The following is a 64,522-nucleotide window of genomic DNA, read 5'->3' as shown; positions in this document are numbered from 1 at the left end:
ACAAAAAGACACCAAGTTTTCCCATCTAACTAAATTTTATTTATTTATTTTCTCTTTCTCATCAAGTATACAAATTAATGCTAAGTTGAATATGAAAACTTCTTGAATTGAAACTTGTGGTTGTCTAAATGGCTTTGAGAGACAATTTTTGGTATGTTTACGTGGAGGCTGACCTAATCACATGAATACTCATGTTCTTTGTATTCCCACGATTAGTAACACCATTTCTTTCTTTCTTTTCCTTTTTTTTTTTTTGAAAACAAAAAAGAAATAAAGTGTAGAAAAGAGATAAGATTTTAGGAATTTTAGTTTATTATTTTTTATAAATATGATTGTACGAAGGAAGAATTAAAAAAAAAAAGACAAAATTAAAGTATTTTTGATTAATATTATTTTTGACAATGTGTTTTGTAAAAGTTACCGATATATTAAATCTTAATTATTTTGTTAAATGATAATTTAAATATTATATTTTTTAAAATAGTACAAAATAGACTCTAAACTTAATTTTTAGTAATTTATTTTTTTTTAATATATATATAAGTAACTTGAAGCCAGGAGATGAAAAAAATGTAATCAATATGGTAAAAATACCTAAGGTTAGGTTGTTATTAAATTTTAATTTGATAAAAATTAAGATGAAACTCTATTTTGTATCATTTTAAAAAATATAAAGTCTAAATTTTTGTTTAACAAAATATAAATTTGAATTAGTAATTTCTATAAAACACTTGGTACAAAATATTATTATTATATTTTTTTTACAAATAATTTAGTTCTTTCAATCATTTTTTCCGGCTGAAATGATTAATTATTTCAACATACAATTCTTAAATATTAATTTATACATGATAATAATATGGTTTTACTACAAATACTCAATATATTATTATTATTCGGAGAATTACTTCAATACGGAATTTTAAATAATTTTATCTATTTATATGTTTGTTTTGTTTTTATTTTTATATTCTCATTTTTTATTTCTACATTTAAACATATATATAAATATATATATATTTACCTCTTTTTAATTATTTTTTTTTTCTTATTTTAATATTCTCCTTCATCAAAAGCCATTTACATTATTTTATCTTTCCCATTTCTCTTCCACTGTCCTCGAAGCGAGAGCAAGAAGCAACACAAATTTATAGAACTCATCGGGAGGATGTTCCTTTGTCAAAATCAAGTTGACGGTGAGATCGGGGTAGGGAAAAATTGCTTGAGCAATGAAGAAGACGTACCAGCAATGGAGCTTTGAGTTCCCATGGTGGATCTCACATGCGCACCAAATTTGGAGATCAAAGCCAGAGACGATAGAGCTGATTTTTTTTAATTAGGGTTGCTGCGTGAATTGTGATATGATTTGCGAATTGAGTTGGGTTGTAATTTGGATTGCAAATGAAGTTGCAATCTGAATTACAATTTGAGTTAGATTGCGATTTAAATTGTTGTGTGAGTTGTGATTATACTGTAAAGCACTCTACATTCACATTATATTAGTACACTATAAATAAAATAAAAAATACTTGTATAAATGAAAAAATTAACCCTTTATTATTATTAGCTAACATTTACAAAACATGCATATATCTTGTAATCTTTTTTTTTAATTATTATTTTTGCACAATAATGTTAGGCACTCATATATTTCATACAAAATTACTAGTATAATTAAATTTAATTATTAATTAATAATTATAAGGAAAATATTATGTATACAAGATTTTTTAATTTTTATGTTTTTTTAGATTTTTTATTTTATTTTATAAAAGATATTTCTATTTTGAAATTATGCTGTTTTTATTTTTATAAATAAATAAAAAATTAATTATAAAATTATAAATGAAAAAATCTTGTAATTTTAAGTGAGGTCATTACACAAACTTTGAATCTTGAGCTAAAATTAATTACAATATAGTGTCTTCCATTAATTACTCAAAATATATTTAAGAAAAAAGAGTGCTATATGATTAAAATTACATTTTGATTGGTTTGTGATAATTAATGGAGGGCAATTACATTTTTATGTTTAAGTGACAATTTCTTTTTGCTGAATTTCGATTATTACAAAGGAAGTTTTATTTTATTTTATTTTTTTCAAAAAAAAAAAAGAAAAAGAAAAAGATTTTTGTGTATATAGTGTGTATGGTTGTTAATTTGTAACAAAAATGGGTGATTTTTGGTTACCTGTATTAGATTTAATTTGACAAATTAAAAAAAAAAAAAATGTATATATGATAATGTAAGAATTAAGATTTCTCCGTACCTAAATAGGGTGACCTACATTTATAATAACCACAAATATGCATATAGTACCAATTGTAGGTATAGTTCTTAATTAGACCCAAAATTTAATGCTAGTACACTTTTTAAAAATTAATTTTGTTTTGAAAATAAAAAATCATAAATAAGCCACTTATTATTTATTTTTTTGGAAAAAACAAGTATATCTTGCTTTTTGTTTGTTTTTTATGGCTATTAATTAATTAGTTTCATTTCCTTAACCATTTTTTTGCCTAATTAATTATGCACTAATTAATCAATTAACCATCTTATCTTTTGTGAGCTTTTGTAATTTGTACCCTATTTGAGGTGGTGGTGTTATTGGTCTTCCTTCTTGTATTAAGAAATATAGGACACAATTTTGTCCCGTGATGTACTTTCACGAAATGTATTCTGTGGTACATTAGATGGGTCTCAGAGTACGTAATAATGGGTCTCAGGGTACGTTGTCATTTTTTAACCCTAATTACCCCTAGATCAACCCCAACCCCCAGATCAAATAACTCTCTCATCTAACGGCTGTCGTACATCACGGAATACATTCCGTAAAAGTACATCACGGGACAAAATCATGTCCCTAAGAAATATGTATATAATACCAATTGTAGGTATAATTATATAGTCTTCATTCATATTATATATGGATGACTACTTAAAGGTTACATTTTTATTGTAACCATCATGATTGCATTTTTCTTTTACTTATAATAGCATGTTACTAATAAGTAAAACTTTCTTTTTAAAAATCAATTAATTATAATTAATTATTTTTTAAAAATAATTAATTGAATATTTAATAAGATCTCTTTTAGCAATTAATAATTATAAATAATTTTTTTTTATATAAATCCCTACTATAATTATTTTATGTAACGTCCCTGCTTCAAGCCTCTATTGGGCCCTTACACCCACGGAATGAATGGCTCTTATACACGAGTACGTCACTCTGGCTGCTTCCTGGATTGATGACTGACCCTACAGACCAACACGAGTGTTTCCAGCGTGCTTTGTCCTCACTCACACGCATCTTGGGAAAACTTCCCAGGAGGTCTTCCTGGTACATTAGATGGTGGTGTTTTGTGAACTTTTGTAATTTGTACCCTATTTGAGGTGGTGGTGTTATTGGTCTTCCTTCTTATATTAAGAAATATGGGACACAATTTTGTTCCATGATGTACTTTCACGAAATGTATTCCGTGGTACATTAGATGGGTCTCAGAGTACGTAATAATGGGTCTCAGGGTACGTTATCATTTTTTAACCCTAATTACCCCTAGATCAACCCCAACCCCCAGATCAAATAACTCTCCCATCTAACGGCTGTCGTACATCACGGAATACATTCCGTAAAAGTACATCACGGGACAAAATCATGTCCCTAAGAAATATGTATATAATACCAATTGTAGGTATAATTATATAGTCTTCATTCATATTATATATGGATGACTACTTAAAGGTTACATTTTTATTGTAACCATCATGATTGCATATTTCTTTTACTTATAATAGCATGTTACTAATAAGTAAAACTTTCTTTTTTAAAATCAATTAATTATAATTAATTATTTTTTAAAAATAATTAATTGAATATTTAATAAGATCTCTTTTAGCAATTAATAATTATAAATAATTTTTTTTATATAAATCCCTACTATAATTATTTTATGTAACGTCCCTGCTTCAAGCCTCCATTGGGCCCTTACACCCACGGAATGAATGGCTCTTATACACGAGTACGTCACTCTGGCTGCTTCCTGGATTGATGACTGACCCTACAGACCAACACGAGTGTTTCCAGCGTGCTTTGTCCTCACTCACACGCATCCTGGGAAAACTTCCCAAGAGGTCACCCATCCTAAAATTGCTCCAGGTCAAGCACGCTTAACTGTGGAGTTCTTTCGTGATGGGCTACCGAAAAACAAGATGCACCTTGTTGACATAGGTAGTACCAATCAATCCATTTAAGCTCTCTTCAACTGTGTAGTCCCATACCTACACAGTCTTAGAATCATCCTACTTGACCTTCCCCAGGCGGTGTGAGATTGTACAGCTTACCTGGTATTTCCCCTTACGGATCACGGGACTACTGACTGTCACATTTTAACAGTTAAGCCCTTTAATTATAATATTTACAATGCAACTTTATTTTTGTTTTACTAAAATTAGACTTCTTTTTACGCAAATTAAAAAACAGATCATTGTACATGATTACTGGGACGCATGATTATCATCATTACAAACTTATACTGTTTTGACGACCCATTCACATTAACCGCACATGGGACAAATCTTGCTCATCAAACTCCTACCACGGAGGCTAAGTAGTACCTAGAGACCGAAGATAGATGTACATTTTTTCTCCCTTAACTCTTCTTTTTCTTATAAATAATGGGAAAATAGACTTTAAGACTCACATACAAAAGTGAGCTCTCATACTGTAACTTAAATATTTTGTAATTAAGAGAACATTCACACTATAAATAAAAGTTACTCGTATACTACAGTTCATTAATACTAGAACGACGTAATTTTTTTTTTATCTATCTTTCCTAATTATCTATATTAATATTTATTTAATAGTTGTCAAAAATCTAGGTCAATAATTTTTATTTTTATTAATAATAAAAAAAATACTTGAGAAAATATGAATATATGCATTATTGAAATTATAATGAGATGAAAAGCCTGTAAAAAGAAAAAGTTAACTGAAGATCTACATATAATTTTTGCAATATGAAATGATTAAAACCAACCACAGAATTTTCAATCAAATATTAATTATATACACATTGATTAATTATATTGGATTATATATAATAGAGAAATGCTAAAGGGCACCAGTGGTGTCTAGCACCCTTCTATGTGTCAGTATCGCTATTAGTCCAATTAAGTATCGACTCCCATATAATTTAATATAGTAGTTTTTAGAGAGTATCGCTAACTAATCGTAATGTGACATGTCGAGAAGGTGCTAGGCACCACTGGTGCCTTATAGCAATGCTCTATATAATATTATACAAGCTCTAAAAGATTAATTATCTAAATCGATTAGTTCTTGATTTTTGTAATATTTATAAGTTAGTCATAATGGGCACAATGATAAATTAAATGAGTTAAAAAAAATCGTAAAGGGACAGAAACCAAGATCTATAAAATAAACAAAAGAAATAATAATAAACAGTTAGTCGTTAGGAATATTGCATTTATAAATAAATTAATTAATAAAAAATTCACTATACTTAACAGCTACAATATCGAATATTCAAATAAATTATTGCCAACCACAAAATCTAGCTAATTTGTGCATAGAATTATTAACTTTTTTTTACCTTATGAAATTTTAATTTCAACACACACTTTATTTACGAGTCAAATTAAAATTATTATTGATGACATAATATATATAAAATAAAATAAATTATAATTACGTTACAAGTAATTTATTAATTATTTTTATGTAATTACAGAGCTCGAGCTTGAGTTAAGATAAACTAGGCTTGCGTGACCGCACGCCTAGGACTCACCCAGCCTAGGGGTCAAAAAAATTTATTTTAAATATATAGGGTAAATAGCGGCATAAGTACCCAAAGTTTTATGTTTGTAAGCGGCATAAACCCAATGTTTATTTTTAGCGGCATACGTACCCAATGTCTGTAAAACTGTAATTTTCTTTCAGTTTCGTCACTATAGACTCTGTTTTGAATTTATTAAAAGAACATATATTTGAAAGTAATTGATACTACATATTTCTATCTAGACCCAATGATCAAGAATTTAGGCCTTATATGTGTCATGTTTAAGACAATAACAGAGTCTGTACTGACAAAATTGGAAAAAAATTACAGTTTTATAAACATTGGATACTTATGCTGCTAAAAATAAATATTAGGTTTATGCCGCTTACAAACATAAAACTTTAGGTACTTATGTCGCTATTTACCCAAATATATATATATATTAGTAATTTTTAAAAATACTACATATATTTTAAATACATGGTCTAATAATTTTTATTTTCTTAAGTTCACCTAATTAAAAAGCCAGTCTTGCATCTTAAGTAATTTTAACTCATTGCCAAAATATGATTCAAAGTAATTTAAATTAAATTAATATTGATTAGTAAATCTAAAGGTGCAAGACTCCATGTAAATAAATATATATAATATGCATATATATAATTAAGGCTAGCTTAATTAAGATTGATAGCATGGACCGGCCTTAGTTAGGCATAAGCAGGTTAAGTTCGCATCTAAGGTCTACTAATTTTAGGAGCCCAAATAAAAAAAATTCCTTTTAGAAAATATATATTTTTTTTTAATAATTTTTAAAAATATCATTTATCTTTATAGTAAGGATAATTTTTTTTTTTTTTTGCCTATAACCTCCTATTTAGACTCAGAACCAGTCCTAATTGATAATGAATCTAATTCTATTTCTATCAATAAACATCTTAAGTAGCTGGCCTGCCACCGGCCAAAGTTAATAATATTGCAAACAATTTTTGTTCTGTATTTATATATAAATTAAATGTACAACTCTTTTATAATTTTTTTTTATATAAATATATTTATCAAAGAAATTACAATAATATAAAATATATATAATATATAAAGTAGTAAGGGGAGTGCAAATATATTGTTGGAACATCTTAATTATTAGATGGGGTGGTGATAGGCCTTTAGTGTTATGCCTTACGCCACTATTAAGTGTGTTATACTATTTTAATAATATAATTTAATTTGATAATTATTATATATAAAATTACTATAATTGTTAGTAGTTTTGTGATTTGTAATTGTGCAATTTCACATTTTCTTAGAGAAGATCAAACATAAAGATTCTAAAACTGTGTATAAATAAGATTACACTGTTGAAAAGAGTTTAAATAAATTAGTAGGTATATATACGATCTATATGAATAAAGTATATCTTGTTTTTGGTGGTCCATCATTTGAGAATTCTAGTTAAACGTGCTTAGAGTAATCTTATGATAAATAGGAAGTGTACAAGTAAGAATATATATTTAGTAGTAAAAATTAACCTACTTAAAAGACTTCATATATAAAAATCATGAATTTGTAGGAAAAGACTTCATGTATAAAAGTTTGAAACGTATAAACCAATCATAAAATTCCCACTTCATGATATAATATATATTTAGTAGTAAAAATTAACCTACTTATTTATAATATGCTCATATAGAGATAATATATAGGGGTTTCTCTATATTTGTGAATATTTAACAGTTAGAAAAAATTCACATATTTTGACAAATAACTACTTGTATATATAATATGTATATAGAGTCAGCATGTGAGTGCGGATTTGAGTGGACGTTTTCTTATATATAATATGGTCTCGATGTCCTTAGTTTTAATAATAATTAATTTCTCTTATATATATTGAGATCGACTTCTTATATAAATGAAAGCTTTCTTCCACGCTGTTAGATTAGTTTTTTTTTTATATAAAATTTAATTATTATGTATATATAAGTACAACAGTTGACAAAATGTGAGATAATTGTAGCTGCATATATTTATGTTATTTTCATGTAAAAAGAAAACACTTTTGATCAACTAGTTATTATTTTGTAGAATAATTAATATATATAATGTTGTTTCTTGTTTGGGTTCACGAAATTAATAATCAACGACTTATTTGGACGTTGTATAAGAATTGTATTGTATTAAATAATAAATAACATTATATTTTGATAAAGTAATGTATTGTATTAATTATAACGACCAAAATTTTAATACAATGTATGTTGTATTATTTAGTACATAAATAGTTCGTATTAGCTTGTATTATAATATTTACAAAGGATTTCAGGTCAACACCAATCTCTGATCTGAACCCGAACTTGGGATCCAAACCCAGATCCAGACCCGGAACCTAAACCTGGACCGGAACCCAGACCCAGAGCCGGAGCCGGGACCCGGACCGGAACCTAGACCCAGAGCCGGAGCCGGGACCCGGACCGGAACCTAGACCCAGAGCCGGAGCCGGCACCCGGATCCGAACCCGGACCTAGGACCCAGATCCGAACCCAAAACCCAAACCCGGACCTGGACCTGGACCCGGACTCGGGACTCAGGATCCGGACCCGGACCCGAGACTTTGACCCGAACCCATACCCGAACTCGAACCCCGACTCAGGACCCGACCTCGACCTGAGACCCCAACCCAAACCCGAACCCAGACTTAGAGCCCAAGACCCCGACACGTAGTTGGTGTTGAGATTGAGTGTATTGAAAATATATTATAACTTTACACGATCAATTAATACAAGTTAATATCAATAATGTATTATATTAAATAATACTAATACAATATAATACAATAGAGCACAATCCAACACAATAAGATATAATACGGCGTACTAAATGAGCCCTAATTATAAGTATATTACATCGAACACCCTAACACATATATTATACGTAATGTTTAGAGCATATTTGTTTTGGTGTAATTAAGATTAGAATGGAATGGAGATTATAATTATCATATTGTTCGGTTAAGAATGGTAATGTTTGTAATCTTACATTGTAATGAGTATTATACTATTTGTATATATTATAATTTTTTTTTTTTTATTTTTAGTCATAAAAAATCTGTGACTAAAAGTAAAAAAAATTGTGACTAATTATAAATCATTATTCTTATATTGTAACTAAAATGTATTTGACTAAATGTATTAGTCACAAAAATTATAATTTGTTGTATCTAAATGTATTTTTAAACTAAATTAGTGATAACTTATATCTAAATATTATGTTTTTTATTGTGACTAAAAATTATATTTTATCACAAAAAAATGTATATTGTGACTATAAATTTATCACTAAATATTATATTTTAATCCAAATAAATTTTTTTTATATAATAATAGAAATAGTAATAGTAATTGTATTCTTATTACTATTACAATACCAAATGGAGCATTGCTAGGCACTAATGGTGCCTAGCACCTTTGCGACATGTCACGTTGCGATTAGCTAGCGATACTCCCTAAAAACTATTATATTAAAGGGTAAATACCATTTTGGACCCTCTGTTTTGTAAAAGTTACCAATTGGACCCTGTGTTTTGTTAAATGACAAAATGGACCCTGTATTTTCTAAAATAGTACAAATAGGACCTTGAATTGATTTTTTGTCAAAATAAAGTTTAATTATAATCCGATCTAAAAGTGCTATGACAAAACTGTTTATATTTTTTGTATCTGTTCGTATTAAGCATTGTCTTCAAGTTGGTTGTATTAAAAAAAAAATTGTCAAAAATTAAGCTTAGGGTCCTATTTTTACTATTTTAGAAAATACAAGGTTTATTTTGTCATTTAACAAAACACAGGGTCCAATCTGTAACTTTTGCAAAACACAAGGTCCAAAATGGCATTTATCCTATATTAAATTATATGGGACCCGATATTTAGTTAGACTAATAACGATCTTGACACATAAGAGGATGCTAAACACCACTGGTACTCCTCATTTCTCTACCAAATGTGACTTTAACTCATGAAAAGTAGTAATTAGGAGTCAGTTTACGCGTTGACCAAATTGGACAGATCTAGTAAACAAGATTCAATTGGAATTTTGAAAAAGAAGAAGGTCAACTTGTATGGGAACCATAAAAAAAAAAAAAACAAATAACTAACTTCATCACTTTATTATATGTACAGTACATTTATACACACGTTTATATATTTTAGTAAATAGCAGTCATAAAGGGCCACCTCTTACTTTTTATTAATAACTAGGGTTTAGAGAGAGGTAGCAATATGCATGATGCATGCATCACTGCATACGTCATCACAGTATAAATATATATTGTTTCATCATCTCATTGTGCTTCCATATATATTACAAGAATTAAAGATTAATAGGAATATTGTCATATAATTTATATATAGCAAAAGGAGAAATTGGCTAGGGTTAGATAGTGAGTTAGTTTAAAATGGTCATTTTCCAATCCTTTTGAACAATTCAAAGAAACTCAAAGGGAAACCTCATTCACCCATAGACGTCTTGAGCTATAACGTTATGCCTTTGTTATATAATGAGCAATAACATTAGCAAAGAGTTTAACAAAAAGGTTGGAAAGCATTTAACAACAATCGATTAACTAACAAACTAAATTGAGAAATACAAGAACTTTAAATTGCTTGAACATACACAAGGCTGTCATACTCTAACTACATTCACGTTGGATCAACTATATTGCTTTATCTAACTCAAAACTTCTTTGATCCTAATCTCAATTCTACAAGCGAAATTTCTGGCGTCCCTTCAAAACAAACAGCTAAAATCTCAGAAACAGAACCCATATGATTCCTAGCGAACCGACCCTAAAATTTAATGAGCCGCAGGAAAAAAAATATTTTTGGATTCTTATTTTGAAAAAATATGTTATTTTTCAAAATTAGCAAAAAATATATATTTTTAAAAGTGGAAAAAAAATTGGATCCCTGAGCTAGGTGTGCTCTAAGCACGAGTCTAGTCCACCTATGCCCAGGGCCATACCTTCTATAGCAACACACCCAAAACCAAATTTTCTATCACTCTCGCTCAAAGATGGCAGCATCAATATTACCTTAATTTTGTTCAAATCTATCTGTATCTATCGCAGACACCTCCACAAGGCTACACAGGCTTAATCAGGGCCAGTCCTAAACATAGACAGGTTAGGCCCGTACTTAGGGCTCACACTTTTTTGGGGCCAAAATAAAAAATAAAAAGTTCAATTAAGCTTTTATTTAAGTAAAATTAAGTATACTATAAACAATAAATATTTGTAGTTTAGTTGGTTGAGGTATTAATATATATTGTACAATGTCATGAATTTAAATGGCATGATACTCTTTTTCAGTCCTGTGTGTTTGAGTGAAATTTCATTGACTAAGAACATGCTTTGTTGATCTTTTTCCAACCATTTAGTTTGTGTTATAATCTCACTCTTGTACTTAATTTTGTTTATCAATATGAATTTGTAGGAGTATTCCAAAGGAAAATTTGTAATTTGTGTATTTTATATGAATTAGTTTTTGCGTGTCCATAAACTTTTGACTATATATGCATTTATATAAGTCGTAGTTGTAAAAGTTTTTTTCTAGGAACCATACTTCAACAATGAAAATATAGTTTGATATTGTGTATAATAATGAAAGTGGGCCTAATAAACACACACACTATATAATTTTAAGCATTATTATTAGATACCAATGGTGTTCAACATCTTCTATAAATGGCGCTACAAGATTGGTTAGCAATATTCTTAAAAATTATTTTCTTAAGATATGAGACTCAATATTTAATTACACTAAAAGCAGTATGACACTGAAAAGAATATTAGGTTAGAGTGATACATTTTAACAATTCTCTTATTAAAAGGTATTTGTGACTTGCACCTTTTTCGATGTCATATAATTATTGGTGTAATTAAATATAGGGTTTCATATAACGTAAGAAAATAATTTGAATATCATTAACTAATCGTAGAGCGTCACGTATAAATAGTAGTGGAGACCAATGTGTTTAATATTCCATGTTGACCGTCTTTTTGGAGTTATTACCAATTTTTCAACCAAGTTCAACCGTATATGAGCTACGCCATTTACTCAGATTTCCATCTCAATATATATACATATATTTTTTTAAAAAAATGGTTGAGAAGATTGCCAAGTGGCCATATATGGCTTCAGTCTTAATAAAGGAGAAAATATAAATAATATATTGAGTTTTATATATTTCAATTATATAAATAATATAAAAAAATTATTAATTATTATTGTGTCATATCTCTATTGTTTTGGGATATTAAAATGTTTAATAATAAAAAAAAGTAACATTTTTTTAGGACAATATTGCTAGAATACCAACAAGGATTGTTACATTAATATAAAATGATAACTTAACATGCTAACATATAAAAATAAGAAAAAGTCTTCTCATGATATGATGTATGTTTTGGTTGGTGATTTTATAATATAATCCTTTAAAAAAATTATACCGATGTACTTTTTATTTATTTTGGCATCTAAAAGAAAATTTAATCTAATTTTTTTTATATTTGTGTACGTTAAAGTTATTTAAAACATTATATAAAATTTTAAAAAATTCAAAATAATTTACAATATAGAAAGCAGTATTCAAACAGCTTATTTTACACGTGTATAAAATAAAATATAATCACACATGCAATACACGGTTTGAACTCTTTTTTCAGCGTGTTAAATTTTTTCGAATTTCTTAAAATTTGACAGAATGTCTTAAATAATTGTAATATATACATGATTATGAGAAAAAATTGTAATATATACATGATTATGAGAAAAAATTAATTAAAAAGTTATTTCATACTAAAATAAATAGGAATGCATCGTAGAATTTTCTTATATTATATTATTATATGAAAATTTGTGTTAAAAATCAAATTCACCTCAAAAGTGATCGCTTTTGTTAAAAAAAAATCAAAGAAAGCTAACATTGAAAAAACTCATAAAGTACTCATATGTACCATACTACCATTCTTCTTTTGATATATAGTATAGTCAAATTTGGTGAATTTCTTTTTATAATTATTACTATATATATTATAACTGAACTATATTTATTTTCCTTAATTATGCCAGGTCAAAAAACTATATTTGTTAAATGAAATCAATTAAATAATTTATGTTTACAGTTTTATACATTTATATGTCATATGTATTTTTTTCCAACGAATTAATACTATATTTGTTATAAATATTATTAATTATGTGGATGTCCAAATCTTTTATTTATTACCATTAATTGTAATTAACATTACTCTTTTCTTAGTTTCCCTTTTTTTTAGTTTCTTAATAATATCTCACTCTTGTATTTGTATAAATAGGGGTTCACCCCATTGGAATAAAGAACTTAGAAATTCTCATTCACTTTCTCTTTCTCTCTTCATCTTCTTCTTCTTTCTTCTCATCTACTTTATATTATTTTATATTATTTTATAACACGTTATCAGCACGAGTCTCTGTCCAAGCTTCAAGCATGAGTCTATGCTATGTCCCAATGTAAGTATTTTGTTAAAGTTCTTGAATTGTTTCAAAGTCATGATACACTAAATATATATTCATATATATACTTATCTGACTGAAACAATTTCAAGAATCCTTTGTTTTCTTTTTTCTTTTTATCTATATATCTATATATTATATATGTATGTATATGTTTTTATATATTTATTATTAATTTCATATATATATTATGTTCTTATCATTCATAATATTTACAATATATGTGCGCCTATGATATGATAGAGAAAATCTATACAAATTATACATATATCCAAAAGATTATGTATTATCGATAAAATATTGCATATATCATAAAGATTATGCATCATCGATAAAATATTGCATATATCCTGAAGATTATGCATCATCGATAAAATATTGCATATATCATGAAGATTATGCATCATCGATAAAATATTGCATATATCCTGAAGAGTATGCATCCTCGATAAAATATTGCATATATCCTGATGATTATGCGTCCTCAATAAAATCTTGCATATATCCTGAAGATTATGCAAACGTAATATTCATTATATAGTTGATGGATATATAATGAAAGAGATGAATACATATTTATATATATGTTCTTGTATTCTTTGAGGACAATGAAAAGTAATCTAATATCGATATAGATTTTGACAAACATTTCCTGAAGTAAATGTTTTATATTTGTCAAAAAAAAATGATTGTATTTATGTGAATACAACTAAAGAATCATTAAAAATGATTATTATTGATGCAATTTTATAGTGGGTTTTGAATATCCAAAAAGAATGTTAAGAAAATTGCATTGAAACATCAAAGTATAAGAATAACAATGAGCATGACTAATGTTATTTAAATACATGAGGCATGTATTTATTGTTCATCATTCCCTGCAGAGAATGATACGAATTGAAGTCAATTACTTTTAAAGATTCTTCGTATTAGTCATGTTATTATACATTGTTATTACTTGCAATGTTGGAAATTATTGAATCTGACATATATTAAAGATTAAATTTTGCATACATCTTGGAGACTATGCAAAAATTGCATTCATATATTCTTTGAAAGATCGTAAAAGAAATTGTTGAATAATTTCTTATATTTTTATGGATGAACAAGTAATAAATTTTTAAGAAATTTATAATAATGTTCTACTTGTTCAACGTCATTCCCCGAAGTGAATGTAATGATTTTAAATAATCAATGACATTATTTACTACTCAAATATTTCCAGAAAAAAGTGGAAACAACCAAAAGATGAGATACCACACACAATCAAAGTGCATGAAATTTATATATCATGTGTGGAATTGAATAATAGTGGTCGCGTACCTGTAGTACGGACATACTTATAATCAAGATAAAAGTATACTTGATTATTGAATAGAATGTGAATTGTACAAATTTATTGTACATTTAGAATATTTAAATATCATTCCCTAAAGAGAATGAATAGACATGAAATTCTAAATCAAAGAATATAGATTTCACATATATTGGTAATGCCAGAAGCAAATTAATATATACATATTTTATTATTTCTTGAAATCAATAGTTTCAAACTATTGTTGGTACATGATATGTAAATATATAGTTACCATATAATTCAGTTTGCATATTCCCAAAAGTGGATGTATAATTTACTAATATTTGTTAGTGATCCAATATAATCAAAGTGATAAAGAATCACAAAATGATTAGTTGAAAAGCTTCCTGAAGAAGCCTTACATACAATTGCTACTTTGAGTAGTAAAATGTCTTTGTATGTACCTAGATGTGTAACTTTTATATATCTAGTTATGAAAGTGATAATAAATAACTTATTACATGTACTTGTTGTACATTTAAATATATAATATATCAAGTCATGATAATTAGACTGATGAATAGTCTATTAATAAATTAGACGACTTGTTAAAAAGATATCAGGAAAAATAAATGATATGTTATGGTTATATATATTTGACCATTACAATAACATGATGAAGTTGTCATGTATCTTTTAAATTATACACATCATTGAATTGATGATAGTGATTCCTGAAGAGTGTATATGTTTTGGAGAATAATATAATTATATTATTCGTGTATATAAAAATGAAACTTGTAATGATTATGTTGTAATGAATTTACATTACATTTTGAAAGTTTCATTGAAATACAAATTATAGTGAACCTGAAGTTCATGAATTGAATTATTTTGACATGATCAATCATATGCAATAAATTGTCAAAGAATTTGACTAAATTTTGTTGAAGAACCAGAAGATTCTTCTCATTGTTATTTATAAGGCTCAAAAGAAGAATGTGCATATATTTCCACATAGAAAATATTTAAATTATATTTTCTTAACAATCTTGAGCCATTGTTAGATTTTTATTGCATAGTTTTTTTATCGATGTGATAAGATTATATAATCATGCATTTACAAAATGTGTAAATTTATGTATTTCTAATTATACACGTATGACTCATTCTTAGAAATGAATTAAGTTCATAAGGATTGAACTTGAAACTGAAGTTTATTGAACTTGAAGTTCAATGTCATATAGTATATATGAGTTTAAACAAATATTGATTCATTGTGATATACTGAAATCCCTACAGGTATATTAATATTATTAGATATCACAATTTTTAAAAATTCTCTCGATCAGGGGGAGAGAAGCAGTTGGGATCGATGATAATTTTTGAAAAATGATCCTTGCACAAAGTATATAAGAACAATATAGTTCAAAATGATATATACCAACTGCAAATCAATATTATTCAAAGTTGAGATAGAATGAGTTGAAAACGCCTGAAGCGTAAATGAACAATGTAGAAATTATTAATAAATGTTCATTTGATTTGCCCTGAAGTTGTTAAATCTAGAGGTACTCATGGAGATACCTTAATGTTATAAAGTATTAAAATGATAACCGTGATGAAAACGGTACTCGAAAAGACTCCCAAGAGAAGTTAGACATAACACATTTGATCATAATTGAATCCCTGAAGTGATTCTATATAGGTACCTATAAATGATAAACATATTTGAAAAATATGTAATTTAAAGAGATCTCTATAAGTTATGTCAATATGGGAGGAAATTATCATTTATTGAAATTTTTGTCGACAATAAATATTGAATGTTTGCATATGCAATAAATTAACATGAGATAGCAAGGATCATGGTATTAGATTTGTCGAGAATCATCGACATACATTTTGATTTTTGGCCAAAATATTATGACGCAATCCAGGCAAATTTACTCACATAAAGTGAAGTAAGACCTGTAGGGTGTGCAAATAAATATTTCTAATGAGAAATTTGCATATATGTATTTGTACATAATGAATTGTTGTACAAAGTTTGCATAGACATGAGATTGATTGAAGTAAGGCTTAAATATTGAGAAAATATAATCATGATTTGATTATAGCCTGGAATATATTTTATGAGGATTTATAAGCGTCACATAAATGTTGCAACAAAAGGTTATTTATTTGGAGCTCCTAATATAGTGAGAATTTGAAATAAGCCTTATCTAAAAATTCTAGAAGAATTTAATACATGTCTTAAGTGATATAAATTCAAAGTCGCGCGCACTATATGACAAAGATCTTTGTATGAAATAAAGACATGTAAGTAAATTATTATTTGAAAAATACCTATGGTTGTCTATGCAATATAAATACGTAAATTATACGTTGTGATAGACTCTTGAAGAGTTTTTGATTAATTGCAAAACAAACTTTTATTTCTTTTGTATATCGAGAAATATTAAATGTATAAAGTTTGTTCATTAGTATTGAAGTCCTGAAGTACTTCATATGTATCAAGAATTATAGATATATGATCTTTTGATATGAAAATTAAGATCATACAACAAGATGGAACAAATATATGGTATTGGAGTACCATCATTGTCACAAATGAAAATTTATAGTACCATTAATGTGTTATGTTCATATCTACTTGAAATTTTAAATTTTCGTATGAACAAAGTTGTGTACACACATGAATGATACAATTAGTTGGATAAAGACTAATGTTCCACGAACCCCTCATCTATAATTTAGAAGTCCATACATACTCTGGAAGAGTTATAGAAAATATATGATCAAAGATTGTATATTGTGATATTTTAAAAGTGATAACAATAATCTTATGAGATATATTATCACCAAAAGAATTATGGATCATATGTGCATGAGGGGGAGACATATTCATGTTGCACTCTTTTTCCCTTAGTTCAGGTTTTGTCCCAATGGGTTTTCCTGGCAAGGTTTTTAATGAGGCAACTTGCAAATAATTATGAATATGAAATACATATTGTACTCTTTTCCCTAGCTCAGATTTTGTCCCACTGGGTTTTTCTGGCAAGGTTTTTAACGAGGCAACTATAAATCATGTTAACATACTTGCATTTTATGAAGCAAGTAGAGAATGTGTGTGAGTGAGAACATTGACATAGCATATTTGGGAAACATATGGATTGCACTCAATAAAGAAGTATCAACCCAAGCAATTCTCTATGGATAATACTGCTTGCATCGTTCAACTAAAAGGAGGTAAATTGAAGGAGATAGAGTTAGAACACATTTCACCAAATTCTTCTTTATACGCTTCAAGAAAATGCATATTGGTGTTCAACATATTCAATCAAGTGTCAATCTTACAAACTTATTCACAAAGCTATTACCAACATCAACATTTGAGAAGACGGCAGACAAGATCGAAATTCGTCGATTAGAAGATCTCCACAAATGCCTAAATGAGAGGGAGTTAGTTTACACTATACTCTTTTTCCTTTGACCAAATTTTTCAGCAAGATTTTTAATAAGGCAGTTATATTATGGACATCCAAGGGGGAGTGTTATAAATATTATTAATTATGTGGATGTCCAAATCTTTTATTTATTACCATTAATTGTAATTAACATTACTCTTTTCTTAGTTTTCCTTTTTCTTAGTTTCTTAATATCTCACTCTTGTATTTGTATAAATAGGGGTTCACCCCATTGGAATAAAGAACTTAGAAATTCTCATTCACTTTCTCTTTCTCTCTTCATCTTCTTCTTCTTTCTTCTCATCTACTTTATATTATTTTATATTATTTTATAACAATATTTACGTTTTTATTGCAATTGTTATGCAAATTTCGTTAATAATTTAGTTAAGTAAAATATCATATGTCAGTATATTAACAGTTTAATTTATTTTTAATTTTAAAAAATCTTAAATAAATATCAAGAAAAATAACAATGGAAATATGTTTTTATTTATTTATGTTTTATAATTAAATAATTATTATTTAGTTTATTTTTCAGTTTTAAAATTATTTAATAAAAAATTTATTAAAAGTGGATAATTAATTAATAAATACTTGTTAGTTTAATCAAATTTAATAAGATTTAATAAATCTGTAATTAAATACTGCAACGAAAATGTAATAAATAGTATTAAATCCATCCAAAAAAAAAACATATATTACTCATTAAAAAAAATAAGTAATATATAAATGTATAAAATATTAAAAAAAATAAAATATTCATGACGCTTCCTAAATCAAATTAATATAAAGACAAATATTGCCAATTTCTACAACTCATCCACTACAAGACTTACAAAATGTATATAATTTAGATTCACAAATCACAATAAGTACTAATTAGCTAGGGTGTTTAGTATTAAATATATTTCAATATATACCACAATTTGTGAGTATATATATTTATATATATATGTATAGTTTTATAGATGATAAATAATTGATCGATTCAATGATATATTAAGTTCTTATTTATATAATAATAATACAACTAGTTAAGGTATATATTTTTATCTTAGTATATGATTAAACAATTATATTGGCATGTATTTTAGCCAAATTAAGGAATAAAGAGTGAGTGGGTGGGTGGCCATTCGTGTTAAGGGTTGTATATAAATATATATATATATATTTATATTAAAATTTTAATTAAATATATAAAAAATTATGTTTATATATATGAACTTGACCCACCCCCATTTCAATTTACATAGGCTTTTTTTTGGTATTTTAAAAAAATTATTTATCCTATCTACACAAATCGTACATTATTTTGAATTACTTTTAATTAGGGCCTCACAATATTTGGGAAATAATTTTTTGTTACTATTTACCCAAAGCCAATTTTACCTCTTGTTTGATTAATGTTAAGGGATGAAATTACACTCTATACTCTTTTGATGTTGTCCTCTTTTATTTTTACCATCTTTTTTAAAGTCTATCATTTTTACCTTTTTAAACATTATACCAATTTTGTCCCTGTAACTTTAAGATACTCTTCATGTGACTCTATTATGTCAGGGTATTTTGGGTACAATATATATAAAAGGAGGTATGTTTCAATTAAAGATAAAATTAGAGGTAAATTTGATTAATTAATTAATAAAAGTGATATTTTTCAACTTATCATCTATATTAAGCTTCAGTTTTTCCAACAAAAGGTGATTTGAATTGCAGAAAAAAAATATTTTTGAACTCTTATTTAAAAAAAATATAGTATTTTTCAAAACTAATAAAAAAGGTGTAATTTTAAAAGGGTAAAAAAAATTATGATCCTTGGATTAGGTGAGCCCTAGACATAGACCTAGCTTTAGATCTATCGTTTGTATGTGATTTTAAAAAGGAACTTTTACACCACATACTGAAATTTCTAACTTTTTTACTTTTTTACTATGAGGCAAAAAAAAAATTCAAAAATACTATGTTAAGTTTTTACAGTTGTTTTAATTATCCTATTTTATTTTATAAATGAACAATATTTTTGTAAAAAATTCCGTGTGACAATAAAATTGTAAACTTTTACGTAAAATCTATTATTTTTGTACTTCTCTGCTTGGGCATTTCTCCTAAGAGAACTCTAAACGACCAAAGTGGGCTTCAAATAGCTAGATGAGCTTGAGGCAATATAGGCTCACAAATGGAAGTTCTGGACCTAAGTCTGGAAGACTTCTCATCCGACAAGGCTATCTTCCTACATCAGAGATTGGTGACAAGACATGTCAACAAACTACTACATTCTTCGTAAGGTAAGGCCATTGGGCATTATAAAACAATTTGATTGTTGGTTTATAAACTAAAATGCTGCCAAAATCGTTAAGTGACTCGTGAACTAAAATCTCATTAATAACTTGAATCACGAAAAATCATGAGTGTTCATCATTTTTCATGCTTTATTATCTCTTATTTCCTTATACACATTTGAGTTGATGAAAAATTTGTTAACATTTTGATGCTTTCATTAAAAAACAACTTTTTACCTCTAATTATGATAGTCATATACACAACAGTAGCCAACCCTTTGGCTTGGAGAATTAGATGATCACAACCACCTTGTTGTTACAGATTCACTTATTTACCCTTAAGTTGAATAACACCACTCATAGGGTTTGACAAATATACCCTTACATCAGATACAACAAATATCAAGACTAAAGAACATAAAGACAAGCATAAAGACAAGCATAACCGAAGCAGCTTATAAAAACAGTTACAAATATCACTAGGGCTCTGCCCTAGATCAGATCACAGAACAGTATATAAAAGGAGGTGCTTTTCTCAGATACAACAAGTAATAAAATACAGAGCAAAATAAAGAGTCACAGCCAGAGAGATACAACAACAGAGAACAACATCAGAAATAACAACAGAGAAAAAAGTGAGCCTTTTGGCTGTGAGTTGTAATCTCCATGTGAGCTCCTCCTAGAGTGTTCATGTAAAAGAAAAGAGATTTTGTTAGTATCAAAAGTGAGAAAAACAGAGAGAAATACAAACTGTTGTAAATCAAAAGTGTAACCTTTGTTTGATGATTAGTGGAATCAAGCTGAGGGCTTGACGGAGAAGTAGCCGGTTGGTTTGGGCGAACTCCGAGATCAAATTTGGTGTCTCCATCTTTATCATTTCTGTTTGTATTTCTAACCCTAATCTCTATATATTGTTCATATTTGTATTTGTGTGTATGTTGAGTGTTCTTGCTATTTTCGGGTTTGATGTGTTCTTGGCCGAAAGTCAAAGGGATTTTTGGGGTTCGGTTTTGAGTGGTTGGAGTTGAGTTAGTGTTTTTCTTGGTTTGATTATTTCGGGTAGAAAAGGGGCTGAAGAAAGAATTATTTTGGAACCCTAGAAAAACCTAACTGTTGCCGAAAATAAAAGCTAATAGCTTTGTATTTTTCTGGGTGTAGTTTCGGGTAAGTAGAGAAAAGCAAAGAGAAACTTAGAACCATTATCTAGAACCTGTAGCAAGAAAAGAAAAACATATTAGAAGATCCCATAGAAGATTGCTTGCTGTAAGAAGAAAAAGAAAAGATAGAAAAAACCTTACCATTTCATAGCTGCCATTAGAGTGAGAAGAAGAAGAAGAGAGCTTGAAGAAACCCATTAACTAAGTGCGGCTGTAGAGGAAGAAAAGAGAAGATAAATCTTAGAAACCCTAACCCTAGAATATTATTTGTGTTGCTGCCATTTTTGTGTTAAGGAGAGAAAATAGTTTGAAAGAATTTGAATATGTTAGAGGGAAAAAATGGAGGCTGCCGTGTGTTTCATTTAGGGTTAGAAAATACATTACCTTATATATATTAGGTTAAGGCTTGCTAGGTTTGCTTTGCATTTAGTTGGGCTGGTTCTCTCCTTGTTGGGCCGAATATATTGAAGAAAAGAATGAGTCTTGTTTGACTCATTTCTTCACCTTTGACCGAGTGATTGGAGAGAGAGAGTAAGAGTCATTGAATCTTGTTTGAATTGATCTTTTCTTTGGGCTGGTTTTTTGCTTGTGTGGGCCGAGACTTTTGGTGAGAATAAAGAGTTGGTGTAACTCTTTTAATGTTGACTTGATTGGTTGTTGGGCTCTTCACTTTGGGCCTGGAACAAATATTGGTAAATTGTATTAGTTATAAAATTGACACTATTATTTTGTGGATACATAAAATAATAAATTTTAGAAAAATACAAATTTGCATATAACATTAATTTTGCTTCTTAAAGTGTGTTGGTTAGAACAAATAATTTCCAACAGTGGTATCAGAGCCAAGTTATTTCCGCAAAGAGATTCAAAATAATACAATCAAGAAGCAAATTTGAAAGACATTGAAAATCAAGAACACAATGATGGACATGAAGAGGAGGAATTAGATATTGGAGATTTGGAGGACATTCTAAACCTTTATCTAATTTGATTTTTTAACAAATACAATATGAGTAATTTTAAAGTTGATGTTGATAAGTTTGATGGATCAGGTGACTATAGAATATGGAGGAGGAAAATAAGATCTCTACTGGCACAACAAGTCATTGAGGGTCCTTGAAGAACCCATTGAATGGCCTGAAGGAACAACAAAGATACGAGCAAGAAGAGTATCTTGAAACGACTCATCGGGATTATCATATTCAACCTAAGTGATGCAATCATTAGGTTGGTTGATAAGGAAGAAACTCCAGCAAAGATATGGAGGAAGTTGGAAGTGCAATTCCAACAAAAGTCACTAACAAACAAGATCTTTCTAAAAGAAAAGATCTTTGGCTACAAGATGAATAGATCTAAAAGTCTTGAAGACAACTTAGATGAATTTCTGAAGATGCATATAGAGTTGGCTAACTCGGGAGAAGGAGAAGCATTGAGTGATGAAAACCAAGCAATCATCATTCTCAACTCATTACCGGAATCCTATAAGGATGTAAAGATAGCAATAAAGTATGGAAGAACTTCGATTACCCTAGATGAAGTCATCTCTGCATTAAAGTCTATGGACTTAGAGATGAAGAATGACAAGTTGGGGAGCTCTAATGGTGAGCTGAACTTGAGTAGAGGAAGGCCTCATGAGAAGAAGCCTTGGAACAATAGGGGAAGGAGTAATAGCAAAGATTCTTCCAAGGGTGGAAGATATGGAAATGGGAAGTCTCCATCAAGAGGACAGAAAGATCCTAAAGGCTGCTATCACTGTGGTAAACCGGGGCATATCAGAAGAGACTGTTATTTTTGGAAGAGAAGTAACAGAGGAAGAACAGATGGTAGCAATGGTGACTCAAATAATGGAGAAAATCATTTCTCAAAGGAAAAGGGAAAGAAGCATGAAGCCAATCTAAGTGATGGCTATGAGAGTGGAGAAGTTTACATTACTGCAACTAAATTCAAAGAAGAATGGATTTTAGATTCAGGATGCACTTTTCACATGACTAATAATAGATCTTTACTTTCTGATTTCAGGGAATCTAAAGGAGGGAAGGTCATCTTAGGCAACAACCAAACATGCCATATTGAAGGCTCAGGAAATGTGAGCTTTAAAATGTATGATGGTATTGTAAGAACTCTTACAGGTGTAAGATTTGTGCCTAACTTAGCTAGAAATTTAATTTCTATAAGTATGCTAGATGACCTTGGTGTTGTGAGTAAGATTGAGACAGGTACAATGAAACTAAGCAAAGGTTCAATGACCATAATGAAAGGCTACAAGGAAGAAGGTTTATACTACCTAAAGGGAGAACCAATTTCACATTATCACAACACAACAGAAACTCTTGAAGATTCTAAGGCAATCTTATGGCATAGAAGACTTGGGCACATGAGTGAGAAAGGTTTGCAAATTATGAGTGAACAAAATCTTTTATGCAAGGATAAAGTAAGTAAAGTTGATTTTTGTGAGCATTGCACATTGGGTAAGCATCATAGGCTTAAATTTAAAATTGGGACACATAATTCTAAAGAAATTTTAGAATATATACATGTTGATGTATGGGGTCCAGAAAATACAGCTACTCATGGGGGGAGTAGTTATTTTCTATCTATTGTGGATGACTACTCTAGGAAAGTATGGGTTTTTCTTTTGAAAAATAAAAATGATGCCTTTGCAAAATTTCAAGAATGGAAAATTTCAATAGAAAATTTAACTAACAAAAGAGTTAAGACTCTTAGGACCGATAACGGTCTAGAGTTCTGCAGCGATTTGTTTAACATATATTGCAGGAATAATGACATTCAAAGGCATAAGACTGTAAGATTAAACCCGCCACAAAACGGAGTAGCTGAGAGGATGAACAAGACTATTTTAAATAAAGCCAAGTGCATGATGTTCCAAGCAGGGTTAGCTACGGGATTTTGGGGAGAAGCAGTACTCACAGCAGCTTATTTGATAAACCGAAGTCCATCAAGTGCTGTGGAGTTAAAGACCCCTGAAGAGAGATGGTCCGGCAAACCACCAGATTTATCCCACTTAAAAGTTTTTGGGTGTGCAGCATATGCACACCAAGGAGATGGAAAGTTAGAGCCTAGAGTTCTAAAGTGTGTATTTTTGGGATATTCAGAAGGAACAAAAGGGTATAGACTTTGGGTAAGAGAAAAAGGTTTTAAAACTATTAATAGTAGAGATGCAATATTTGATGAAAATATTTTTCCATGCATTGCTACTAACCCAAATGTTTTAGGTTCTTGCCCTAGTACTAACCATGCAGGTAACTCAATCAACGTTGATCTAAGACCTCCAAGTGATGAACAAGGAGAGAACACTGTTCAGGTAGAACAGGGAGAAGACACCGTTCAGGTGGAACAGGGAGAAAACACTGTTCAGGTGGAACAGGGAGAAGACACTGTTCAGGTGGAACAAGGAGAAGACATTGTTCAAGTGGAACAAGGAGAAAATACTGTTCAGGTGGAACAGGGAGAGAAGATCGTTCATGTGGAACAAGGAAACCTAAGGGAAAGTCAAGCAGAGGAGTTGGAAGACTACCAGTTGACTAGAGACAGAGTTAAAAGAGCACCTAGACAGAATCCTAAGTATAGCTTCAACATTTGGAATGAAGACATTGCCTATGCACTGTTGAGTGCTCTGCAAGGACAGAAGAATAAACCAGAAAGTTGTGGAGAAGCTATGAAGAGCAAAAATGCTAAGAAGTGGAACTGTGCTATGGATGAAGAGACAGACTCTTTGGGTAAAGAGAAGACTTGGGTTTGTGTTCCAAAACCCAAGGGAAAGAGTGCTGTGAAACATATGTGGCCCTTTAGACATAAAGGAAAATGCAGTAAGAAAAATAAAGAGTTGGAGGATATGAGTAAGATCCTCAACTCTAATGAGATTCGTTCAAAGATGTATTTCATGTTGAGTACCATACCAGATGCAACATATACTATAGTTGCTGTTAGCAAGTATATGGTATTGACTGGAAAGATACATTGGTTGATTATAATATGGATCTTAAGGTACATAAAGAAGACAACATGCATTATACTTGCGTTTAGAAAGTCACAAAACCAAATGGAAGGATTTTATGACTTGATCTATGCAAGAGAGAAGAATAAGGTGACACAAGGAGGTGTCACAAACATGAAGACCAAGGTGTTTATCCTAGCTAAGTTCAAACTGAACTTGCTAGGGATAAACAAATGGTACTGACCCTTGGGGTCATTCAAGCCCTCATAGCATCATCAACTATCCTTGGGTAAATAAGAGAATCTGGGTGGAATTTGTTGTTACAGATTCACTTATTTACCCTTAAGTTGAATAACACCACTCATAGGGTTTGACAAATATACCCTTACATCAGATACAACAAATATCAAGACTAAAGAACATAAAGACAAGCATAAAGACAAGCATAACCGAAGCAGTTATAAAAACAAGTTACAAATATCACTGTGGCTCGCCTAGATCGATCACGAACAAGATATAAAAGGAGGTGCTTTTCTCAGATACAACAAGTAATAAAATACAGAGCAAAATAAAGAGTCACAGCCAGAGAGATACAACAACAGAGAACAACATCAGAAATAACAACAGAGAAAAAAGTGAGCCTTTTGGCTGTGAGTTGTAATCTCCATGTGAGCTCCTCCTAGAGTGTTCATGTAAAAGAAAAGAGATTTTGTTAGTGTAATACCCGGAATTAAGAAATGGATTAGCAAAACCCTAACTAGATAATTATATATAATGGAGGAATTATATTATTATATAATTCAATATATGTGATTTATATGAATTTTAATATATTAAAGACCCCGTTGGTGAGCCAGGGGCATTTCGGTAATTATGACCCGAGAAGGGTAAAATGATGAAATTAATTTAATTACGTGCTTAATATAACTATATTATTATATAGTATGCCTGTGTTGTCTTTTCGTGTGTGTTACGACGAGTTAGCGCGGTATAGTCACAACCGGAATTTCGTATTTAACCGGTTCGGGCCCGAAATGTAAATTGGATTGATTATTTGGCATTTTATTTGATGAATGATAATCTGAAATTTATTTGAAATTAATTGAGTATTGAAATGACTTATTTACCCTTGTGAGGGTGTAGGTGTGAATAATAAGCCATGAGGGCATTTTGGTCATTTGACCCCTATTTACTATGTTTGATTAAAATTGATTTTTGATGAAATGAAAAGCAATTTTCTGGTTTTGCTTTCCTCTTGGCCGACCCCCTCTCTCTCCCAAACCCTCTTGTTATTTCAAGTTGAATTTGAAGAAAATTGGTGTGAATTGGAGCTAATTTTTGGAGCTTGATTGTGGGGATTATTCTTGCTTAGTCTTGAGGTATTCTCTACAGTTTTTAATTGAGTTTCTAATTGATTTTGCTTGCTGAATTTTATGCTTTAATAGCATGTATAGTTGATGTGTTCTTGTGTATGCATGTTGTTAAGTTTGGTGTTTAATCTTGGTGAAATTGCATGATTTAGTTGGGACTTATGTTTGTTGAGTTTGGAGTAAGATTTTAGGGTATTTTCTAGGTTGAAAATACATGTTTTATTTGGTCTTGAGCTGCTGGAAAATATTGGAAAGATGTTAGTTTGAAGCTCAAGTTTAGAGCTTGAAGTTTTGGAGTTTAAGGCATGATTTTAATTATTGTGCAATCTGAAATTATGGGGTTTATTGTTGAATTTTGATGCATAAATATGTGTTTTAGACCCTATAATATTTCCTAGCTGCTCTAAGTGGATTAATTGTGATTTTGGTTGTGAAAAGCAAGCTTGAGTTCATGGAACTCAAGCTTGGTGCTTTAATGGCACTTTTTGATTTTTAGTGCAATTGTTGGGTTTAAGTTGTGGAATATGTTTATTATGACATATATTGATGCTCTGGAAAGTTTGGGAATGTTTGGGGATGATTTGAGTGAGTTTTGGGGGTTTAAAGATTGAGAAATTTCGTGTTCTCTGCCCAGACAACCGGAATTCCGGTTGGTTCGAGTTCATCGGGAAATGCTGAAATTTGTTTTGGCCATAACTTTTGACTCGGGACTCCGTTTGGGACGTTCTTTATACCGTTGGAAAGCTCTTTTTGAGCTCTATGTGATTATCTGTATTTGAAATGCCATGAATTTATTTTATGAATGTGAAATCAGGGGTTAACCCTATTTGTGAAAATCCCGAATTGTGTGTGACTAGGATTACCGGCACCTGGTCAGGAGCACCCGGGGATTTGGAATCTCTACTATTGCGGAACAACAGGTAAGACAGTGATTAGCACGTAGAGTATGCGCAGTGGCGCTTATGTTGATAATGATATGCATGAATGTTAAGTAACCGGGATTAGGGTTATTACCCTAATAGGAACGGTTTAATAGCCTAGGGTTATTACCCTAGTGATATATGTGTATAAATGCCATGCCATGTTAATTGAAATGAGATTTAAGGATTATGTGCTCAAGGCATAATCAGGTTGGACTCGGTACTCATAACCGAGATGAACCGCTTCTAAGGCCTTAATGTATTTAGACGTGTGAGAGTAACACGTGGGTCTACGTCACGTAGATTTAATTAGATGTGTGAGCGCAACACATAGGTCTACGCCACGTAGACATAAATGGGCATGATGAAATAATGATCAGGTCTGTGCTATACAGACATATGTGAATGAGCATAATATATTTGTTATGATTTATACTGTCTTGCTGGGCTTGGCTCACGGGTGCTCTACTGTGCAGGAAAGGGTAAGGCATTAGCTGATCAGCCATGAGTTTCAGGAGCAGGGCGAAGAATGTACATGTTCATGCCACTTCAGACCAAGCGGGTTATGGGTCTAACAGTGTTGACTTTTGTATTCTGTTTTGCCGCTTAGGTCGGCTAGTAAGAAAGAACTTGTAATAAGTTTGTAAATATTTTTGGGATCCCAACTATTTCGAAAAGTTTAAATATATTACAAGTTTATTTTCAGTCTGTTTAATATAAAAGTTTAAATTCTGCGCTATTTTAATTAGTAATCCCGGTTAGGGGATTAGGGCTTCATAAGTATTTTGGGTAGCGTGCCTAATTATTTAGGGCGTTACAGTTAGTATCAAAAGTGAGAAAAACAGAGAGAAATACAAACTGTTGTAAATCAAAAGTGTAACCTTTGTTTGATGATTAGTGGAATCAAGCTGAGGGCTTGACGGAGAAGTAGCCGGTTGGTTTGGGCGAACTCCGAGATCAAATTTGGTGTCTCCATCTTTATCATTTCTGTTTGTATTTCTAACCCTAATCTCTATATATTGTTCATATTTGTATTTGTGTGTATGTTGAGTGTTCTTGCTATTTTCGGGTTTGATGTGTTCTTGGCCGAAAGTCAAAGGGATTTTTGGGGTTCGGTTTTGAGTGGTTGGAGTTGAGTTAGTGTTTTTCTTGGTTTGATTATTTCGGGTAGAAAAGGGGCTGAAGAAAGAATTATTTTGGAACCCTAGAAAAACCTAACTGTTGCCGAAAATAAAAGCTAATAGCTTTGTATTTTTCTGGGTGTAGTTTCGGGTAAGTAGAGAAAAGCAAAGAGAAACTTAGAACCATTATCTAGAACCTGTAGCAAGAAAAGAAAAACATATTAGAAGATCCCATAGAAGATTGCTTGCTGTAAGAAGAAAAAGAAAAGATAGAAAAAACCTTACCATTTCATAGCTGCCATTAGAGTGAGAAGAAGAAGAAGAGAGCTTGAAGAAACCCATTAACTAAGTGCGGCTGTAGAGGAAGAAAAGAGAAGATAAATCTTAGAAACCCTAACCCTAGAATATTATTTGTGTTGCTGCCATTTTTGTGTTAAGGAGAGAAAATAGTTTGAAAGAATTTGAATATGTTAGAGGGAAAAAATGGAGGCTGCCGTGTGTTTCATTTAGGGTTAGAAAATACATTACCTTATATATATTAGGTTAAGGCTTGCTAGGGTTTGCTTTGCATTTAGTTGGGCTGGTTCTCTCCTTGTTGGGCCGAATATATTGAAGAAAAGAATGAGTCTTGTTTGACTCATTTCTTCACCTTTGACCGAGTGATTGGAGAGAGAGAGTAAGAGTCATTGAATCTTGTTTGAATTGATCTTTTCTTTGGGCTGGTTTTTTGCTTGTGTGGGCCGAGACTTTTGGTGAGAATAAAGAGTTGGTGTAACTCTTTTAATGTTGACTTGATTGGTTGTTGGGCTCTTCACTTTGGGCCTGGAACAAATATTGGTAAATTGTATTAGTTATAAAATTGACACTATTATTTTGTGGATACATAAAATAATAAATTTTAGAAAAATACAAATTTGCATATAACATTAATTTTGCTTCTTAAAGTGTGTTGGTTAGAACAAATAATTTCCAACACACCTGATAACATTATGATAAAATGATGTACTACTACCTACAGTTAAGTCAAATAAATACCATCTCCAGTCTAAGACCCTTGTAACGCCCTAATGCTAAGGCACGCTACAGTGCTTTTTCAATTATTGCGCAAACTTTGCTAATCAAAGTAATTTCTCGAAAAACGTGTCAAATTAAAATTTTTGCTTTAAACATTAAACTTTATAAAATAATATAATATTTACAAATCCCGGGATCCCGATTTCAAACTTTTGAAAATTTACTGTTTAAACTTTACATTCAAAATATACAAGTTCTGGGTCGCACAGCGACTTTCAAAATACAACACCCAGATGTCCCGAGACCGAACACTCCAGGTCGCGCTGCTTGACATGTACAATCTCACCCAAGCTCAGGTTCACTCCTGTTCAGCCTTCGCCTTTCCTTTACCTACACATGGAAGCAGAAACTGTGAGTCAACAGACTCAGTAAGAAATGCATATAACATACCATATAATTTCCGACCTGTAAATAGGCGCCCATACACCTATTTACAGAGCTTATGTATGAGCATGAACGTTCAATACCAGGGTACAACCACTATACCACATACACAACGTACCTAGCTGTACGAGTGTTGGTAGGGTTTAACCCGATCAGTGAGTAACACTGAGTGATGTACCACATACCTTAGCATTTTCCTATGCTTGTGTTGGTATCACTGTATCGTACTCAAATCAACAACAATCACTGTACCAATACACTCTATAACTTAATTATACAAGTGTTGGTAGTGTTTAACATAACTCAAGCATGCATATATAAACACATATACACACATTCAGATAATCACATCATACATTATACACAGTTCTTACCTGTTTTCCGAATTCAAGTGTGCTGGCCGACCTGAACGGAATTCACGTGCTAGATGGATGCCCTAATCACAATAATGGTAACACAGATGAGTGACTCGCCAAATCACTTCCGGGACTTAAAACTCGAAACTAAAAGTTCCCTATCAATAAACCTCATGGCAATACCCTATATAACCCAAAATTGGCCAAAACTAGGGTTCTGGAAAATCCCCCAACAGGCAGACCGGATCCAACCGGTATCCCGGTTCTGGGTCACCAACCGGTCGACCGGTTGGTATAGACTACCCAGAACCGGAATTCCGGTTCATCTGCAGAAACCCAAAAATTTATCCCCCTTGATTCAAATCAAGCCCAATCTTTACCAAACTCTCCAGTATACCTATACAATGCATACATAATGATTTCCAGGCAGTAATTCACAGAACAAACCATCACAACCCAAGTTGCCATTAATGAACAAAGCTTGAACTTTAAACCTAAATTTGCATAAAAACTATCTACAGCCATTAAAACCAGTAGCTAGGACTTAGAATCAACTCATCTAAACCCTAAAATTCGAACCTTAAACTTACCTAAACCTAACAGCCACCATATCACAAATTCATTAATTCAAACTATCATAAACTTGAAAATTCACATACACAATGATTCTAGGGTTTACCTTGCTTTGATTCCTCTTGAATCCTTAGCTGAAAACACAACTTAAGCTCCCAAAATTCCTTGCCCCTTGCTGCCTTCGAAGAGAGAAAGAGAGAAGAGAGAGCTTCTCTTGATTTTCTTTGATTTTTCCCTTATTTTCCAAATGAAAAAAAATGAGTTAATTACTTAACTCTTCCAAATTAGATGCTAGGTGTCAACTATATAGGCAGCCACCACACTAACCTTAACCAAAAGACTAAAATGCCCCTAGACTTAAAACTAGGGTATTTCTAAAGCTAGGGGTAAAATGGTCAAAATCCATAACCCCGCTCAATCCCGGTAATTTATTTTCTCTAAAATATTCCCCACTATAAAATAGGGTTCTAAAATTACCCATGTGATTAATCTAGCCATCCATCGCATTTTCCGTTGTCGCCGAATAAAAATTACAAAAATAACATATTACACATATAAGCTAGATAATACCCCTAGAGTTTAATAAAATCTCCGAAATTGAGAAATTATAACTCTAATATTTATTTCTAAATATTGGGGTCCACATTAAAATTTAATTCACAAATAATAATAAAATAATAAAAATTAGTGCTAATTGCCTTTTCTAATTCATATTACTAGAGCGGTCATTACAATTATCCCCCCGTTAATAGGATTTCGTCCCCGAAATCTAACCTGAATAACTCTGGATACTGAGTCCTCATATTCGACTCCAATTCCCAGGTGGCTTCTTCCACCTTACTATTCCTCCAGAGCACCTTAACTAGTGCAATAGTCTTGTTGCGAAGAACTTTTTCTTTTCTATCCAGAATCTGAACAGGTTGCTCTTCATAGGATAAGTCTGGTTGTAGCTCAAGGGTTTCATAACTCAAGACATGAGTCGGGTCTGACACGTATTTCCTTAACATAGAGATGTGAAATACGTCATGAACAGCTGATAATGCTGGTGGTAAGGCTAGCCGATACGCTACCTGCCCGACCTTCTCAAGTATCTGAAATGGCCCAATGAACCTAGGGCTTAACTTACCCTTCTTCCCGAAGCGTCTAATACCCTTCATTGGTGAAACCCGCAGGAAAACATGTTCTCCTGCCTGAAATGTAACATCCCTACGCTTCGGATCAGCATAACTTTTCTGCCTGCTTTGAGAAGCAAGCATCCGAGCCTTGATCTTATCAATAGCTTCATTGGTCTTTTGCACCAATTCTGGACCCAGGTACTTCCTTTCTCCTGTCTCGTCCCAATGAATAGGAGAACGACATTTTCTACCGTATAACATCTCATAGGGAGCCATCCCTATTGTACTTTGGTAGCTGTTGTTGTAGGAGAATTCAATTAAAGGCAAGTACTTACTCCATGAACCCTCGAAGTCCATGACACAGGCTCGCAATAGGTCTTCTAAAATCTGGATAGTTCTTTCTGACTGACCATCAGTCTGAGGGTGAAAGGCTGTACTAAACTTTAACTTGGTACCCATAGCCTTCTGGAGACTCACCCAAAACTTCGATGTGAACTTTGGATCCCTGTCTGATACAATAGATTTAGGGGCTCCATGGAGACGAACTATCTCCTTCACATACAGTTCAGCATATTGATCCACTGAATATGTAACTTTCACTGGTAAGAAGTGAGCTGACTTTGTGAATCTGTCCACGATAACCCAAACAGAATCATACATTCCCGTAGTTCTAGGCAAACCAGTTACGAAATCCATTGTGATGTCCTCCCACTTCCATTCTGGAAGGACTAAAGGCTGTAATAACCCTGCCGGCCTCTGATGTTCAGCCTTAATCTGGCAAGTGTGTTAAACACTTGGACACGTAGTCCACCACATCTCTTTTCATCCCATACCACCAGAAGTAGGGTTTCAAATCCTGATACATCTTGGTGGTTCCCGGATGCAATGAATATGGCGTGGTGTGAGCTTCATCCAGTATTTCTTTCTTAAGCTCATTCACACCAGGAACACAGACTCGAGCCTTATATAACAACATTCCACTGCTCGAGACTGAAAAACCTCTAGGCCGACCGGCCACTACTTCATCTCGAACTTTAACTAGCTCGGGATCTTCCAGTTGTGCCTTTCTGATTCTCTCCAACAGATCAGATTGGAGTGTTAAATTATGTAATTTCCCGACCACGAACTCAATTCCCGTACTAATCATTTCTGAGGCTAGTTGAGGAGCTATCATAATCGTAGTACACACTTGCCCGGGACCCTTTCTGCTCAGAGCATCGGCCACAACATTGGCTTTCCCGGGGTGATACAATATTTCGCAATCGTAGTCCTTAACTAACTCCAACCACCTTCTCTGCCTCATATTCAAATCTTTTTGGGTGAAAAAGTATTTAAGACTTTTATGATCAGTATAAATTTCACACTTTTCACCGTAAAGATAATGTCGCCAAATCTTTAAAGCAAAAACCACAAGCCGAGCTCTAAATCATGAGTTGGGTAACGCTGCTCATAATCCTTCAGTTGACGAGAGGCATAGGCTATGACTCGTCGGCTTGCATCGAACGCATCCTGCACTCGTCTGGATGCATCACAATACACAACAAATTTCTCTTGATCTGATGGCAAAGCTAACACCGGAGCTGTTATCAAACACTGCTTCAACTCCTGAAAGCTTGATTCACACTTATCTGACCACACAAATCTCTGATTTTTCTTGGTCAATTCAGTTAGGGGCATAGAAAGTTTAGAAAATCCTTCGACGAAACGTCGATAATACCCTGCTAACCCGAGAAAACTTCGAATTTCTGTCACAGACTTGGGCCTCGGCCAATTCTTCACTGATTCTATCTTGTTTGGATCAACCATAATTCCATTTTTCCCAACTATGTGACCCAAAAAGGACACCTCGGACAACCAGAATTCGCACTTTTTGAACTTGGCATACAGCTTGTGATCTCTAAGTCGCTGTAACACCATTCGAAGATGATGCTCGTGCTCCTCTTCTGACTGAGAGTACACAAGAATGTCATCGATAAACACTATAACGCAGTTATCGAGGAAATCCTTGAATACCCTATTCATGAGATCCATAAAGGCCGCAGGAGCATTAGTCAATCCGAATGACATTACCAGAAACTCATAGTGCCCATATCTGGTTCTAAAAGCAGTCTTCGGTATGTCCTCCTCCCGAATTCTGAGTTGATGATAACCAGACCGTAAATCAATCTCTCGTTGTGGCGGCAATCCCGGCAACTCCTCGGGAAACACATCAAGAAAATCTTTCACCACCCGGACTATCTCAGGCCCAAATGTTTCAGGTCTGCTGGAGTCAAATACTACCGCTAGAAATCCTATGCAACCATTGCATAGTAAATCCCTAGCTCTCAACACAGAAATAACTGGGATTCGAGACCCCTGAATCGATCCAACATAAACAAATGGATCTTCACCTTCCGGCTGAAAAATCACCATTTTACGTCTACAATCTATACTGGCCGAATACTTGGATAGAAAATCCATTCCCAGTATAATATCAAACTCAGTTAATTTCAATTCTATAAGGTCAGTACTCAATTCCCTATCTTCGATCCTAATCGGCATAGACCTAATGCGCCTATTAGAGATAACCAATTCCCCGCTAGGCATTAGGGTTCCAAACCCTCTTTCTAAAATGTCACAAGGTCTACCCAAAAGATCAATCACCCTTGTAGCCACATATGAACGTGTAGCTCCCGAGTCAAATAATACTGTAAATAACAAGTTGTTGACGGGAAGCTGAGCTGTCACAACAGAAGGACTGGCTGCAGCATCAGCTTGGGTGATGGCAAACACACGAGCAGGAACCGGTTTCACCTCAACTTTTGGCTCCTCTTTCTTTGCCTGGGGGCAATCTTTCTTGAAATGCCCCACCATGCCACATAGAAAGCATGTCTTCCGGTTACACTCTCCCGGATGATGTTTCTTGCACCTTGGACACTCAGGATAAGAATAACCCTGACGTCCTCCTCTGCCTTGGTTCCCACGGAACCGCTTGCTTTGCCCCGAGCCTCCAGAAGCTGGAACAACTTTTCTTTTCTGCTCAGTGGTGGAGTCACCACCATCCCTACCATAAACAGGAGTAGGAACAGTGGGGGTTCCACCAACACTCGGAGTCACCCGGGGCTCCTGAAGAAATTTTACTGCACCCTCGGCTCTCAAAGCCTTCTCAACCATATCTGCATACGTGGTTGCTTCGGTAGTGGTAATAACCAGATCATGCCGGATCTTTGCACTCAAACCCGCTAAATATTTTTCTTTCTTACTGAAGTCCGTGGGTACAATTCCTGCCGCCAACTTAGCCAACCGATCAAACTTCGTTGTATACTCAGTGACTGACATACCCTCAGTCTGAACTAGATCAGTGAACTCTTTCCGCTTTGCACTGCGGACCGCTTCATTGTAATACTTGGAGTTAAATAACTCCCTGAATTCTTCCCAAGTCATCAGCGTGACGTCCCGTGTGAGGGTTATCAATTCCCACCACACAAGGGCATCTTCTGACTTGGAAAGTGGCGCAGGTCACCCGATCATTTCCAACCACTCCCATAAAGTTGAGAATACGCTCAATCATCGAAAGCCATTACTCGGCCTTCATCACATCAGGGCCTCCCAGAAACACTGGAGGTGCCTGTTTTCGAAATCTTTCGTACAACGGTTCCATACGGTTGCCAACAACAGGTTGTTCTGCTGGCACCGCTGGAACTGCAACGGCCTGAACTTGTTGAGGAGGCACGGCGGGGAGGACCTGGCCTCAATCTTTGGATCTCTTCATCTTGCTGACGAATTCTCTCTTGCATTTCAGCAAATCTTTGCTCCCAATCAGGAGGTGCTTGAGGTGGATTTACAGGGCGACCACCCTGAGCTCTGCCACGGCCACGGCCGCGACCACGGGGATTTTGAGGATTCCCCTGACCGCCTCCGGCCTCAACCATGCCACCCTGACTTCTTGTATTTCGCGGGGCGTCCATTTAATAGGACTTAGCCTACGAATCCATAAGCCAGGCAGGTTAGACAGCGATCAAAATTAACACCGCTCTTAATAACTAAAAGGCAATACACTTTCTTTTCTTTTTAAAGAAATATATTTAATTTAAATCTAATATGCTTCCTAACATGCTTTCACATCACACTTATTTAAAATACTAAACGAGTACGGGCTTACTGAACCGTGAACCGAGCTTTCTCTGATGAAGATTGTACATGTCATAGCAAGCTTCGGTAGACAAACCTGGCGGCTCTGATACCAAAATTGTAACGCCCTAATGCTAAGGCACGCTACAGTGCTTTTTCAATTATTGCGCAAACTTTGCTAATCAAAGTAATTTCTCGAAAAACGTGTCAAATTAAAATTTTTGCTTTAAACATTAAACTTTATAAAATAATATAATATTTACAAATCCCGGGATCCCGATTTCAAACTTTTGAAAATTTACTGTTTAAACTTTACATTCAAAATATACAAGTTCTGGGTCGCACAGCGACTTTCAAAATACAACACCCAGATGTCCCGAGACCGAGACACTCTGTGTCGCGCCGCTTGACATGTACAATCTCACCCAAGCTCGTGTTCACTCTGTTCGGCCTTCGCCTTTCCTTTACCTACACATGGAAGCGTAAACCGTGAGTCACCGTACCCGCAAGAAATGCATATAACATACCATATAATTTCGACTCCGTAAATAGGCGCCCATACACCTATTTACAGAGCTTAACAGATGAGCATGAACGTTCAATACCAGGGTACAACCACTATACCACATACACAACGTACCTAGCTGTACGAGTGTTGGTAGGGTTTAACCCGATCAGTGAGTAACACTGAGTGATGTACCACATACCTTAGCATTTTCCTATGCTTGTGTTGGTATCACTGTATCGTACTCAAATCAACAACAATCACTGTACCAATACACTCTATAACTTAATTATACAAGTGTTGGTAGTGTTTAACATAACTCAAGCATGCATATATAAACACATATACACACATTCAGATAATCACATCATACATTATACACAGTTCTTACCTGTTTTCCGAATTCAAGTGTGCTGGCCGACCTGAACGGAATTCACGTGCTAGATAGATGCCCTAATCACAATAATGGTAACACAGATGAGTGACTCGCCAAATCACTTCCGGGACTTAAAACTCGAAACTAAAAGTTCCCTATCAATAAACCTCATGGCAATACCCTATATAACCCAAAATTGGCCAAAACTAGGGTTCTGGAAAATCCCCCAACAGGCAGACCGGATCCAACCGGTATCCCGGCTTCGGGTCACCAACCGGCCGACCGGTTGGTATAGACCACCCGTAACCGAATTCGATTCATCTGCGAAACCCAAAAATTTATCCCCCTTGATTCAAATCAAGCCCAATCTTTACCAAACTCTCCAGTATACCTATACAATGCATACACAATGATTTCCAGGCAGTAATTCACAGAACAAACCATCACAACCCAAGTTGCCATTAATGAACAAAGCTTGAACTTTAAACCTAAATTTGCATAAAAACTATCTACAGCCATTAAAACCAGTAGCTAGGACTTAGAATCAACTCATCTAAACCCTAAAATTCGAACCTTAAACTTACCTAAACCTAACAGCCACCATATCACAAATTCATTAATTCAAACTATCATAAACTTGAAAATTCACATACACAATGATTCTAGGGTTTACCTTGCTTTGATTCCTCTTGAATCCTTAGCTGAAAACACAACTTAAGCTCCCAAAATTCCTTGCCCCTTGCTGCCTTCGAAGAGAGAAAGAGAGAAGAGAGAGCTTCTCTTGATTTTCTTTGATTTTTCCCTTATTTTCCAAATGAAAAAAAATGAGTTAATTACTTAACTCTTCCAAATTAGATGCTAGGTGTCAACTATATGGGCAGCCACCACACTAACCTTAACCAAAAGACTAAAATGCCCCTAGACTTAAAACTAGGGTATTTCTAAAGCTAGGGGTAAAATGGTCAAAATCCATAACCCCGCTCAATCCCGGTAATTTATTTTCTCTAAAATATTCCCCACTATAAAATAGGGTTCTAAAATTACCCATGTGATTAATCTAGCCATCCATCGCATTTTCCGTTGTCGCCGAATAAAAATTACAAAAATAACATATTACACATATAAGCTAGATAATACCCCTAGAGTTTAATAAAATCTCCGAAATTGAGAAATTATAACTCTAATATTTATTTCTAAATATTGGGGTCCACATTAAAATTTAATTCACAAATAATAATAAAATAATAAAAATTAGTGCTAATTGCCTTTTCTAATTCATATTACTAGAGCGGTCATTACAACCCTCCTATAAAAGAAGAGTATTACGAGGGCAAGGAGTACGATGAAAACAAGTACGACCAAGATACGTATTATGAAGAAGGTTTCTGAACTCAGACACCAACTGACGTACGTAGACGTAGTGGTCAAAACAAGGAACCAAGTACAAAAAAACCACCAGGCAAAAAAGAATTCTTAAAATGCCTTTGTAAAGGGGTGTCGAAACCATGCAAGTTGCGTTGGTCACTGAAGGGCTTGAGGTAGACCTAGCCTTTCGATGACCAAGGCAACCATTAAGCATGAGCCCATAGTACGTGTAGCTTCGAACGAACTTAAGCATGTCCAAAATTATTATTAAGCAAGAACGTACTGTCAAATGTTAAAAGATACTATTGGTGCCTAACACTCTTCTAGGTATCATATAGATGCAATTAAGTATCAGGTGTCATATAATTTGTGGTATAATTCTTCCAAATAAAAAGGTCTCCAATATCATTCTTGAAAAGTTGTCGTTAGAAAGTTAGGTGTCTCCTGGACCTTGTTCACAAACAGCTAACTTGTCCATCCCAGAAGGAGTCTTGTGGATTGATAGTCGAGTCTATATGGGAGTTTTTGGATGACTATCATTTCCACTCTGGGTTCAGTCTTCGGGATAACTAGCCCTTCCCTGGAAAGGAGTTTCAGCTAGCTAGTTATCTCTCCTGAAATGGTAGACCCGGATAGTCGACTACAGTAGGCTATTTCCTATCCGGAAGCATCATCAGCGAGTATCCTTGGTCCGCGAGTCTGGGTGTTCTTATATGTTTCCGGAGGCCCTGATACTTAAGTTGACGTGGAGACTTCGTTCAAAGAAGAGTTGGTTAAGTTAGTTAACTAACTTATCAACATCGTTTCTTGCAGCTACAGACTTTAGGATCTTGATCATAAACCTATAAATACGACATTCACTTATCATTTTGGAGGAAGAAATTGCGACACGAAATAGAGATGAGACTGAGAGTTTTAGAGAGAAAAGATTAAGAGGTAGAGAGAGGTGCACAGAAAAGAGAGAGAGATTGGGTTTGGGCTTTGTAAGAATAATCTTCTATAGATGAAGAAGATTCTTAGGTGTAAGTGTGAGAGTTAAAACACTTTATGAAAACTCAACAGAGAATCTCGTCTCGGCTGTATTGTACCTATTCTTGTTCAATCTATAAAGGAAGTTTACGGTGGTGTTCTAGAACTAGAGTAGAACCATAGTTCACATCGATCTATAGGACTTGAACCAGTATATATCTTGGTGTTGATTTCTTTATTCTATACATTTACTATTTTCTAGTTTTAGATTCTCTGTTTGTCTCTGTTTTTTATCTGATTTTAGTTTTCAATTTAATAATTTTGTCATTACTAATCGTTTGATTAATTAGAGTTTTATTGATTTGATTCTGCACATTTAATTGTAATTTTCTCACATAATTTAATGTAATAACTTCTAAAGAACATCACTAATTAATCTTAGGACATCTCTAAAAAATATTTGTTACTGCATATGTACAATACCAATACTCTATAATGTATAATACAAGTTCTTTCTTATTTTTTAATCTGTAGTATGTGGCCACGTTTCTCTATTTTATTGGCAATGTATAAAACCTTTCAAAGTTAGCCACGTGGCAAAATTTAAATGGAACCAACAACAACGTTCCATAGCAAGCCAGCCACATCAATTTTGTCCTTTCTGCATTAAAATTTATTGTTTTCTTTTTTGTCTTTGTTTCTTTCAACGATAATTAAGTAATAAATTTAATAATAATAATTATTGTTTTTTTTTCCTTTTGATAATTATAATAATTATTGTTATTAAGAGATTTATATGCCTCCATATTTATTATTTTTTTTGCAAAAACCTTCTTGTTTCTTGTTCACCAACTTCATCACAAGTATTTGAATAAGCTAGCTTTAATTTTGAAGGTTGACATTTTTTTTAGTTTTGTTTTTTTTGGTTTTTTTGTCTTGTTTGGCTCCAATATAAAGTTTATATAATCTTTTTTTAACAAATATATAATTTATATATTTAAATACATGTTTAGAACTTTCTTTAAGAAAACAAATTGTTTTAAAAAAAAATAAACATATATTCAAGATGAGTAGATTCTCGTTAAATGTTCGATCTTAAAAATAACAGGAAACTCTAACAAAACTATGAGTAACCTGTTAGTAGAACGATAAATATATAAAAGAGACACTTCGCTCAAACAATTAAACAAATGTCTAGAGTCGTTAACAAGAAATCCAAAAGGAGAGTTTATCATCAGTTGACTGCAAATAGCTTTAACTGCCACTAAACAATCAGTCTTGAGCACCACCTATTCTCCGTCCTTAATCTAACTAAGAGCCTCCCTGATGCTTATAATTTCAGCCAACTCAAGTTTCACATCCCACCACAACAAATGGTATGAGCTTCAACAAAATTGTCTTGATGATCACGAGCTACCATGCCAATTCCAAATTGATGAGTCGCAACAATGTGGTGTCAATATTTATCTTTATTTTGTTCACTTGAGGCTTTACTTAAATCTAGGTACCAATTTGTGCACACCACTAGGCAGTAGTTTATAGTTATCATTTCATTTGGGCATTCTTTCATTCTTCAAGATACAGGGTTGCTGAAGTAACCATATCATTCACACTTGGAATTTTCTTATTTTAAAGAATTCATTTCAAGCTCGCCAAATAGCCCAATATATCACAACCACCATGCCTTACTTCTCCTTAACCACCTGAGCTCCAACCTGTTGGAACCAAATAGAAAAATCAACCCCAACAGAGATCAACTCTATTCAGACATTGAATAACAAATTGAGAGAATTAGACTGTGAATTATAGTCTCATCCTCAGACAAATATAAAGAGTAATGTGGTTAAGCTGACAAATTTATAAACTAACACATCATTGGGAGATACCAAAGTTAAGCATGCCATATAATTTGAATAAGTTTTTTAAATTTTCAAAGTAGTTTTTTTTTTTTTTTTTTCTCTCATATTAAGTGCTTTTTCTTGATTGTTTGTTTACTTTAAACAATTTATAATAAGCTAATTTAAATATATATTTTTTTAACAGTGTACTTTCATTGAAGAAAACTGAAGCTAATTTAAATGTTAAAAAATTTATAAATTACATATTTGATTTGTTTGTTTTTTTCTTTTTTAAATGATTACTTCATTAAACAGGTTACAAATTGAAAAGAAAAAAAATCAAATTGAGATAAAAATCAACTTATTATTGGTTTGTGTAAGACTAAAACTAAATAGAGAATGTTGAAGAGAGTTACATAGCAACAAAATGTCAGCTAAAGCTAATAGCAAAAGATTTGTTTTCCTTTTCAATTCTCATTTTATACAATTGGTCAAATTTAATTAATACAAATGTACAAATTATTCATAAATATTTACAATTAGCCAACTGTGGTCATAGTGATTAGTGATTCTACACTTCTTCTAGTAAAAAGAAGCTCCAAAGTTCAAATCTCCTTCTTCCAATATAAAAAGAAAGCCCTAAATCATGCAACTTCAAGTACAATTTAAATAATTTTTCTTTGGGAGATTTTCATAAATATTCAAATATGATAAAAAAAAATTACAAAATGACAATCTTACATTACAGTTTTTCAATATTTTTATGGATTTAATTTAATTTTTTTAAAAAGATACGGATGGTTATTTTTTATTTTTGCTGCAACATTATATAATATGTTTTCACATTATTTTAATGTTGTTTTATATTTGTACTATGTTTTAGAATTGTAAATAAAAAATTTCATAAAAAATTATGTAATAAATATATCATTCTAGACATTTTGTTTTAAAATTATTTTTTTTATTATTATTTCTAAAGTTTTTTTTTTTTTTTTTTTTTGAGAATTATTTCTAAAGTAATTTAAACAAATTTGAACCTTAATTTAAGATGGGAAATTTACATGTTATACTAACTTTTGTCATTTTTTTACAAAAATACTGCCAGACGGTATTTTTTACTTTTTTACTGTGTTTTTTTATAAGTTTCATACTGCAGTATACTGTGTTAAGTTTTCACTGGTGTTCTACTGGTGTTTTATTAGTGTTCTACTGTTGTTTTGAGTTGTTCTGCTTTGTGTTTTACTGGTGTTTTATAAAAATACAGTATTTTTGAAAAAATTTCCGTGTGACAGTATTTTTGTAAAAGTTAACCCAAATTCCAGTATTTTTGTAAGTTTCCCTTTAAGATTTCTAAAGAGGAAATTACACTCTATACCCTTTTTATATTGTCATCTTTTATTTTTACCCTCTTTTTTAAAATCTATCATTTTTACTTCTTTTTTAAAATATTATACCAATTTTGCCCCTGTCACTTCAAGATACTCTCCATGTGATTCTCTTATGTCAGGGTATTTTGGGTACAATACATATAAAAAGAGGTATGTTTCAAATAAATATAAAATTAGAGGCATATTTAGTTAATTGATTAATAAAAGAGGCATTTTTCAACTTACCCCATTTCTAAATTACGACCAAGCTTACTTTTGGGCCATATTAAAAATATGATATTGGGCCTCTTCACAATATTTTAAATTAAGAAATACCTTTTTTTTATATCTATTAATTAAAAATACCATCATATTATATTTCATTAAAATCTATTATACCCTCACCCTCTAGTTAAGTCTAACACATAATTTTTATTAACTTAAAAGTGGGTATATCTTAAAAAATATAAAAATAAAGATAAAAGTTAAAACAAGTGGGCATACAAAGTATAGATAATTTTTGAAGCAACGAACAAAACATTGGTGTTTCAAAAAGAGTTGAACTAAAATATATTATTTTAAAATTTAAGTTTTTGTTAAAACTCTTTTAGGACTTATTATATCATTTAGAGTGAGAATTTATGTGTGTGTGTGTTTTTATATAGGGCCCTTGTTAAAGACAAATTATGGTATTTTTATAAATAACTAGAAAATATACATATTATTTTTTTTAATAAATAATTGGACACAAGCCTATCCCGCCTTTGTCTAGAGTCGTTTAAAGCACGGCATGGATGTTTACATGAGCTTACCTTATAAAAAATTAATACGACACAATAAGTTTATATTTTTTTTTTCCAAATTTATACGATACGATACGACACGACGATATTTTTACAAACTTCTGAAAATATGTTCCAACATTTTTTTTCAAAGAGTAAAAATACCATTGAAATATGTCTTAATCTTTATACTTATTTCTATTTGTTTCTTTTTTATTCTCAAGATACCATAAGCTAATATTTATAAATAAATTTTAGTCAACTTTAATTAAAAGCAAGAAGAAGATGAACATAAGTAGTTTAGTAGTTAATTATGCCTAATCCATGAGTAAGATCAATTAACTTCTCTATATACTCATACAGAGGTTATTTTGGCATACTTTCTTTACAATGAATTTTGCATGAAAACTCATTTTCTATTAAGTCTTTTACAAATAAGGTATTTTAAAAATTGCAATTAGATAAATACCACATTTAGAAACTTTGTAAAGAGCAATTTTGGACTAGGCCCATCCAAAAACTATTGAGATTCGGCCTAATACTGTTACCTTACTGGATTGGGCTCATAATTGGGCTAACTAGTGAATAAATGACAGTTTAAATTGGTATTTTTCGTTAATACAAATCTTAACTTGGCAGATTTTGACCTAAAAAAAAAGATAAATAAAAAAACATGAGAGGAACATAATCATATTGAAACATATATGCTTAATTGAAATATTTGTTTCGTGCCAAAAAGAGGATTAATCAAATGTAGATCAAACAATGAATATTTCCCTCAAAAAAAACAAGGAATATACATAGTGTTTTAATAAAATGAATGTTGGAAGTTATGATTAGAAGGGTCATATTAATGTCGGATCTTCTCAATGGCCCACTTTATTATGAGTTATTATGACCCATTTGTTAGTCATGATAGTATTAAAGAAATTAATATGCAGGACAATATTTTAGGGAAATTTACATGGTATACTAATTTTTGCCATTTTTTTACAAAAATACTGCCAGGCGGTATTTTTTACTTTTTTACTGTGTTTTTTTATAAGTTTCATACTGCAGTATACTGTGTTAAGTTTCACTGGTGTTCTACTGGTGTTTTACTAGTGTTCTACTATTGTTTTGAGTTATACTGCTTTGTGTTTTAATGGTATTTTATAAAAACACAGTATTTTTGAAAAAATTTCCGTGTGACAGTATTTTTGTAAAAGTTAACCAAAATTCTAGTATTTTTGTAAGTTTCCCATATTTTATGACAATGAGAACAAACAATATTAGGAAAAATTTATGGGGAATTGTCTAATATACTATTTTTTAAATATTTCTTTTCAAATTTACGGTTTGAGTTTCTAAAATAGTTGCAGCACTAGTTGCAATAGGGGATTCTATACGATTTTTTGTTGCAATTTATGTTGCAGCACTAGTTGCAATAAGGGTTTCTACATAGAATTCCGTAAAAAGGCAAACTGTTTTGAAGTGTAAAAATGAAAAAACTCCAAAATTTATACTACACCTACTAAAAATAGTGTTGTGGTATACTTTTTGGCCTTTTTTTTTTATTATTATTTTATGATCACCTACGTTGTGTTATTTATACACATTTATAAATTTTTAGAAAATTTTAAATAATTTATAATATTAAAAATAAAGTTCAAATATTTTATTATACGAGTTACAATTTTTTCTTATATGAATGATAAGCACAATACTATCAACTACAACGTACATAATCATGAAAAACATTAAATTAAAAAACTCTAATGAATGGCGGAACAAATAAAAAATATACCAAAACACTTTTCTAATAAATACATTATATTTATGAAAATAAATTCTTATTACTAGAAATATATTTGCTACAATTTGAATAATTTAGGTTAATTGAGATTTTTGTCTCCTAAACTTTGACATGAGTAATCATATTCTTGAACTTTTTTGGCCGTTAAAAATTCCCCTTGAACTATTTAGATTGCTAGATTTAAAGACTTTTGTCTAATTTTATTTAATTTTACTAATTCGATGTTGTACACGTACTAAATCATGCTTTTCGAATTTTGATATCTACCAAATCATATCCCTTGAACTTTGACATGTGCCAAATTATGCTTCCTGAACTTTCATACATGTTAGAGTTTTCTTACTAAAATTTTTAAAAAAATTCTTAAATACAACAATCTCAATAGTTCAGAGAAATTTTTTAACGATCTTTAAAGTCCAAAAAACATGATTTAGTACATGTCAAAGTTCTGAGTGTAAAAATCTTAATTAGCCAGTAATTTACTTTGAATAACATTACTAGTATGCATAAATCAAACTAAATTAGCTTAGTGATGATTGGCTCCTTTCATTTTTGGGTTAGTAAATATTTTTCCCTTTATACAAAACATTTGAATATTTGCACAATGTCTTTCCAAAGGCACTTTTAATAGAAATTTGTCATTATATTTTTAAACTTTTATTGCAATTTTTCTTTTGTTCCCCTTCCCATGCAGTAAGTTTTTGTATATTTCCATTTAATATTAATTATATTCTAAGTTAACATATTATAGTGATTCATTTAGCACTAGAAAAATATAGTTGAAAATAATTTATTTTATTTTTTGGATCACAAATTGCCAAATTCAATAAATTTAAAAGAGAAACAATAATCATTTCAAATGTTCAACTCTAAAAAAAATCATTTCAAATTAAATAATGTAGTACACGTTATGGGTTTATGAAATCAATTTTTTGGGATATCCACCTAAGCCATGTGATAGAAATAAATTGAATTCAATGGATCTACCAAAAAAGAAAAAAAAAGAAATCATTTTCATGAGCTCCTTTATTGATCTTGATGGTTAAGTTGTTTATCTATCTATTTGATTTAATAGCTTTAACAATATAAAGAAAATTATTTCCAAACAATTACTTTTAAAGCTCAATTATTAGTTAAAAATCATCATTAAACATAACAAATCTATACAACAATAAAATTACAAAAAAATCTATGTCCAAATAGCTTTAATCTACAAACATTGTAGCAATTAATAAATAGAATTACAAGAATTTTCAAGTTTATTAGTATTAACAATATAAAAATTTATTTACTAATTAGTAAATGGAAAAAAAAAAAAGTTAATTTATTGACAGGCAATAAATAGAAGAAAATTTTATTTTAGCCAAAATAATCATGAAACTTATGAAAAGTAATTATATAAAATTGGGTGAAAACTATGCATTTGCTTAAAAAAGGCATGAAAATATATTGACAATTAATATTTAGAAAGTAAGTAGTGCCTTTCACACTATAATATCCATAAACGTATTGAATAAGGCAAATTATTATAAAATAATAGAGATCTTTTTATATGTATAATTTTGTTAATGCTTCTTGAGTACTAATTAAAAACATAAAAACAAATATAATTTGTGGAAAAAGTAAGACTAAAAGGTGTAAAATAGGATTAGCAACTAGAATAATAATTGGCAAGAAAAACAAGAACAAACAGAGTACAAGAAATCAGAAATGATAAATGTAGAAAATAAAGAAAATAACACCAAGATATATACTAATTCAAAATCGATAGATTAATGTGATCTATGACTCTACTTCAGTTTCGAAACACCACCGTAAAACTTCTTTATTGATTGATCAAGAATATGTACAATACAGTCGATACAAGATTTTCTGTTGGCCCTCACAAAGTGTTTCAACACTCATACTTTTATCCAAGAATTTTCTTCATCTATAAAAGATTCTTCTTACAAAACTCAAACCCAATATCTCTTTTTTCTCTGCACCTCTCAATCTTTTCTTTCTCTCTCAAAATCTCAATCTCATCTGTACAGAGTTCTCCAACTCTTAATTTTCAGTCATATTTCAAAAGTGAGTCAAGGTGGTATATATAGCCTTAGGATCAAGATCTCAAAGTCGGTGGCTGCAAGAAACGAGATTCTTAAGTTAGTTAGAAACAACTAACTTAACCAACTCCTCATTTAGCGAAGACTCCACGTCAGCGTTAGATCTAGGGCTGCCGAGAACATAAACGAGCTTCCAGACACGAGGACCACAAACTTTACTGAAGACGCTTTCGGACAGGATAAAAGTCTGTTGAAGTAGACTATCCGAAACTGTCATTCCAGGAGGAATAACTAGCCAGCTGGAACTCCTTTCCAAAAAAGGGCTAGCTATCTTGAAGAATGGACCCGGAATGGACATGATAGACATCCAAAAACTCTCTTCCGGACTTGACTATCATACTTCAAGACTCTTTCTAACACCGCAAACGAAAGCAAACACCTTTTTAAATATCAAATTATTGCATTAATGCCTCTCAGTTCATAATTCTCAAATTCTCAAATATATGAATATTTTTTTAATCATGTATAGCAGAATTTTCCTATATAATACATAAGAAAAATCATAAGTTTAAATTGATTCTTGTCATCTTCATCATGTGTTTTAGGCATTTCATTATCATTAGCTACCATAATTGATGAAGTTGATTTGGACCACTTTACTCTCTAAATTGTTCTCACATGGCTTTATCACTCAAGGTGTAGCATCACACATGGACTATATAATAATAAATACATAAAGCTTTCTATATGTGTCAAGAAAATAGTTGTGATGACAAGGACATTATTAATTTTGGCTATCTTGAACTTGTGAAATAATGTGATGACTTATTAACATAAATTATAAGATATTTGTGGTAAAAGTGTTTAAATTTTTATGTTTAGTAGTGTACTTTATTTATTTTTTTTAATGAGAAGAATATTTAGATTTTTATTTAAGTTTTAAGCAAATTTGAAATCACGTAGAAAAATGATAAATGGCATATGTGGTGTTTAATACCACAATAAAGTATCATGTTAGTTTTGATGTAATTAAATATTAAATTTTACATATTTTAATTTAATAATTATAATAAAAAATTACTAATATAATACTGCTGAATGTCTAAAAAAATACTAAAGTATTGAAAACATAATAATTTAAATACTTTTGTTGCCATAGAAATAAATTAAGTATTATTTTACCTACTAAAAACTGAATGCCAATTTGGTTAATGTTTATTTGGCAGTTAAACTCTTTAAATTATCATTTTAATTGTATTTAATTTTTTAAATTCAAATTTTGGCATTACCATCTTTTAAACTACTGAACTGGTACAAATTTTAAAATATTTATTTTTTTTTTGAAAATTTACAACTGGCCTCAAAACATACATAATTATATGTATGAAATACTTCTCAATGAATTTTACTCATTAATGGTTACTAAACAAGTTTAAAATAAATATTAATTTCAAAAATATTAAACTATTAAATTTTGATCAATAATAAAAAAGAAATTTGAATTTTTATACTTAATGTAGCTATTTAAATTAAAAAAAAAATCAAAAGATGTTTCTTTTTACACTATATCAAAAATATATTTATACACAAAATACTTAAGTAAAATTTAACTTTTATTTTTTTATTTTTTTTGTCGGAAAGTTTTCTTTCTTAATTTTTTTTATTTAAATTGATGAAACAACTTCAATTTATATAATGTAAAATTGAGAGATTTGTTTAATTAGATATATTCCTAAATACTAGAACAAATAAATGTATCAAAACTACCCTTTCAAAGATCATGTACTACAAAATTACCCATTAATTTATAACATGTGATCTTCATATGAAACCAAAAAAATTGAATAGTGATGATAATTACCCTATATTTTATATATGCACTTTACTCAATCCAACAACATAACTTAACATCCCTTCAATATTGCTTGCTCGAATCTTTCTTTCTATACCAACTGCCTTCCCTTAAACATTGGACCTTTAAATTAAAAATAAACAAAAATGGTCCACAGAATTATCATATCCCTCACCCACCCAATTAACACTCGCCACGTCAGCATACCAAAAACAGTTGAAGAATCCACAGTGAGTGACCGACCCCATTGGGCAGAGTGATACCCGACCACACTGGATCATTCTCACAAGTCCGTGCGACCGAGGATATTTGAATTCATATTTCATTATTAAATACATAACATAAATGCTAAAGGGTAACCAATAAGAGTGTTAGTATTTTGATAAGGTATAATATCGTTATTGGTACAATTTAATATTGAGTCTTAATTATTTTACTTTAATAAATATCATAAAATTGTTAACTAATTATATAACCAGGGCCGGCCCTAAGCATAGGTGTGTTAGGACTGCACTTAGAGCCCACTAATTTTAGGAGCTCAAATAATAAAAATATCATTTAAAAAATATACATATTTTTTTGAGCCGACCCTTTATATAACGATATTTTATTGTGGTGCTTGACACTATAAGTAAAAATACAATATATAAATATAATATTGGAAAGATCATTGCTATTGCTAAGGGATCTATAATTTAAAGTAAGGGTATAAAAGTAAACTTAAAAAGAAAAAAAATATGTTATTGGTGGGATTTGAATCTTTAATTTTTAATATATATACAATCTAGCTTAATTATTACAATAAAACTAGTATTATGTCTATAAATATCACATTTTATTACAAATATATATTGCACCTAGTTTAAATATATATACATTGTTTTCTCGATTTTTTGAAGGGCAACTGCCCTCTCGCTTCAATGTGGGTCCGCCTATTTGCTAACTTCTACGAGTGGTTTATAATATTATTTAGAGGTAACACTTTGAAATTAGTTAGCAATATTCCTTAAAAGTGATTACAATTAATTATATGAGTTCCCATATTTAACTATAACAATATTACAATAACAATATAACACTTTAGAAAATACTAAATACTACTAGTACTTTTTAATATTTTTTATTGGAACATAATAAAAATATACACTATTTAGCGATATTTTTATAAATCTCTTATGTGCATATATACTTTCAAAAGTTTTTTAGTTTAATTTTTTATTTTTGAATATTTTATAGTATCGAAAATAATTTTTTTATGTACTATATATGATGTTTAGCCTCACTTAAATTAATTAGCAATATATTATAAAAATTATTATATTATAAAAGATTGAATACTTAATTATACCAATTGCCGTATAATACCAAAGTTAACTTGTAGCAATTTTTTTTGAAAAAAACAAAATATAATTTAAAATTTTTAAAAATGAACACCGCTCAGATCTGTGTAGAGAGAGACCCAACACAACAACACAACACTACAGAAGAAACAACACACACAGCAACCTCTTTCTCTCTCTAAACCTCTCTCTTTCTCTCTCCTCGGAGCTTGAAGAAGATAAACCTCTCCCTTTCTCTCTCTATAACTACAATGCCAGCTAGTGAGACAGATTTTGATCTCAGAGTAAGACTTGTTGTTTCATTACCTTCTCTCTCTTTCAACTTTTTCCTTTTGGTTTGCTGCTAATCTTGTTCTTTATCTGTTTCTTCATAGCCGTCTTCTCAGTCCGCCTTTGGAATGGGGTCAGTTCTTTTCTCTATCTCTCTGTACTGTATATATGTTTATATATATATATATATGTTTGTAGAAATGTTACTTCATTTATGATGCTTTTGTTTAGGGTTAGAAACTGTAATCTTGTGTGGATAAAGTAGGTTTTTGATCGCCTTTGCATAATGTGGATTTTTGTGTTGAATTTTAAATTGTGTTCAGAGAGTTTACATTTGCTGATGTTGGAAACTTGGAGCATTGCATCAAGTATTTGAATCAGACTCTTGTTACGTTTGGGTTTCCGGCTTCGCTTGATCTCTTTGCAAATGATCCTGTAAGTTCTTGATCTTCTCGGAGTTGATTTTGAATTGTTTGGAGGGTTTTGAATTAGGAATATTTATTTTGTTGTGTTTTGTAGGTTTCAGTTGCTCGTACTTGCAATTGTATGTATGCTTTAATTCAACAGAGGCAGCGTGATGTTGAATTCAGGGAATCTGCTAATGAACAGAGACAACGGTATAATTTTCCAGATTTCTTCTCTGTTGAGTTGATAGTTTTACTATAAATATGGATCTAATTGAACGTAAATTGACACAATCTCCTTAGATTTTCGGTTTTGCATTCATTGTTTGGGATCATAATATCATTGTTGCATTTCCTTTTACAGATTGTTGTCTGACATTACAAGATTAGAAGCTAAAGTTGAGAGACTTGAAGGGCAGATACAAGTTAAAGATAGGGAGATAGCAACAATTACTAGAACAGTTAGTGCCTTTGACTATTTTAAAGAAGGAAATTTTGCTGTTTTTGTTGTGTTATTTATGTTTTTGAAATGTGTATCAGGAAGCTAAATCCACTGCCACCTTTAAGGCCCAAATTGAGAAGTTGCAGCAAGAAAGAGATGAGTTTCAAAGAATGGTGATTGGTAATCAGGTTAGTATGTTTGGATATTTAATAGTTAGCTTAGCTCATTGTTGTATTTTGGTAGCCATTTTATGACAATGTGAGACAACCTCTTAATGGTACAATAATGTTGTTTGTTAATGTTGCTGAAGCAAGTAAGGACTCAACAAATACATGAGACAAAGAAAAAAGAAAAAGAGTACATGAAGTTGCAGGTATTGTATCTTTGACTTGCTCTTATAAACTGAATTACTTGTTATCCATTTTTTTCTTGTTTTTTTAAAAAATAATTTTATTCAAAGTGGAAATTTACGAGTTTTTACTTTTTACTGCAGGAGAGGCTAAACCAAGTTTTAAATGAGAAAAAGAAGGAATCTAGGTCAGGCATGGAGATAATGAATTTGCTTCAGGTATATCAAATAATTCAGCACTAGTTTCAGCACTAGTTTCATATTTTGATTTTACTCACCATTGGATTTTGGTGGTTTTGTTGATTTTACACAGAAAGAAGGCAGGCAACGTGGAACATGGAATGGGAAGAAGGCCGACAATGATTTTTATAAAAAAATTGTATGCAATATGAAATATTTCTGATAACGATAGCCCCATCTTGATTGAATTCTTTAGTTTTCTGCTGTGGCTGTTTTTAATGGGTGGGCATACAACTGTTAGGTGGATGCTTACGAGACAAAAAATCAAGAGTTGATGCAAGAGAATGGTGATTTAAAGGCATTATTACGATCAATGCAGGTAATGTTGGATGTTTCCTTATTCTTACAATTTGTTTGGTTAGTTTGACCCAAGTCAAGTTGATACTTTTAATATTACTGTTAAGCTAATTTAGTTTTATGCAAAACATTCACTTGTAGTTTGTTCATTAGCATAGTGTCTAGAAATAGAATTTGTTCCAAACATTTTCTATGGATGAGGTTAGGTAACATGTTTATAATAGTTGGCTTCCAGTCTTTGTTGATTGGGAAAGCAATGGGGGTAAACATGTGTTGGATGCAATTGTTATGAAATTCAGTCCCCTTTGGCTGATCCTGTTATCACTTGTAATTGGTGCAATTACAGCAATTTGTTTCCATTGATTGTGGGATGCTCATGCTTTCGTTTTTACCTGTTGTGTCTCTTTGGTAACTTGTGAAGACTCCAAATGTTACATGTAGCTAGAATATTAATGCTCTCCTTGGCTAAATCCTTTGGCTCTAATAAAACCTGAGACCCCATGATAATTTCATGTCAACAATGTTTTTTATTGCTTCTCATAGAATCAGTTTTTTTCTTTTTCTTTCTGGGCTGAGTTATATCATAATCATTGACTTTCAGGTGGATATGCGAGATTTTATAAATGCTCCAAATGGGTTGTCTAAGGTGTCTGCAGCAGTAAATGAAGGAGCGGATGCTGATCCTGCTCGGTCTCCATTTGGTGGAAGGACGGTATGGTAAAATGGTTATTTTAAATCATGTAATGTTATTATTTATCAGTGGTTTATATATAACATAAAATAACCTTTTCAGGATGTCTTTGATCTGCCGTTTCACATGGCTAGAGATAAAATAGAAGAAAGCCTTCGAACTAAGATGGCTTCCATAAAGGTATTTCACTCTCTATTTCTTCATGTTCTCTTTTTGCATCCTCTGGTTGATGAATTGCAGTTTATGATGCATTCGCCATTGTTAATTATTTGTAGGAGCGCATGGTTCAATTGCAAGATGCACAAAAAGGAGCAGAAGTTACTTCCGAAGCAACTGAACGAGAGCTTGAGCTCGAAGCTCAACTTGTCGAGGCAAGGAGCATAATTCAGGAGCAGGTTTGAATTTAATTTGGTTCTAATGCATTCTTATTCTACTTTTTTGTAGTAAGACAAACTCTACCAGTTTGTTATTTTACCTTTGTGAGTTTCTGTTTTGATCATTCACGTCTGTGTTTGGAAATCACTAGTCATCGATATTTAGATGACTCGAATTTCCAACAAGCTTTTATTTTTAAACGAGTTATGTCATGTGTGTAATCACTGATTTTTGCTAATTTTTTTAATTGCAGGCGTCTATTATGTCTAAACATATTGCAAAATCTGAGAGACCAAGGTAAATTTTCGATCATCGATCCATTGCTTAACACAAACATTAAGTAATTTTATGAATACTTATTATGTAAACCCGCAGGAATCTGAATGGCCATTTTAATTCTAGCAGGGAAGGTATCGTCTCTTCACCCGCCGAGGTATGAATTTCAACAAAAACAAAATTTCTCTGTTCGTTATTATGATTTGTTTGTATCATATAATATATACTACTTATGTGACATGAATTATGATGTTATGATATTCAGGGGGTATGCAATTAAATGAGGCTGATGAATTTTGGCCAATATGGAGTTGGCTAACTGATGAGATGAATATATGGTATGATTATGTGTATTTGCTATTATGATGAGCAAATCAATATGTCTTTAGTATTTTGTATACATTATTATTGATCCTGAGTGGAGGAACATATTAATCATAGATTTGAATTAGCGTAGAGTGCAATATATCCTCTTATGTAATTATTCGTCTAGCTAGCTTGTCTTAATTATATTTAATTAATATATATATATATATTTATATATATGCTTTAATTTGAGTTTGTTTTCTTTTGGTTCGTGTTATGCACTACTACTACTACTACTAAGAATATGAGATTGAGATCCAATTCAACGGTTTCCTAACATAATATGAATGTTTGAATAATCCAACTAAAGGTCAATCCATGCATCAGCTCATCATAGAGGTCAAATTTATAACTAAATATTGCTTTTTTTTTTTTATTTAATAAATGATCATATTATTAAGCTGTTGATTTTAAATAAATAAGAAAAAAAGAATCAAATAGTCAAATCTTAGTTTTCGTGGAAAATGGAAATAAATAAATCAAACTCGTCTACTCCTATTTCATTTTATGATATTTGTGTACTTTTGGTTGGGACAGAAGAGTCGCACGAACTCATTCAATTATAAGAAAATAAATTTTATGATTCAAAAATTTTAAACTATGTTTTTCATTCAAAATTTTAAATGTTATCCTAAATCATTTTTTATTTATGATAGTCACTATAAATTTCTGACAAAAAAAAAAAAAATGAAATGCATAAAATGAACAACAATGATGCTAAATCATAATAAGTTATATTGCAACTTAAATTTCAATTTTTTATATAATTTACGAACTTCTCAATAATATTATGGTGTTGAATATTTAAAGGGGTGATTAGTTAAGGTGCTGTTTGGTAAAATTTTTATTTTTAAATTTTTTAATCACAAAATAAAAATTTTGATTTTAAAAAATAAAAATGCGTTCTGTAACCACTTTTGTTTTTAATTTTAAAAAAAGAAAACAAAAGTGTATTCTGTCAAATTCATTTTTATTTTCTTTTAATTTTATTTAAGTTGGGTTTAGATTCGGGATCGAGTTTGGGTCAGAGGCTAGGTTCACCGCCAGGGCTGTTAGGCTAAAATTAGTCTAAGTTTCGGGTCATATTTTCGGTTAGTTTTCACTCTTTGTTTCTAGGTTTTAGGGCTATTTTACGCTTGATTCTTTTGTTTCAGGTCCCCGGGTGTTTAAAGAAAGTATTTACAAGAATTGAGGACAAGCGGTGATAGAATCGAGAAGAAAAACCAAAAATTGTGTCTCTGCCTATTCCAGTCGCGACGGGGAACATGCCAGTCGCGAGGGGAACTGGCAGAGAAATTTTCAAGAATTCGCTGCTTAACCCTGTCGCGACGGGGGCTTTGCCAGTCGCGACGGGGACCCAGTGACGGAATTTTTGGACAGTTTCGTAATTTCATGAATTTTTAAAGATGACACTTGGTTTAAATAGAGGGAGTTCGTGAAAATTAGGGTTCATTCAGATTTGGAGCCCTAGAAACAAAGGAGGAGGCTAGAAGAGCGGCTTGTGGCGACTCGGATCAATTGCTTCAACTAGTTCTTCCTCTTCGCTTTAATTTTTCTATGCTATTTTCTGTTTCAATGTTAATTATGGATTTGATTATGGATGTTTTGAACTAAACTCCTATTTAGGGAGGATGATGAATGTTGTTTTAAGTTTTGCCTAGTTAATGAATAATTGCCATTCCTTCAATCTTGATTGTGAAATTATCTATATTTGTGTTTAATTCCATGTGTAAGCTTGATCACCTTCTACATGTTCTATGATCTCAATTCAAAATCTGAAAAGTGAGAATTGAGAATGCTAAAATTGGATAATCTAGGTTTTGATGTGAAACGAGAGTATTTGCATAGCCTTTGTGACAATTAGATTATTGCTTAATGCTGATTTCATGTTAGTTTAATTAAGAGATTAATTAGAGAGCATGCGATTTAGAACCTAAAAGATCTGAAAAGAGTTAGGTTAATTTATAATCTGTCATTTACTTCAAGAAAAGGATATCAATTAGACATTAACAATTGTGGTAAACTAACAACAGGATTCTCCTCCCTAATCTCTCATCTTGATTAATTTTCACTTGTTTCTTTAAGTTTCTTGAATTTCTTTCTTCCTTTTTTCAATCATAAATACTTTTGATTTGCCAAATAGAATTATAAGTATAGTTTAGTAGTAATTAATCCAATTCCCTGTGGTTCGACCTCACTTGCGTGAGTATACTACTTGATTGCGTGCACTATTGCGTAGTAATTAATAATTTTCGTAACAAGGGCCGTGGTGGGATTTGGGTCCAGGTCTGGTTGGAGTCAAAAATATTTATTAAGAAAAAAAAATATTTTTAAAAAAATATTGAAAGTGACTTTTTTTTTTGTTTTCAAAATTTTGATTCTTAATTAAAAAATTAAAAAGTGAAAACATGTTTATAGAACGTGTTTTTGAAAAATATTTTCATTTTTCAATTTTAAAAACAAAAAACTGATGAAAAAGTAATTACCAAATACCAACTAAGTTGCTAGATTATTTGTTTATTTTTTTAAACAAAACTAATTGGTTGAGATAAAATGGTGGGGCCATTTAAGCTGAGATAGCTAACATAAATAATATGTGTGGTCATTTTTTAAATTATTCAAAATTTTAAAAAATGTGAAAGAAAAAATTAAAATAAAATTATAGCTACAATCAATGAATACTAACATAGTAACATATACATAAATTATAGTCAAGACCTATTTTTACATGTGATCCATAATTGGTAGCTGCCACATTACAATCAAATTATAAAATTCTTCTAATTAACATTAACAATGTTAAATGTTGAGGGTTTTGTTAGAATATCTGACTCAATAATGTTCTAATTTATTTATTTTTTGGCTTCTTTTTAAATTTGTTAAGTAAAAGTAAAAAAAAAAATTAATACAAGTAACATCAATAAAAATATATATATACAAAATTTCATGCAACAAATTCTAATTCACAGAAAACATATGTATAGATATAATACATTAGATCAATATAAAATAATACAATTACAATTAATATTATTAATTCATTCAAACTCGCTTGGCAAGTGTAACCAGAAAAGACCTAATACTCCATGGACTACAACTCAAGTTTGCCCTAGAACTACTACTATTCATCATAGGAGGATACCAACCCGGGCTTTGCAATCTCGAAGATTGTCTAGACAACGAAGAAGACGACGAGGAAGAGCTCGAATCCCTAGCTGGAGAAGCCATGAACTCGCTATCGGAGTTAGAAAACTCACCACCAAACCTCTCATCTTTAAAATCAATAATATTATTATTATTATGATTTTTTTTGTTGTTGTTTTTCTTCCAAAACCTAAGTACTACAAGCCTTCTCCTCCTATTAGGGTTAGAAGGTTGATCTTGAATATTATGAATTATGCAAGGCTTTGGAAGCCCTAAGCTGAGCACCGCGGGTGGTGGACTTAGAGGTGGTAGCGCCTCTTCTTTGGGCGGATCTTTGGGTGTTCCCGGCTGCATTTCCCATTCAAATGGAATCCCCCCGGTGCCTGTGCTCCGGTAATAGTAAATTCGCGATGAACATCCTACCGAAGAGTTTCTTGAAAGACTATTATTATTTTTCATTATGTTGAACAAATCTTGATCATGATCATGATGATGATGATGATCATACACTTCTTCAATCTTCTCAAAACTCATTTTTTTTTCTCAATCTAAAAATAATAATAATTACACATATATGAATAATCCTTCTCTTTCTTTTTTCTTTTTTCTCTTATATATAGTCAAGTTCTTTTTTGGGTATAGTGAATATTAGGGTTTGAGGACAAATTTATGTTGATATATGAGAGGTGTATATGAAAGAAGAGAAGTTTTTGAATATGTGTATATATAGAGAAGATTTGGTCATACTCATACTACGTGCCGGTTTTGAAGGATTAAGAAGGAGTTTTGGGGCACATGATCCTCTTTTTAATTATATATATTATTAAATTATTACTAATTAATTAATTTTTATTTTTTTTGGACGTGTATTTGATGTTTTGGGTAATATATTGAGTTACAAATAAGTGAGAAAAATAATTAAGATAAGAAAAAGTGTACGTATAACTATAAGTATCTTTTTTATTAAGCTATTTTATGTTGAGTAATTTAGTTATATATAATATAGGAAAATTTTATAATTCACCCTTTATAGAGAAAAATTTTAGTCTAATTTTTTTTTATAGTAGTATTTATTGTAGTTATTTATATGAGTGTAAAATAGATTGTTTGAACATTAATTTTTATATTATAGATTATTCTAGATTTCTCAAAATTTTACAGAATACCTTAAATAAGTATAACTTATAAGATTATAAAAAAAAATTAAGATAAATTTTTTTTCTAAATGCCAAAATAGATCGGTGCAATTTTTTTTTTTTTTTTAGAAGTGTATATTATAAAAACACCCAATAATAATATATAAGAATAAATATATAGCTAGGCGGCTAATATTGCATGTGTAATATTGATCGATTATGCCTTAAGACAAGGCAATATATATAGGTAGCTAGCTTTGCTTGGTATTTACCACACTTAGAACAAAATATATATAATCAATTAAAACAACCAAATTTAGACCAATTAGAATATGCCACGCAAGCATTTTTAATAGTGTTAACCCCTATATATATGTACTTATTATTTATAATTTATTTATTTATTTTTAACAGATCATTTTTTCTTGTGAGATCACATGATGCAGAAATGGAGGCTTTCTCATTTTAAAGTAACAAAGTTTTTATTACGAAGGGACTCATTCATTGTATTACGATATAATTAATACTACTGCATATATCAATATATATATTTATTAGTTGACCTTAGAACGTATATTTTTCTCTTACGACTTATAATATATAGTTCTTTATTTATTTTTTTCCAACAACTCAATTATATATATTAGAAATGTTTAATATATTACCAACACCATCTTATACGTGTCAATATTGTTATTGATCTATTTAGAGATCTCATATATTTTAATATAATAATTTATCACTAATCAATCACAAAATAATACATTTAGTGTTACAATCAACCTAAATTATTAATAATATAATTAAAGAGAAAAGAGGGCAGCACTATTGCTTTTTATAGTTTCTTCTCCTAATTTATTTATAGTATACATTTTATTTAAGCATAAAATATCTTAATATAGTACTTATATTGCAATTATTAAATTGGTGATTATACTTAATTAATTCTAAGTTTTAATTAAGCAAAACTACATCTACTATTTTGTATTTATATATTATTCTTCATGGATCGGCCGACCTTGAGAAAAGTAAAGCCATATGATTGAGTTGGTATGAATGTCGGTCTATATAACTAATTAAATGATTGAGTGGAATGTGTGGAACATTACTTATTATTATTTTATTGATTAGGATATTTAAGCTTAATTATAGAGAGTTAAAGTACTAATCTAATAAAATATTTCCTATTCTATATTTGAGTTAAGGTTTTTTGATGCTGAAAATTGGTTCAACAACAAATTTGCATTTCAATTTCGAATTCTTACACTATGATTAATCCAATCATAAAATTGTAACTCTATTAGTTTACACAATTTTTCTAAAGTTTTCGATAATTCTTTTTCTAGTTTCTTGGGGTGTTTCTTGTTCCCAAGCTGATGAGTATGTGAGAGATGTATTCTGATAGAGCTTTGATTGATCTAGTGTGCTTAAGAATTCGTAATTATTTTTGAACGATGAAGTTCCCTATTTATAGGTGGGAATGGATGTTAAGCCACATCTTTCCTCTGTTCGGATTGATCCATGTGGACTCGTCCTTCTTATTTTCTCGTACACTTCCCTTTTTTGCTATGCTCTTTAAATTCTACTTTCTCCACTATTCGAGCTCTGACATGTCTTCTAAGCTCTGATTCGCTTGATCTTCTGCCTTTTCCCTTAGTGAAGCGATGCGTTTTAAACTATTCCCGCCACATCACTTTGTTAGTTTTATTGTTACTATGAAAGTAAAACTACCTTTATGCCCTTAGGATTATTTTGCCCCTTGGTTCTACAATTTTTGAGCTCAGATGTTGTGGAACCGGTTACCTAGAATTATTTACATGTGTCATTATTAGTGATGTAAATATGGACTAGGCTTTTTGACACGACACGAAACCGACACGAGTCTGAGAGGCACGAGCGCGATCTGACACGAAAAAATATGGGCTTGAGCACGACACGGCACGATGCTACAAATTAGCACGACACGACACGAAAAAAATGGGCTTAAGCACGACACGGCACGACAAGCCCGAAAGCACGACAAGCAAGCACGAATATAAAAACTAAAAAAATACGACACACAGATAAATATGATTTTTTAATTTTGTACTTTATAATTATATATTTTGATATTTATATACATATTTTTATTTTAAAAAATAATTTTCACTAAAGTTTATTTACATGTAACACTATTTATATGTATACTTTTAAAAAAATGGTAATATTATAAATATACTGTACATATATTGGTCAGTCTAACAAAGTTTGTTTAAAGCACGATTTGGGCCCGGGCCCAGCACGATTTTTTCGTGCCCATGGGCCGGGCTGGGCTTGACCTATGGAAATATGGGCCAGCACGGCACGATCCATAATTCTATACGGGCCAACACAGCACGACCCATATTTTTCTGGCTTTTTCAAAACGGGTCGGGCTGGGCCGTGCCAGCACGAATTTACAGCTCTAGTCATTATGAGTTGTAACTGATTTTTTTGAAATAATCACTTCAAATTTTTAGGAAATTTTTCCCGCCCTTTCAATTTACCCTAATTTTCTAAATTTAAATAAGTAACCTTTTTGATATTTTTGATTTTCTTTAAACTTTATCTCCTTTCTACAAGCATCTTCTTGCCATATTTGCTTTCTTTACCTTCAATTTTTCTTTTTTATTTTCTACGATCATGACTTCAAGGAATACTAAGGGTAAATCCAAATTGGTTACTGAGAAAACTTCTCCCTTAACCGACCCGAACTTTCTCCCTGAGTATAAATCAACTTATAACGACATTTTTTCTAAGTACCCAATTCCCAACGGAGTCACTTTTCATATGCTAACTCAAACTGAGGTTACCAAGAGTCTACAAGATCTTGAAATGTCGAACATCGAAATTTTGGTCAGGCGAAAACACATGGAGCTAGTAATAAGAATTGATTTTGTATGCATCTGAGATGTCTAGAAACCTGTTGAGAGACTGGAGAATCTTGATGCATGTTCAACATAGGGATTTTGCAATGGACTTGATTTTCATAAGAGGAGTCCTCTTAGGTGTAATTATCTAGAATAAATTTTAGTTTTAAGTAAACAAGACAATCTTTTTGTATGAATTTATCTTGCAAACTTGTCCCTTTTTATTGCATTTTCTTGCAAACTTGTTGTCCCATTACACTTCTCAGGGTAGGACTTCAGGCATTGCCCCTAGCTAGTACAAAAATTTCCTTTATTCATTTGTCTCTTGAACTTCATTTTTTTTTTCATACTCTCTGAGCTTTATCCTTTATCTTCTAAACTTGGTTAGTAAGTTCTTTGAGTGACAAGAGGTTTGTTTTGGTGTATACTCTTATTTTGGTACAAGTTGTCAAGTTAACTATAAAATTTGTGACTAATTTAATATCATCATTTTTTTTAAAGGTTGTCATTTTAATGTTTGTTAAATTTTGCTTGTGCATGTTTAGTGTAAATAATTTAATATTAAAAAAGTAGCCGATTCAAAATATATAACTAATTGTGGATTGGATTAGATTTAAATTATTATGTGGATTGGATTGGATCCAAATATAAATTTATCTCGAAGTAGATGTTTTTTTTTTTGAAAATTAATTTCATTCATAGTAGCAACATTACAGAGGATTTGGCAAGTCTTGCAACAGAGCAAGCCTTGCACAAGGGGGATCAACCCCAATCCACATAGCTCTCACTTTGTTAACCAAAGCGTAATTGGCTAATACATTTGCAACCTCATTTGCCTCTCGATATACAAAGGAAATCCCAGTAACTGAAGTATCTAACATCAAGTCCCTAATATTGTTTAGTATTCCATCGATGTCCCTACAGGCCTCCTCCTTATTATGGATTAGCTGGATAGCCTCCCGACAATCGGACTCAACACTAAACGGTTAAAACGCCTCTGTATACCAGTTCGCAACCCAAGTTGAATAGCTTGAAGTTCTGCTTGAATTAGATGTTATTTGACCAAAATAGTGTAAATTTTTTTTGTGTAATAACCCAATTAAAAGCATGGAATATATTGTGGGACATAAAATGTAAGAATATACTGTACATAATTTTAAAATATAAAATGTATATTTTTAAAATGGAGAGAATTTCATGTTAATCAAACATACATTTTAAGTCGTTCTAAGGGAGATGTGATATAATACATGTGTCATGACCCTTTTGAAGGACATAAATGTCTCTCTAAAGAATCTTAATTTTAATTGTCCCATATTATTTACAAAGAAAAAAATTCTCTTTCTCCCCTGTTATAAAATGATTTCATCCTCACACTTCCAAATAACTTAAACAAGTTAATTTATTAGATTTATTAATTAAATAATTTGATAAAGATAAGTTGCGGATTGATTAGTGGTGGAAAAAAATAGTTTGCATAGAATTTTATTTACATAAATTAATATAATTATAATTTTGGGAAAAAATTTAATTTCTCTTTCTTTTTTCCTTAAGTATGACCTACTAGCTTCTCATTTACTAAACAAATGAATGATATTCAATATCACGTTAATTAAAGAACCGATAAGAGAAAGCATTCAGATATTATTTTTGAGAGCATGCACGACACAATCCTTTTCAACAACAACATTCGACCATCCATGAGCAGATTTCAGGATTGACAACTCTTTGCAAGCTTAGAAGGCTTTAATAAGAGAACTCGAGTGATCGGTAAAAATAGCCTCACCTACATTAATTTTGGTCTTAATTTCTACATGCTATTAGTAGATCAATTTTTAACTAATTAATATTATCTTCATAAATCACAACAAAAAATTATTTTGTGATAAAAACTAATATTTTATCACTTGTAGTAACTGTAAACATATTAATGATTTTTTTATAATGGAAAACCGGCTAAAAGTTACTAAACTGTAAATAAGTTAGTTTGTGCTTGTTAACTTCTGTTAGATAGTAACTAAGATAACCAGGGCCGGCCCTGAAAATATATGGGCCCAAGGCGAAATAAATTTTGAGACCCTCAAAAATACATTAAAAAAAATATCAAAAAAAGAGTGATGGGATTTGAACCCATGACCTTGAACATTATGGCTTCCAACTCAACCAACTAAGCTATGAATATTTATTGTTTATAATACACTTAATTTTACTTAAATAAAAGCCTAATAAATCTTTTTATTTTTTTATTTTAGGCCCCCGAAAAGTGTGGGCCCTAGGCACGGGCCTAGCCCGCCTATGCCTAGGGCCGGCCCTGAAGATAACATGTGTTATTATCTAATTGGTTTACCAGCTTATAAATATTTTTAAAAATAATTATTTTTTATTGGAAAATATGACGAGTCCCAATTTACAAGACACATGTCATTCTAATCACCCATAATAAAAATTATGAGTGACAGATTTACAGTTTTGGTAACTTATAGGGTTCTTCCATCATTAAAAAAAATTAAGTAAAATTATATATTCATATAACAGTATATAATTGATAACATGTACTGATAACTCTATGTTATAGAGTTAATTTTTATGCTTTTAAACTAAAGTATTGTGAGGAGAGTAGTGAAAATGTGTTTATTTTGCTTAATTTTAATTAGTTTTAGTGTTATTTTCTATTTAGTAATCTAGCCTTTAAGTTTTGTAAATATTGATATTGTTGGGTGTGTTTTTCCAATTAACTGTGCTTATTTTGTTGAAAAAGGAGGAATTAAATTGATAGGTAAAAGAAAAAGAAGCAAGGAAGAAAAGGAGCACAAGCTGAAACTGGGCTGATTGCTGAAGCAATGCTAAAGTGAATTCAGCATCCTGGCAGTGACGTGGA

General features: G+C 31.2%; 2 protein-coding genes across 3 annotated transcripts; one reads left to right on the top strand and one right to left on the bottom strand.

The window, feature by feature from the left end:
* The first annotated feature begins 50,860 nt into the window (after positions 1-50,860).
* On the top strand, positions 50,861-54,602 carry LOC115694740 (uncharacterized). Of its 2 annotated transcripts, none has more exons than XM_061116886.1 (16): positions 50,861-51,050; positions 51,141-51,169; positions 51,360-51,471; positions 51,556-51,653; positions 51,805-51,901; positions 51,981-52,070; positions 52,193-52,255; positions 52,376-52,450; positions 52,545-52,610; positions 52,713-52,790; positions 53,370-53,480; positions 53,562-53,639; positions 53,735-53,854; positions 54,088-54,131; positions 54,240-54,267; positions 54,376-54,602. In XM_061116886.1, exons 1-16 carry the CDS (start codon positions 51,018-51,020, stop codon positions 54,388-54,390), a joined length of 1,137 nt encoding a protein of 378 aa, XP_060972869.1. In that variant the 5' UTR covers positions 50,861-51,017; the 3' UTR covers positions 54,391-54,602. The 2 variants fall into 2 exon arrangements, with proteins under 2 accessions (XP_060972869.1, XP_030477694.2); XM_030621834.2 differs by having other exon boundaries at positions 54,210-54,267.
* Positions 54,603-57,437: 2,835 nt separating this feature from the next.
* On the bottom strand, positions 57,438-58,381 carry LOC115724570 (uncharacterized). Its single transcript, XM_030653881.2, has one exon. The coding sequence runs from the start codon at positions 58,152-58,154 to the stop codon at positions 57,519-57,521; it is 636 nt and encodes a 211-aa protein (XP_030509741.2). The 5' UTR covers positions 58,155-58,381; the 3' UTR covers positions 57,438-57,518.
* Between the last annotated feature and the right edge of the window lie 6,141 nt (positions 58,382-64,522).

Source organism: Cannabis sativa, chromosome 6 (genome assembly GCF_029168945.1).
Source record: "Cannabis sativa cultivar Pink pepper isolate KNU-18-1 chromosome 6, ASM2916894v1, whole genome shotgun sequence".
In the NCBI taxonomy this organism is placed as follows: Eukaryota; Viridiplantae; Streptophyta; class Magnoliopsida; order Rosales; family Cannabaceae; genus Cannabis; species Cannabis sativa.
Note: the sequence above shows the minus strand (reverse complement) of the source record. Positions and strands in the feature narration are given on the sequence as shown.

Bases quoted from the DNA above. Each gene is read 5' to 3' on its own strand.
- LOC115724570 (XM_030653881.2), bottom strand. From the start codon at position 58,154: ATGAGTTTTGAGAAGATTGAAGAAGTGTATGATCATCATCATCATCAT.
- LOC115694740 (XM_030621834.2), top strand. From the start codon at position 51,018: ATGCCAGCTAGTGAGACAGATTTTGATCTCAGA. The intron at 52,611-52,712 runs GTATGCAATATG...TACAACTGTTAG, and splicing joins ATGATTTTTATAAAAAAATT to GTGGATGCTTACGAGACAAA. The intron at 54,132-54,209 runs GTAAATTTTCGA...GTAAACCCGCAG, and splicing joins GCAAAATCTGAGAGACCAAG to GAATCTGAATGGCCATTTTA.